The sequence below is a fragment of the Glycine soja genome, chromosome 19, assembly GCF_004193775.1.
Source record: "Glycine soja cultivar W05 chromosome 19, ASM419377v2, whole genome shotgun sequence".
Classification (NCBI taxonomy): domain Eukaryota; kingdom Viridiplantae; phylum Streptophyta; class Magnoliopsida; order Fabales; family Fabaceae; genus Glycine; species Glycine soja.
This window is the reverse complement of record NC_041020.1, coordinates 13,558,555-13,620,881: the sequence shown is the minus strand read 5'-3', so window position 1 is coordinate 13,620,881 and position 62,327 is coordinate 13,558,555. Positions and strand designations below refer to the sequence as shown.

The 62,327-nt window shown below is 39.7% G+C and overlaps 1 protein-coding gene and 1 long non-coding RNA gene across 4 annotated transcripts; both read right to left on the bottom strand.

Moving 5' to 3' along the window:
• Positions 1-22,671: 22,671 nt before the first annotated feature.
• On the bottom strand, positions 22,672-38,656 carry LOC114400260 (peptide deformylase 1B, chloroplastic-like). 3 transcript variants are annotated; one of them, XR_003663917.1, is made up of 9 exons: positions 38,394-38,656; positions 38,174-38,312; positions 37,135-37,327; positions 33,046-33,156; positions 31,454-31,516; positions 23,639-24,076; positions 23,370-23,479; positions 23,194-23,277; positions 22,672-23,065 (listed from the first exon to the last, which is right to left on the bottom strand). XR_003663917.1 is itself a non-coding variant. In XM_028362614.1 (7 exons), exons 1-6 carry the CDS (start codon positions 38,587-38,589, stop codon positions 23,378-23,380), a joined length of 804 nt encoding a protein of 267 aa, XP_028218415.1. In that variant the 5' UTR covers positions 38,590-38,655; the 3' UTR covers positions 22,672-23,277; positions 23,370-23,377. The 3 variants fall into 3 exon arrangements, 1 of the variants encoding a protein (XP_028218415.1); XR_003663916.1 differs by lacking the exon at positions 23,639-24,076 and having other exon boundaries at positions 38,394-38,655; XM_028362614.1 differs by lacking the exon at positions 23,639-24,076 and having other exon boundaries at positions 22,672-23,277; positions 38,394-38,655.
• LOC114400261 lies at positions 33,163-37,099 on the bottom strand. Its single transcript, XR_003663918.1, has 4 exons — positions 36,393-37,099; positions 36,104-36,204; positions 33,669-33,820; positions 33,163-33,504 (listed from the first exon to the last, which is right to left on the bottom strand). It is a non-coding gene; the product is annotated as an uncharacterized LOC114400261 (long non-coding RNA).
• Positions 38,657-62,327: the final 23,671 nt, after the last annotated feature.

Sequence of the window (62,327 nt, the reverse complement as noted above, 5' to 3'; positions counted from 1 at the left end):
GTTCTCGGGCTACAATCAGATAAAGATAGCGCTGGAGGACATGGAAAAAATTACGTTCGTCACCCTATGGGGAACATTCTGTTACAAGGTGATGTCCTTTGGGCTCAAGAACGCCAAGGCAACCTATTAACGGGCTATGGTAGCATTATTCCATGATTTGATGCACAAAGAAATTGAAATCTACGTGGATGATATGATCGCCAAGTCTAAAACCGAGGAGGAGCATCTCGTCAACTTGCGGAAACTATTCAAAAGACATTATAAGTACTGGCTAAGATTGAATCCTGCCAAGTGTACTTTTGGGGTCAAGTCCAGAAAACTGCTCGGCTTTATCATAAGCCAGAAAGGAATAGAGGTGGACCCCGACAAGGTGAAGGCCATCCTTGAGATGCCCGAGCCACGCACTGAGAAACAAGTCCAAGGTTTCTTGGGACGCCTGAATTATATAGCGAGATTCATATTGCAGCTAACCACTACCTGTGAGCCTCTCTTCAAGCTTTTGCATAAGAATTAGTCCGTCCAATGGAACGACGACTGCCAAGTGGCATTCAGAAGGATCAAGCGATGTCTTATGAATCCTTCAGTGCTTGTGCCACCCGTGCCCCGAAGACCCCTCATTCTATACATGAATGTGTTGGATGAGTCGATGGGATGTATGCTGGGGCAACATGACGAGTCTGGGAAGAAAGAAAGGGTCGTCTACAACAACTACTCTTTGCTTGAAAGGACATGTTGTGCCTTGGTGTGGGCAACCCATCGTCTAAGGTAGTACATGCTAAGCTACACCACTTAGTTGGTATCCAAGATGGATCCAGTCATGTAGATTTTTGAAAAGCCCGCTCTCACCAGACGGATCGCTCGGTGGTAGGTGTTAGAGTTAGACATTGTTTATGTCACTTAAAAGACGATAAAGAGAAGCGCCTTGGCAGATTACCTAGCACAGCAGCCCATCAATGACTACCAACCTATGCTTAGTGTCGAAACCTACCCTTCGGTGGGAGGGCAACGCAGGGCTCACAGGTGCGTCTTCCAAGGGAGGAAGGCGCGCGGAGTCGCCACCAACGTTTATTAGAGGAACACGTCAGAAAAACCGGAACATGTGGTCTACGAACTTTAAGTGCGAAAGGTTTGGGAGTTGTTTTTACGCACGGGGAAAGTATTGGCACCCTACGCGTCCGTCACAAGGGACGGTAACCTTTAATCAAATGTGCAATATCATGTCTTCAATTTTTTTATTTTTCCTTTTTTATGTTTTTGTGGTTTTCTATGGGGCTTTTTGTATTTTTTTATCTTTTTGTGGGCCTTTTTGTATTTTATATCTTTTTGTGGTCGACAAGGGTGTTTCCCTCGCTCCTACATATCCTAAATTGCGATGAGGAAATCAGACCTACGTAGTTCTTTCAGAACTAAACATTGGTTAAGTTGTTTTTATCTTTTTTCGCAAGATAGATTTTAATTGAACAAAGGTCATTTAAGGTGTTGGACCATTAAACGATCTTTTGATTTTGAAAGGAGAGAAAACGTTAAGGTGTTGGACCATTAACGATCTCTTGTTTTTGAAAGGAGAGAAACATTAAGGCATTGCACCATTAACGATCTCTTGGTTTTTGAAAGGAGAGAAACGTTAAGGCGTTGGACCATTAACGATCTCTTGGGATGTCAAAGGAGAGAAACGTTAAGGCGTTGGACCATTAACAATCTCTTGGGGTGGTCGACAAAAGCGGGCTTTTGCTCCTATGTATCCTCAATTGCAATGAGGAAATCAAACCTACATAGTTCTTGCAAAAGCGGTAAAGTTATGTGTTGATTGTATGCTTTTGAACGGTCCATGTTAACCGATAAAAGCAAAGAAGACCGTTTAAGGCATTGGACCTTAAAACGGCTTTAAGTGACTTTTGCGGACGAAGCTTGATTTGTTAGTTGTTTTTAGCCTTAGTTTCACTTTGGTTATTAGTCAATTCATTCAAGGAAACTTTCAAAGAAAAACGTTCGATTGATTTTTTTGATTATTTTATTCAAAGATATTTTTGATTATTTTATTATTATTATTTTCAAGATATTTTGATTTTTTTATTATTATTTTGCCTTTTTTTTATTTAACCGAGGTTACAGTGTGAACAATCAGTTAGATTTTGCTTTAACATTGATTAAACGACATTACAACACAAATGATCGGTTGAAATTCATTTTATCATTTATTAGGCGAGATAATGGCTTAAACGATCGATTAAAGCTCGTTAAAAACAGAAGAAAAGAAAACCGAAAGTGGATGAAATAAAGATGAAAGCCAACAAAACAAGAAATGAATTGAAAGTCTCGGATTCGAAAACTTACCGGTTGAAGAATGAAGAACGGACGAAGAACGATGAAATATCTTCACGAAATTGCTCACGGAAACATCTTGGAAGCATTACGGAAGCACCTCGGCTTGGATTTTCTTCGCGAAAACATGTTTTTTCACCAAAAACAGTTGAAATGCATAGCATAGGGGTCAGGGACCCTTTGGAACAGCCCCCCTTTGGCCTATTTATAGAAAAAATGGGGAGGAGGATGCCGCCCAGCTCGCCCAGGCGAGCTAGGTTGCTTCCTCCTTAAGCAACCCAGCTTGATAAGTTCACCCCCCCTTTTTCGTAATTTACGGAAAAGTTACGGAAGCATATAGGACTTGATTTTATTCTTTTCCTCTTCTTTCTCACCCATCTTAAGTAAAATATTCTTATTTAGGGTTACGAGAATTTTATAGAAGTATTATGGAAGCCCCGAAAGCCATTTCTCAATAAAAGCAGAGAGGTGCTTGCCACCCAGATTTGAAAATTGAGTGAATAGGCAATTTAGTCCTTGAGATTGTATCCTTTTTGCATATTAGTCCCTAACTTAATATTAAATTCAAAATAGTCTCTATCTTTGCATAAGTGTTGCAAAATAGTCCTTCCGTTAAATTTTAAAGTAACGCCGTTAGTGAGGTCAATTTTAGTGCCACGTGGACTATCCACGTGGCACTAAAGGATGACGTGGCATGACATGTGGACGTGCCTGATGCCACATCATTTAATGATAAAAAAATGAGTAAATAGACAATTTAGTCCCTGACTTTGTACCCCTGTTGCATATTAGTCCCTAACTTAATGAAAAATTCAAAATAGTCCCTATCTTTTACATAAGTATTGCAAAATAGTCCTTCCGTTAAATTTTAAAGTAATGTTGTTAGTAAGGTCAATTTTAGTGTCACGTCATTTGATGATTATAGAATGAGTGACTTCTTCAAATTTGATGGTTTTGAACCAATTGAGGCATATATACGAAAAAGAACTCACACACACTTGCACAAATAAAAAGAACCAAAAATCCACAGCAACAACCTTATCTCTATAGCTGTCAACACCAATGGGCGAGGTCTGCATAACCATTCTCTTTTCCTCTTTTTTTTTACTTCAATTACCATCAATGTATCATTCTGGTTTCTGATTTTTTTTTGTGTTTTGAATAGGAAGAGAAAAAACCAGAGGAAAAAAAAGTGGAGGAGAAAAAAACAAATGAAGAAGAAAAGAAAGAAGAAGAGAAAAAACCAGAGGAATCAAAAGATGACAAGGAATCCAAGGAGGAATCTGCGCTGCCAGAAATCGTGCTAGGCACAACCTTTGCAATGCATGGACACTTTAAGCATGATTTCTGGCATCTTTTAAGTTAGGCACTATTTTGCAACACTTATGCAAAAGATAGGGACTATTTTGAATTTTTCATTAAGTTAGGGACTAATATGCAACAGGGGTACAAAGTCAGGGTCTAAATTACCTATTTACTCGTTTTGTTATCATCAAATGATGTGGCATCAGGCACGTCCACGTGTCATGCCACATCATCCTTTAGTGCCACGTGGATATTCCACGTGGCACTAAAATTGACCTCACTAACGGCGTTACTTTAAAATTTAACGGAAGGACTATTTTGCAACACTTATGCAAAGATAGGGACTATTTTGAATTTAATATTAAGTCAGGGACTAATATGCAAAATGGGTACAATCTCAGGGACTAAATTGCCTATTCACTCTTTGAAAATTGCTATTTACGCCGCCATATTGATAAGTTCACCCCCCCCATTTTTGTGTTTTTTGGTTGTTTTCCTCCCGAAATCTCATGGAACTTTACGAATTCCACGACGATGGGTGTTAAGCCTTCCAAAGCGATCAACAATGGTCCCCGGATGAAATTAGGGTGTGACAGTCTATTTACACGCCCACACTTTGCTAAATACACTCTCATTTTCGTGTTCTTGGTCGGTTTCTCTCCGAAACATCCCAAAACTTTACGAATTCCATGACGATGGGTGTTAAACATTTTGAAGTGGTCAAACGAAAGTCGCATGCCGACAAACAATGGTCCACATACGAAATTAGGGTATGATAGCTGCCCCTCTTTACTTATCTTTTATTGGAGATAAAAGGGAAGTAAATATAAGACACTAATTTTGTTCTAGCTGAATCTTTACCCGACCGACCACTTGCGCAAATCCAAGCAGTAAAACCCGTGAAGGCATGAAGACATTGAAATTCCTTCTTTTCTCGTTTAATTCATTTTCATTTTTCATTTTCACTCTGTTTTTTAAAAGCGTACAAACAAAGGATGTCGAGTCCTATGAAGCACAGGGGAAATAGATATTGAAGTTTTTGAGGTGAAGACATTGTCGTCTTCGAAATGCAAACGAAGACATTGTCGCCTTTTGAAGGCATGCAATGACTGAAGACATTGTCGTCTTTGAAATGTAGCTAAGGACATTATTGCCTTTGAAGGCATGCAATGACTGAAGACATTGTCGTGTTCGAAATATAAATGAGGGTCATTATCGCCTTTGAAGGCATGCAATGACTGAAGACACTTTTGTCTTTGAAATGTGTGCGGATTACCGTATAGGGCGTCTCCACATGCTACTGGACCCTTGGGTCACAATAGCGAAATTGAGACTTTTTCGCGATCTCAGCTGGAAAACGCTGACATCTCCGAGAAGGGTGCAGATGGCCACATTGGTCTCTGCGTGTCAACGGGCTCGCTTGCCTCTTGCTGACGAAAGGTGAGGATAATCATAAGGTGTGTCTGCGTGCTACCAAACCCTTGGGTCACGATAACTAAATTGAGACTTTTTCGTAGTCTCGGCCAGAAGACGCTGACATCTTCGGGAAGGATGCAGATGACCACATTGGTCTCTGCGTGTCAACGGGCTCGCTTGCCTCTAGCTGATGAAAGGTGCGGATAACCATAAGGTGTGTCCGCGTGCTATCGGACCCTTGGATCACGATAGCCAAATTGAGACTCTTTCGCGGTCTCGGCCTTAAGACGCTGACATCTTCAGGAAGGGTGCAGATGACCATATTGGTCTCTGCGTGTTAACGGGCTCGCTTGCCTCTAGTTGACGAAAGGTGCGGATAACCATAAGGTGTGTCCGCGTGCTACCGAACCCTCAGGTCACGATAGCAAAAAGGTGGGGTGGTCGATAAAAGCGGGGCTTTTGCTCCTACGTATCCTCAATTTCTGATGAGGAACTCAGACCTACGTAGTTCTTGCAAACTGTGTGAGAATAAATAGTCTCGGTGTTCTTTCACTAAAATGCGAACATGCTTTAGTAAAGAAACAAAACCTCCAACTGACCAGAACAACATATAATTTTTGGAGAAAAACAATGTGTCTATTGGGGAAGGAGAGCATGCTGATAAAAAATTTTCATAACCACAAATGAGATTTTGGATGTTAGCGTTTCGTTTCTAAACGACCATTTAGAGGAAACACTGGGTCCAACTGAAAATAGAAAAAAAAAACCACTCAAAGTTTATCAATCTCACACAGGCAAGTGTTTTATCCTAATTCCGAACCATAGATATGTCATGATTTGACTTTGCAACTCATTTCCTATCAAATCAGAGATAACATGCGTGATCATGGATCAATAGGAATTTTTCAGGAATGGTGTTTTTGGTGAGAAATTTGGCTCTGAGTGTTTTGGCCTTTTCCTTTTCTATTTTTGTTTAGTGCGGGGCGAAAAAGTCGCCGACGCACAAGATTTTGGTTGGTAATCAAAGGGAGAGGACCACTTCCAGTCGTGGTTTTCTTTCTTTTCTTACTTGCTCATGACAACTCTGTATGTTTGTTCACATACTGTCTAGTCTGAAGACCTTTATATATAATTCCTTTTTGTTTTCTTCCGATCTTTGATCGGGAACTTTCTTTTTTTCTTTTCTTTTGTTTTCTTCCGATCTTTGATCAGGAACTTTCTTTTTTCTTTTTTTTCCTTTTTTTTGAAGCGTGTTAGTAGCTCAACAATGAGTGACTCTTCTTTCTTGGGAGACCCCACTTTTCCTTTCTCTGAGGGCAAGGATGGAAATTCTCATCCTGGGTCAAGGTTTATGGTGATTTGAGGTCTTGGCTCAAAAGGCTTGCAGAACGACCGGACGTGACATAAGTCAGGGAATTGGTTTGGCCAGCAGCTCAGGGATAAGGGGAATGTCCCACATTATTTCCATGACATGCATGCAATAATGATGATTTAGAAATTTATGCAAAGCTAGTCATGCATGCACCTATGCGGACACTCAAGCATCAAGTTTTGGGGTTGTGTGACACTAGGGCTCAGGATTCATTTTCCCTATTTAAGTCAACCCAGTGTTTCCAAAACATGCTCTTTTATTAATTTATGCATTCGTCTGAGTCCATTTTGGGTGTTCGGAAAATTCCTAAGCATTCACCCTTCAGGTTGTAGACACATTTTTCTCAAAAACCCTTGTGTTTTGATTGGTGACTATTTCCAAAGAAAAGCTGGAGTCTATTTCTTTTCGAAAGTGTGTTGGCTTTTTTAGTTAACTAATTTTATTTTTTATTTTGTTTTTTTTTTCATCAGGCATTCTGCTACCTAAATATATGCATATTTTTGTGAGGCATTTTGCTACCATACATATTCAAAGTATTTTTGCTACCTAAACATATACATACATATTCAAAGCATTTTTGCTACCTATATATATATATATATGTGTGTGTGTGTGTGTGTGTGTGTGTGTGTGTGTGTGTGTGTGTGTGTGTGTGTGTGTGTGTATGTGTGTATTGTGAGGTATTACTACCTTCCCAGTTTGTGCTTGTTTATTTAAGTTCCTAGGATTATGAGCAACTAGGCGTGTTCAACTGTGGCTTAAGAAACATAGGTTTCCTCCTAGTAGCGCTTCTTTAACATCTTGAGCCGGACGCGGGATGGTGATTTGTTGATCACGGGCCCAGTACCTGCTCGTACCTGTCCCGATGGTTGGGTGCCTGCTGGTCGACCATGTATCGTAGGCAATGTTCTAGCCTTTGTAGATGAGATGAGGTGGATTTTGGAGGTGGTGGCGGTGAGTCTGCCGCCACCTGCTGGCCGTCCCTAGGCTGCCGTGGTGCCTCACACTACGCCTGCCTTGGGGCACAATACTTCTTGATGAAAGCCCGGTTAATAGGGGGCCTAATGACCTTGTTGGGGGTGACGTGCACTCTATAGAACCGGCAGAGGCCCGTAATCAGAGCTAGAACCCCAAGACCCTGTTGAACTTCTTCGGGTCCACTGGGTGTCTTGCGGGCGCGATCCCTGCAAACAGTAGATGGCATCAGAAACCAATTGAGCCATGTGCTTACTTACCTATGTCATGATGGCATAAACCAGCTGACACTTCGACATGGGGAGATCAGAGTGGTGGTCACTCTATAGAATTGACAGAGGCCCGTAATCAAAGCTAGAACCCCAGGGCCCTGTTGGACTTCTTCGGGTCCACTAAGTGTCTTGCGGGCGCGATCCCTGCAAATAGTATATGGCATCAGAGACCAATTGAGCCACATGTATACTTACCTATGTCATGATGGCATAAACCAGCTGACACTTCAACAAGGGGAGATCAGAGTGGTGGTCGCTGGGAAGAAGGTTGCTAAGTTGCAACATCATCCATATGTTGGTGCGCACGATCCACACTCGTCTGCTTGCAGTGGCTGGGTGAAATCTTGCCCCGGTATGCATAGTAGCTATGTGATAGTCTCCTCATCAAAGCCAGAGACCTGCCCCATCCTCTGGTTGTGCTTGCACAGTTGGTCGCCCTCCAATATCAGGGGGTGGCCCAGGAACTGATAAAATCAAACTACTAGCCCCTCACCCGGGAGTGCAAGCCTCGATTAAGCATTAAGGGCTGAGGACCTTGAGTTCTTTGAAGGCGCAGATGCGGAGCCCTCTGAAGGCGAGGGCGTATAGCCCTATGAAGGAGAGGGCGTGGAGCCCTCTGAAGGCGAGGACGTGTAGTCCTCTGAAGGCGAGGACATGTAGCCCTCTGAATGCGAAGGCGTGGAGCCCTCTAAAGGCGAGGACGTGTAGTCCTCTAAAGGTGAGGACTTGTAGTCCTCTAAAGGTGAGGAAGTGTAGTCCTCTAAAGGTGATGGCGTGTAGCCCTTTGAAGGTGTGGACGTGTAGTCCTTTGAAGGTGAGGACATGTAGTCCTCTGAAGGTGAGGACGTGTAGTCCTCTAAAGGTGAGGGTGTGTAGCCCTTTGAAGGCGAGGGCATGCAGCCCTCTGAAGGCAAAGGCGTGCAACCCTTTAAAGGCGAGAATGTGTGGCCCTCTGAAGTTGAGGGCGTACATCCCTCTGAAGGCGAGGATGTGTAGCCCACTGAAGGCGAGGACGTGTAGCCCTCTGAAGGCAAGGGCGTGCGGCCCTCTGAAGGCGAGGGTGTGCACCCCTCTGAGGGTGAGGGCGTGCATCCCTCTGAGGGCGAGGTCGTGGACGTGTAGTCCTCTGAAGGCGAGGACATGTAGCACTCTGAAGGCGAGGGCGTGTAGCCCTCTGAAGGCGAGGGTGTGTAGCCCTCTGAAGACAAGGGCATGGAGCCCTCTGAAGGCGAGGACATGTAGTCCTCTGAAGGTGAGGACGTGTAGTCCTCTAAAGATGAGGGCGTGTAGCCCTTTGAAGGTGAGGGTGTGCGGCCCTCTGAAGGTTAGGGCGTGCAGCCCTTTGAAGGTGAGGGCATGCAACCCTCTGAAGGCAAGGGCATGCAGCCCTCTGAAGGGGAGGGTGTGTAGCCCTCTGAAGGCGAGGACGCGTAGCCCTATGAAGGTGAGGATGTGTAGCCCTATGAAGGTGAGAATGTGAAGTCCTCTAAAGACGAGGGCGTGCAGCCCTCTGAAGGCGAGGACATATAGCCCTCTGTAGGCGAGGACGTGTAGTCCTCTGTAGGCGAGGACATGTAGTTCTCTGTAGGCGAGGACATGTAGCCCTCTGAAGGCGGGGATACTAGTACCTAAGGGTCCACCCTTATGAGAAAGCAAGAGATTGACTCATTAGGAGGGTCGCTGATCCCAAATTCAAAAGATTGGAAATTAGATGTAGGAAATCTATGCAGTTAACATGATTTTTAGGGATGTTGATGCATGCAACCTTTGTCTTGAAATGCGGTAAATGCGGACTTCGTATGCAACAATGCAATGTAATGGAAAGTTGTACAATATTCATGACATTCTTTCCCTATTTTGTGATTTTGATTTTGATTTGATTTTTTTTGGAAAACATAGATTAACTGTCTTTTTGAAAGAGGTGATAATTCATGCAACCTTATCCTATCTTTTGCAAATCTCTCCCGGAACTCCCTCAGAGTGTATGTTCTGTTTGATTTAGTCACTTGACCATTTTGGAGTGACGGCAATGGAGTCGTTTGACGTTTAATCAATCCATTGAAATCCCAGGGTTTGTCCCCCCTTTTTAGTTTAAAAACATCGTCGAGTGAGAACTTTTGGTTTGCCCCTAGGTTCGCTTGAGGCTCATGCACGGTGCCCCTCATTGCCCCAGTGTAAGGCTTTGAGGTACCAATCATTGTCTTTCGTCATGACCTTGTAGTAGGGAACCTATTGGGTGAGAACTTCTAATCTGCCCCTAGGTTCACTTGAGGTTTATGCATGGTGTCTTTCATTGCCCCAGTGTAGGGCTCTAAGGTATCCATCGTTGTTTTGTTTTCACAACCTTGTAGCAAGGAAGAATGAAAGCAGCGGTTGATTCTCGCAAAAAGAAGTTTTCAAGGACGAGAAATAGTTGAAGGATTTTTTTACTTGACGGATTAAGTCAAATGAATCCTATTCTTGATAACTCACTTCTCTCTAAAAAAGACAAACTTTCCAGAATGATAAAATGAGGTCACATGAAAACACAGTCAATCAAATGTTTTTTTATTTTTCCTTTTTGAACTTTTTTTTTTTGCTTTACTCGTCATTTTACGGCACCCCCACCAACATGCAGGACGAGTAATCTCTGATTGAACGGTCTTGGAAGTAAACACTCAGGAGCACAGGTCGCTTGAGCAAACAAACCAATGGCTTACACTCACATTCCGATGAAAGTCGAATAAGCAAAGATGTGTTTGTGAGAGGATGAGAGAGACAAGGATGTCAAATTTATCCATATTATTTAGCATTGTAATTGTGGTTTACAATAATGGCATAAACTTGAAAATCCTAATGAGTCATTAGAGACATCTAACAATAACCTTCAAATTGCCTCATGTATGGCATCTCTTGTCAATGTTAGGACTTACACACAATTCTCCTCAAATTTCAGCCAGCCCGCATCAATTAGACCTTGCACCTTATGCTTCAGGGCCCTACAATGCTCAATGGATACCCCGAGGCTCCTCCATGATAAGCACATGTTGCGTTCGAGTCGTATCCTCGAAAAAATGGAGGTTGAGGACCCTTGGCTGGGGTTATGGCAACCATTGAATTATCGAGTAGATATGGGAGCAAGTTAGCATATGCTAGCAGAATTGGGGTGAATTCTACAGGCTTTTTCACTGCAAAATTCATTTCTTGGTTGGTGTTTTGGTTTGCACTTGGCATTGGATGTGCGGCCAGCAAACTTTGTGGATGATTTGGGGATAGCCTTTGTGGATGACTGGGTGGTGGGTAATGTGAAGGGTTGATATTGGCTGAGCGATGACATTGTTGGGCTGGTGGGAAGTTTGGCCATGTAGGAATGGCAGCCACAACATGGGTTCCTTCCTCATTCTCGTCCTCTTCATTTGCCCCAGTTTTCTCATTCATCAAAGCAGGATGATCAAATTTGCCTCTTTTCAGACCCACTTCGATCCTTTCGCCGGCGAAAACTAAATCAGCAAAGCTTGAAGGTGTGTAGCCCACCATTTTTTCATAGTAGAATACTGGTAATGTGTCTACTATCACTGTTATCATCTCCCTTTCCGTCATTGGGGGCACCACTTGGGCTGCCAGATCCTTCCACCTTTGGGCGTATTCTTTGAAGGATTCATGCCCCTTTTTACCCATGTTCTGTAGTTGTATCCTATCCGGAGCCATATCAGAATTGTACTGATACTGCCTAACGAAGGCAACCATTAGGTTCTTCCAAGAATGGACTCGGGAAGGTTCCAAGTTAGTATACCAGGTGGTAGCTGCCCAGTAAGACTTTCTTGGAAGAAATGTATCTGCAGTTTCTCATCTTTTGCGTATGCCCCCATCTTCCGACAATACATCTTTAGATGGTTCTTAGGGCAAGTAGTCCCCTTGTACTTATCGAACTCCGACACCTTGAACTTCAGAGGGATGATGACATCAGGCACTAGGCACAATTCTACCATGTCAGCAAAGGCATAATCTCTGCTTCCTTCAATGACCCTTAGCCTTTCCTCTATCCGATCCAACTTTCCATCTTCAGCCATAGCAGGAGGGGCTCTTCCCACCGCAAAATGCAAGGGTTGCGGTTGTGGGCAAAAATGAGGGCCCTCCAAAGTGTTTGGCAAGGGCTCACCACCAACTGTTTGCCCTTCAGTGGCGTATTCGAAGCAAGGCTCGAAGTTGGCTAGATTATGGTGGGGCATTTCATGTGCGCCCCCCCCCCCCCCCATGGGTTGAGAGACATGTGCATGACAAGGTTGTCGGCTCTTAATGAGTATAGGAGAGGGAGTTATTGACATCCTCACCGGAGTGTATGCCACATTGGGTGGTGTATAGTTGGGAGGCAAGCCATATAGCACGAAGGCGTGCTTGTTTTGAATTTGCACACAATGGGGGCCGCCCGCACTTGCCAACCTTTTGCCTCTCACATCGGAGGTTGGATGACTTATTTGATTGAGGCCAGATGGGGGAGTCGGGTCCACCCCAAAAACATCACTGACAATGGCAATTGCAACCGCAATGACCTCCATTATCTTCTTCATGCTCATCATGGCCTTCATCATTGTGGCCATCTGTTCTTTCATGGCCTCCATGTCGGCCTTCATTCGCTCTTGCACCTCGTCTACTTCAGGCATTACTCCAGCTCTAGCATGTGTTTGGTAAGGGTGTCGTAAAGTGTGTTCTTTCCTTATGATAACAATGATTAAAGTTTGGTTTTCAGGGAAAGAATGCAATGAGCAATGCAACCAATGAAAAGCACGAATGCATGCGAATGATGCATTGTTTGAGCTTTATCGTGACTTTCTTTGTTTTGCAGAAGAAAATGCAAGGATCATGCATGAGCGAACATGAAAATAAAAGGTGTGCAAAAAAACATGTTAGATGCATATGCATGGTGAATAAATGACTTACGCAAAATGCAATGCATGAAATAATAAGTGACAAATGCAGGAACAATATGTCCATTATGATGCCATGAAGAGATGCTTATGCAATGCATGATATGAATGCATTTATGGACACGAGAGCCCGGAAAATCATCTCTTCTTACTTGCGCATTTGGGGGCACAGTGCCCCATGTGTGCAATTAAGAAGGTGATATAGACCTTCCGGCTTCCCGTTACAAAAGACGAGACCAACATACAACGCGTGCATGACGACATGATGTAGACGCGCAAAAGCACAACATAGGGATGTACACAGTATGGCAATATCCACAAATAATCATACAACAAAGGCGTACATGACATTTAGTGATGCAATCCTACCCCGCAAGGGTATTGGATAGAAGATTCCAAGAGGCTTGGGCTAGAGCTACTAAAGAAGGCCCTACGGTTCTCATGAACCTTAGGGTAGATTTTTGAGCCCATGGGTCAAGGTTTGATCCACTCTTCTTTGTACATATTAGAACATGTTTTTCCTTTGTTTGGGCCTTGTATTTTGGCCATTCTAGTAGTATAGGGGTTTAGCCTTGTATTTTGAGGCATTTTGAGTAGTCTTTGTAGTAGGGACTTTTTTTGTTTTTTCATTTATTTTGTCATGGGGGTGAGCTTAGCTATTATAGGGGGTGTGTAGCTAAGCTCTAGCTTCTCATCTCAAGGAGGTGAGCTTAGCTATTAGAAAGGTGTGTGTAGCTAAGCTCTAGCTTCTTTAGGAATCTTCTCAAGGAAGCTTCTCAAGGAGGTGAGCTTAGTTATGAGAGGGGTGTGTGTAGCTAAGCTCTAGCTTCCCAAGGAAGTTTTCTCAAAGAAACTTCTCAAGGAAGTTTTCTCAAGAAAGCTTCTCAAGGAAGCTACCTAGTCTATAAATAGAAGCATGTGTAACACTTGTTGTAACTTTGATGAATGAGAGTCTTGTGAGACATACTTCGAAGTTCCACTTCTTTCCCTCTTTTATTCCTTCAATTTCGTGCTCCCCTCTCTCTCTTTCTCTCCCTCTTTCTTTTCCTCCATTGAAGCATCCTTCCAAGCTTCTTATCCAAGGCTCATCTTGGTGGGGAAGCTCCTTCTTCCATGGCTTATTCCCTAGTGGATGACGCCTCCTCTTACCTCTTCTCCTTTGTCTTCCACTGCATCTCCATGGTGGAAAATCACCATTAAAGGACCTCATTGAAGCTCAAAGATCCAGCCTCCATAGAAGCCCCACAAGCAAGCTTCCATCATTTAGGCTATATGCATGGCAGTGTTTAAAAGGCACGCAGCATGTTCGCTTTGTGCCCCTATTTTAGGGACCTAAATGGGAGGAACTAAAAGGCTTTTAGTGATAATTCCCAAGGTGGTCATATCTCTCTTGATGGTTTCTAGAGGTATCATCCTCTTCGAAAAACATATTGTGGCAATAGGGACTACCAGCAACAATATGTTATCAAAGAGAAAAACTCTAGATGAGGGCTCACTATTATCAAGCAAGTCGGAGACCTAGCATGACCACAGATTCACCTCCACTCCTTATGTTCCTATGGACCCGAGTATAAGGCCCTTTTTCAACTCACCATGTGTGCAAAAAGGTGTTGGTGTTATGTGCATCAAATGAATACATATTTATCTCATGCATACATTAAAACACGCATACAACATCAAAGAAGTTTATACAAGAACACAAAGGAAAAGGGAAATCGATGAAAGGGAAAACACAACTTTTGCACAAAAGATTAATAGGCCTAACTCTCTAAAAATAGTCCCCAGTGGAGTCGCCAACTGTCGCAACCTACCTTTCAGTGGGAGGGCGACGCGGGGCTCACGAGTGCGTCTTCCAAGGGAGGAAGGCGCGCGGAGTCGCCACCAACGTTTATTCGAGGAAAACGTCGAAAAAACTAGAACGTGTGGTCTACGAACTTTAAGTGTGAAAGGTTCGAGAGTTGTTTTTACGCACAGGGAAGGTATTAGCACCCCACACGTCCGTCACAAGGGACGACAACCTTTAATCAAATGTGCAATATCATGTCTTCAATTTTTTTTATTTTTCCTTTTTTATGTTTTTGTGGTTTTCTATTGGGCTTTTTGTATTTTTTTTATCTTTTTGGGGGCCTTTTTGTATTTTTTTTTATCTTTTTGTGGTCGACAATGGTGTTTCTCTCGCTCCTATGTATCCTCAATTGCGATGAGCAAATCAGACCTACGTAGTTCTTTCAGAACCAAACGTTGGTTAAGTTGTTTTTATATTTTTTCGCAAGATAGATTTTAATTGAACAAAGGTCATTTAAGGCATTGGACCATTAAACGATCTTTTGATTTTGAAAGGAGAGAAAACGTTAAGGCGTGGGACCATTAACGATCTCTTGTTTTTGAAAGGAGAGAAACGTTAAGGCGTTGGACCATTAACGATCTCTTGGGGTGGTCGACAAAAGCGGGGCTTTTGCTCCTACGTATCCTCAATTGTGATGAGGAAATCAGACCTACATAGTTCTTGCAAAAGCGGTAAAGTTATGTGTTGATTTTATGCTTTTGAACGGTCCATGTTAACTGATAAAAACAAAGAGGACCGTTCAAGGCGTTGGACCTTAAAACGACTTTAAGTGACTTTTGCGGACGAAGCTTAATTTTTTAGTTGTTTTTTTAGCCTTAGTTTCACTTTGGTTATTAGTCAATTCAATCAAGGAAACTTTCAAAGAAAAACGTCCGATTGATTTTTTTGATTATTTTATTCAAAGATATTTTGATTATTTTATTATTATTATTTTCAAGATATTTTGATTTTTATTATTATTTTGCCTTTTTTTATTCAACCAAGGTTACAGTGTGAACAATCAGTTAGATTTTGCTTTAACAATGATTAAACGACATTACAACACAAATGATCGGTTGAAATTCATTTTATCATTTATTAGGCGAGATAACGGCTTAAACGATCGGTTAAAGCTCGTTAAAAACGAAAGAAAAAAAACTGAAAGTGAACGAAATAAAGATGAAAGCCAACAAAACAAGAAATGAATTGAAAGTCTCGAATTCAAAAACTTACCGGTTGAAGAACGAAGAACGCATGAAGAACGAACGAAGAACGGCGAAGAACGGCAGAAAATCTTCACGAAATTGCTCACGGAAACATCTCATAAGCGTTACGGAAGCACCTCGGCTTGGATTTTCGTCGCGAAAACACTTTTTTGTCACTCAAAACAGCTGAAATGCATAGTATAAGGGTCAAGGACCTTTTAGAACAGTCCCCCCTTGGCCTATTTATAGAATAAATGGGGAGGAGGTTGCCGCCCAGCTCGCCCAGGCGAGCTAGGTTGCTTCCTCCTTAAGCAACCCAGCTTCCAAAATGTTCTGGAAGGGCCTAGATTCGAAAATTTGAAAATTGCTATATACATTCCCAGCTTGATAAGTTCACCCCCCTTTTTCATAATTTACGAAAAAGTTACGGAAGCATATAGGACTTGATTTTATTCTCTTTCCTCTTCTTTCTCAGCCATCTTAAGTGAAATATGCTTATTTAGGGTTACGAGGATTTTATGAAAGCATTACGAATGCCCCAGAAGCCATTTTTCAACAAAAGGAGGGAGGTGCTTGCCGCCCAGCTTGCCCAGGCGAGCTGCTTGCTTAGCCAGGAAGAAAGAAAAGGTCCAGAATCCTCTAGATGGACCCAGATTTGAAAATTGCTATTTACACCCTCAGATTGATAAGTTCACCCCCCCCCCCATTTTTGTGTTTTTTGGTTGTTTTCCTTCCGAAACCTAACGGAACTTTATGGATTCGACGGCAATGGGTGTTAAGCCTTGCGAAGCGATCAACAATGGTCCCCAGACACTTTGCTAAATACACTTCGTTTTCGTGTTCTTGGCCGGTTTGTCTCTGAAACATCCCGAAACTTTACAGATTCCACGGCGATGGGTGTTAAACATTTTGAAGTGGTCAAACAAAAGTTGCATGCCGACAAACAATGGTCCCCAGAGGAAATTAGGGTATGACACTTAGCATTGGGAAATGTACTATTGCCTTAGAACTTGAATGAAGCAGGATTGAAACTTAGTCTTAAATGAAGGATCTACGGATTAAGTTTTGGTTTTAAATATGTTGTTACAATAATGTTGTTTGGTCTAAGTCTAGTCCAACAAGAGGGATCTGTGGACAAAGCTTAGGTTAAACTAGTCTAAACTTTCGTAAGTTATTTAAGCTGAGTCTAATCCAACAAGAGGGATCTGAGGATGAAACTTAGTTTAAGTTTGTCTAAACATAGGAGGGCTGTCTAAATTACGCCTAGTCCAACAAGAGGGATCTGAGGACGAAGCTTGGATTGATTCAGTCTAACTAGGGATCGAGGTTTAGTAATTTAGGCTACAGCATAAAACACAAAAGCATGATTGATTAGAGAAACATCTTTATATACATCAGCTGGTTTGTTAGAAAGACCCAACACCTTTACCTACTGCTGTCAATCTTACTTGCATTTTTACTATTTTTTTTAGCCTAGACTTAGTTTAATTCTGTTCTAAATCATCAATTATCAATGTTTCTTTCAACAATGTCTTATTTCTGAATTTAACCCTATCTAACACTAGTTCCCTGAGTTTGATACTCGAATTCATCCATTTTAAATTTTAAATACTTGACGACCCGGTACGCTTTCCAGCAAGCCGGATTTCCCTTGAACATATTTGTATAAAGAAAAAGTGGACCAAAAAGTAAGTGCAGGGGAAATCCAACAAAGTGAAAAGCTTTAGAAGAATTGAATGGAACTATCTACATGATGAAGTCAATGCATCCCTCTGAAGATTTCAATCCTACTAAGTTGCAAAGACATCAAGAAGACCTTACTTAGAAGATATATCAAAGGCTATAAGGAGCAGACAACATCTAAATGAAGTTGCACCAGAATCAACATCAAAATGATGTGTTGAAGAACTTTGAGAATGAAGACATCAAAATGATGTTCTAAAGACCAACCAAAATCAATATTGAAAGAGATTATGATATTATCACGTTAGAATTATGCTTTGGAATTAAGATTAAGAGATGAATTGCGCATCAGAATGGTGAACCAATAACATGAAATATCAAAAATCACATTAGAAGAGGAGTTGAATAGTTTGTTGACCAAGTATATTAGCTTTTTTGCAAATGAAAGATTTTTGCAAACAAATATGGAAGAACACAGATACTAACTGTGTCGTCCAATGAAAAATACAGACTGTGTCGTCTAATGAGTGAAATTTTTTTTTAATGAAAACAAATGATTATTGTCCAATGTAAGATAAAACAAAAGGTTTTTCAAATAGCACTTGTGTGACCAAGTGTGTCAAAGTAAGCTTAAGAGAATATTAATTAAAGCTTAAGAGAGAAGTAGAAACCCTTAGTATATTACGGTTCACTCAAACTAAGCTACATCCAATTCTCTTTCACAAACTTGTAAAAGGTTCCACTAATCAAGACTCGATTACAAACAATTATTCTATCCTACCTGTCGCAACCAACCCTTCGGCGGAAGGGCAATGCGAGACTCATGGGTGCGTCTTCCAAGGGAGGAAAACGCGCGGAGTTGCCACCAACGTTTATTTGTGGAAAACGTTAAAAAAACCGATACGTGTGTCTACGAACTTTAAGTATGAAAGGTTCGGGAGTTGTTTTATGCACCGGGAAAGTATTAGCACCCCACACGTTCGTCACAAGGGACAACAACCTTTAATCAAATGTGCAAAATCATGACTTTTATTTTATTTTATTTTCCTTTTTTTACGTTTTTTTATCTTTTGGGGTTGACAAAAGCGGGGCTTTTGCTCCTACGTATCCTCAATTGCGATGAGAAACTCAGACCTACGTAGTTCTTTAGAAAGCAAGAAAGTTATGTGGGGTGTCGATTTTAGACTTTTAAATAGTTCATTTTCACCGATAAAAGTAAAAAGAGACTGTTAAGGCGTTGGAGAAACGGTTTCAAATGACCTTTTTGCGGGCAAATGTTTGATTTGTGAGTTAATTTTAGCCTTAGTTTCACTTGGTTATTTCTCAACTCGTCAAAGAGGACTTTCAAAGTAAAATGTCCGGTTGACACCTATTTTATTATTTTTTGATTTAACCGAGGTTACGACATGAACGATCCTTTTTGTAAAGTTGTCTTTTAGAGGGATTGAAAGTTAACAAATAAAACCAAGATAAAATCAACGCATAACTGAATTTCTCTCTGCCAAAGTCACTTGAGATCGTTCAAGGTCCAACGTCTTAACGACCCTTTTTGTTCTTATTAATTAAAAAGAATCTTTCAAAAGCATAAAAACAACTTGAAACACAAACTTTCTCACTTTAAAGAACTACGTAGGTCTAAATTCCTCATCGCACTTGAGAATACGTAGGAGTAAGGGCATCCCCTTGTCGACCCCAAAAAATAAAAAGATATAAAAAAGGGGAGAAATAAATAACTTTTGAAGTCACGCTGCACACTCGATTTAGGGTGCTAATACCTACCTTACGCGTAAACAACTCCCGAACCCTTATTTTCAAAATTTGCAGACCTTTTTTCTTTTTGGTTTTTTCTAACTTTTTTCTCAAATAAACGTTGGTGGCAACTCCCGCACGTTCTCCTTTTTGGAAGTCGCATCCTTTCTTTTCGCCTCGCCTTCACGCCGAAGGATAGGTTGCAACAATAGCGCATAACAGTCAGCTTTTAACCTTTGTATTTGTTTACATCTAATCAAAATAATTAAGGGTCCTGATTCGCCTTAAGACAAATGTATTTTGACTTAACAAAATTCCTAAATTATTCATTCATCAACACGAGAATAGAGGGAGGAGATAATATCATGGGGTTTTTTCTTTAAAAATATAAGTGACTAAAAAACTGTAAAAGTATTGCAGTTTGTAGAGAAAGATAAGAGGAAAGAGAGAGAGAGAGAGAAAACAAGGGAGCATAACTAGTGCATGAAACAATAAAGGACCTACAAAAGTCACATCTAAATTTGATAGTGTAAAAGAAGGTAATAAAATATTAAAATAAGTATAAAATGTCCTTTGGGTAATGTGTTTCAGCATAGTAGAAGTAAGGGTGTTCATGGATTGGATTTTCAAAAATCCAATCCATGTCCCATCCAAATCAAACTAAATGAATAAAAGTCAAAACCACTTAATTGGATAAAAGTGATTTGGATTTTTTTAAAAATCAGTTTAAAATTGGTTTATAGTTCAAAATCATTTTGGTTTTAAACCATAAATTAGTTTTTGACTTATTTCGGCTAAGGCTACTTTTAGCTAACTTTGGTCACGATTGTTTTTTGTCGACTTCAGCTAGGGTTATTTTTGGCCGACGTCGATCAGGCTATTTTCGATCAATGAGGAACAATTTTTTGGTCGAGGTCAATTAGGGTTTTTTAGTCAATGTCAATCAGCAATTTTTCTACCAACATCAATTGGGGTTATTTCTAGCTAAGGTCGGGTAGAGCTATTTTTTTTGTTAACATAGGCTAGGATTTTTTCGACCGGCGTCAGTTGTGGCTATTTCTGGGTTAACGCCAGCTAGGTTTTTTTCAATCAACATTGATCAAGCTATTTTTTAGCTGATGTCAGTTGGATTTTTTTTAGTCGGCGTTAGTTAGTGATGGTTTTTTGGCCAACATCAATGGGTCATTTTTTTCTGAGATCGGCTAAGGCCTTTTTCAACTGACGTTGGCTAAGATATTTTTCAATCAATGTTAGTTGGTGATGTTTTTTTTGTTGACATCAACTAAAGTTATTTTTCGAGCAACGTCGGTCAGGGCTATTTTTTCATCGATGTCGGCTAGGGTCAATGACGCTAGCAAAAAAAACTAGCCTCGACCAAAGTCAACAAAAAAAATCCTAGCCGATGTCAGCAAAAAAGATAGTCAAGGTTGATGTCAGCCAAAAACTTTCATCAACTGGCGTCAACCAAAAAAACCCAAGCCGACATCAGTTCAAATAGTCTCAAGCGAAAAATAACACCAACGAGCGTTGATCGAAAAATAGTTTCGACCCATGTCGACTGAAAAAATCATCAATCAACATCACGTGAAAAAACTCTAGACAACATTGACCAAAAAATAGCTAACATCAACTAAAAAATAGTCTCAACTGATGTTGGTTAAAAATTACTTTCAATCGACATCAACCAAGGTTGTTTTGGAGGAATGCTATAAAATTTAAAAATCCGATAAAATATCAAATCCATATCCAAATAATTGGATTGGATTTAAAATACAAAAAAATGGATTTGGATGTAAAACCAATCCATTAAAATGGATTTAAAATGGTTTGGATATGGATGGTTATGAATTGGTTTTATATAATTGGATTTTTTGAACACGTCTAAGTAGAAGGTATCTTCTTTTGACTAGAGGCATATCTTCTTAATGTCTACATGTAAGTGTATAAAGTTATCTTCAACATGTAGAGACTAGAAATTTCATCAGACCTCTAGATTTTTACATGCACGAGTCAGGGTTAATTTAGGCATCAATGAAAACAAGAAAATAAATATGCACCCAACATAGAAACCCATTATATGTTTCTTCTGAAACCGCTCAACTTGTGTACTTGTTGTAAACCAATTAAAGAACATTTTTTCTTGGTTAAGTTGAATTTGGATCAGGTATCAATTTTTTCATCACCCCTATCCTCAACCACCGCAAGCTGTCAGGTATTATCATACACATTACCAATAATTTCATATCCCATAAAATTGTGGGGAAAAAAGTAGATTGATAAAAAAAATAACTAGAATTAAATTCATGCACCATGGACAAAAAAGCAAGGTTAAATAAGTTGTTAAAGATACACTATAGTTTTGATGGTTCATTCTAAATAAGTTGTTAAAATATCAAGGTTACTTCTTACAAAAAGTAACTCAGTGCATCCATGCTTCCTAACATAGCAAGCAATGTAGAATAAAGGTCTGGGACAAGTGACCTCAAGAACTCACTTGAAAACATTGAATGTAAGAAATCACAATGAGTTTAGAGACATTAAGGTACACAAGTGCACCTTAAAAATAAAATGCAAATAAAAAAATCACAAATGCACGTTATTGCACAAGAAGCCCCATGCACACATGCAAAGATCTAAGAAGCACGGACACAACAATGGAGTGGCATGCCGAGGTGTTCGACGCATCTCTGACACAAACACGGTTCCAACATGGTGTCCAATGCAACAAAGAAGTGTCCCCTTTTTTTTGTTATTTTGAGCTAGACACATATCAGACACGACCCAATGACAACAACACAACACGCAGGACACGGCCCAGCCATGGACACAACATCTTCGTCACAACTCACAACCTAAACCTCGTCATCAACAACCTCGCATCAGACCACACCGTTAGACTCACCCACACCGACACCATTGTCACACTCACACCAAAAAGTCCAAATCATGGTTTTTTTTCACTTCCTTCCCCTATTTTTGTGATGTTTCTCCTGTTTTCACTGTTGGGTTTCTTACTACTTGGAGTTCCTTCCCTTTTTTATTGCGATTAAGTCATTAGGGTTCTACTCATGTGAGTTGGGGACTTGGGGTTTTGATAAATTTTCAAGCTTTTTTTTTGTGATGGGGAGAAAAGTTGTGTTGGTGTAGCTGGTTTGATGGCTTGTGCTCTGTTTCAAATTTACTTGCCCTTTCTTTCACTACACTGCTAGGATACTGATTGTATGGTTTCTGACCATGATATACTACAATATTTGATTTTTTGACTATTTTCCTACGTAATATGAGGAATGGACATATTGGAATTGTGAAAGTATACATAAGATTATAGTTTTGATTTTAGAGTATAGATGAGTCATGTATGTCAATAAAACTAGTTTATACTTCATAAATTACAACCTTACCTTTTATACCAATGTGTTATAATTATACTATATATTGTAGTTACATACTTTTCAACATTTTTAATATCTTGTAGTTGCATATATTATATATTATTATTTCTTATTATATCTATTTGCTTTGGTTTTATTGTACAGGTCAATGATGCTACTAATCAAGCTATAGAACAAGAGGATGAAACTAGACTTCTATAGAAATATGTTTCAAAAACAAGAAAAATGTTTGGAAGTGGAAATTTATGAGATCAAGTGCAACATTTGTGAACTTTCATTCAAGTTTATGAGATCAAGATTCAAATGAGAATCATTCAAGACTTGTCAAGTTATTACAGTGTAATTTCCCCTTATATTACAAACAATTATTGCTTTCGGGATATTGGGAGAGCCATATAAAGAAAGGTTTTCCTCCATTCTATCAGCTGTTTTCAAGTAATAAATCCTAAAATAATACATAGTAAATGCCTACAACTAGAGCTAAATGTTTAGAACTAGAATTAAAACAATAGAAAGCAATAAATAAATAAATACGTAGGAAATAGCCCTTCAAGACAGTTGTTCCCTTCAGGGCAACATGAACAACTGACAATAGCATTGATACAATAGAGATGTCTTCCAATGACCATTCATAAACAATTGAACCTAGACAAGGAAGTCCACCCAGAGAAAACTCGATAAGTATAATGATAATCAGAGTCACTAGCTCATTTTCTATATACATATAATTATATAAATGATACATCTCCAGCATAACCAACCATATGAAGTACCTGTAATCTATGCTTCATCATTTTATGAAGTTCAAACTAGAAATGTCTGGTAAGTGTGCATTCAGTATTATGCCTAATATTGACCTGTAAATTAAGCAAGAAAAAATTTTCAATTCAATGTAAATACTAAATATCAATGAGAATGGAAAAAAAATAAAATTTATCATCACAAAGACCTTGAAGATCATCGTTTCCCAAAACCAACAGCGACCTTTCTCCTCCTGCGGTTTTCTATCTTTTCAGGGCTTGGGAGTCCAGTCATTCCCTCATACTTTGTTTCTAGGGCCTGTAATAATTTTAACAGAACGTTTATTAACATTCTTTCTCCAGAATTCAATTCCTGTGTACTCAATGTAGGCATGATAGATCTCCATTTTGTCCAACGGATGAAATAAACAATTAGAAATGTGATAAATTGTCTTCAATTAATGTTTGTCACTCTTACAGCAATATAAGTTTTGAGTAAACACCAATTTTTGTCCTCCAAAAATACAGGTATCATCTGTTTGATCCAACAATTGAGCTCAGAATCAGATCCTAGTCTGTTCAGGTAACTGTTTATTCGAACAATGCTTTCCTTGGCATTTTCGGAGAGTGTTGTGTTTGCCATAGGTATTATATTTGGAGCAGTTTTTGGTTGTGTTGCTCTACTGGTTTTGGTTGAAGGAATGAAGCCAACTTTTTGTTGCAATGTGTGCAATTCAGCCATACTTTGGTGCATCTGGCTGGAGTATAATTCTTGCATCATTAAGGAGATTTCTTTGGATGAGCAGCATCTTTAGGATAAGTCATAAGATTACATATTTTGCTCCTGATTGGTGAAAACTCGCAAACTTTAGAGTTTCTCTTTCAAATATGTTGAGGCATTGAGTAGCTATGCTTCCTGGATGTTATATACATGGGTTAATTTTTGAAAAAAATATAATATTTTTTTATGAAAAAAAGAAAGTAATGAAAGATTTTGTATATAGATTAAAATATAAATGACTAATGAAAAAATATATTTAATCAAAAAATAACTAAGGGTGAGTTTATTTAAACATAATTAAACACCTACTCAGTAACTTCTTATCAAATGAGTCCTTATTCATTGGCTTGGCTGAGAAGCTTACCAAAATAAGCTAAAAAGAGTTTATTTTGATACGCTTTTCCAATAAGTTTATTGAAATAAACTCAAAAGTAATTTATAGAAAGGTATAAGTCACTTCCACGAACCCAAATAAGCTCTTCCAAGTTTCAAAGAGTCCATAAGGTAATATCATAAATATGAATCAGGTTTTATGTGTGTATAGAGATATACATAATTAGTAGTTTGAAAAAACATTTGGTTACTCATAATTTGTGGAATCCAATAATAAACTTATTTTCTTTAATATTGTACATGCTTTACTCCTCAAAATTCGAAAATAAATTATATTTAGGCATTGGACAGTTTAGAAAGGATAATTAAAAGACAATGAATGCAAAGGAGTGAAAATATAAGATTAAGTTAAGCTAAATTATTTTCTTTATCCCTTGTCTTTATCTAAATTCCTAGTCTAGTCCTATATCCTTTTTTCTCTAGCCGGATCTTTATCTCTTTTTATTTATTCAATTTGGTCCTTGTTGTCGATACAGTTTTTGATCATTAAAAAAGAGGTGATTTTGGTCAACTTTGGCAATTTTTGTTAATTATGGAAATTTTTTACTTCACTAAAACCAAAGGACCAAATAGAAACTAAAAGAAGAGATAAAGGAACAAATTGAGAAAAGATAAAAATAAAGGACTAAACTTAGATAGAAGTTGAAAAGTACACTTAACAAATGTGGTAGAAATGTTAAAAATTTGCTTATGCAGCTGTTGAGATGGCAATTTCAAAGCTCACATCTTAGGGTTTATATATTATATATATGTTGTCTTAATGAATTTCTCCATTTATTAAGGGAAACAACAAAACACAATTTTTCCTTTTCATGTCATCTAGATTCTAGATGATTATGCTCCTTTGCATTTGTGTATGCACTAAGGAAATTGCAAACATGGAAAATTAAGCAACACTGTTCTTCCAAGTTCCAAGTGCAATATTTATTCCTAATTTATGACAATAAACTTTTGTAACGAACAAGAATTTGCCCCAATGCTTTTCAAAAAAAGATAAGCCTAGTGCAGACGCACACAAGAACCAACACAAGACAGTACACGCAGAGATAAAAGATTCACTGTTATTGATAGTTCTTTCTCTCTTTACACAAGAAAGAGCACTCTCTTCCCTTACAACACTGAGACACTTCTCAGGTTCTCTCAATACAATCAATTTCTCCCATTTTCCCCCTCCTTCTCAAGAAAGCTGCTATATATTCAAAACTACTAACTAACCTGCCAGAACCCAACTATCACTCCTTCTCATCTTATTCTTCCTACTGTACCGTAGCAACAACTTAGCTACAGTAAATGATTCCTCTTGCCTAACAATACCCCTCTGGAAAAGAACCTTGTCCTCAAGGTTGAAAGCAGGGAATTGTTGCATCATATTTGATCTGTCCTCCCAGGTTGCTCCTTCAGCATGTCGTCCTTTCCACTTGATGAATACTTGTGGAATTTCTGCTCCTGCTGGACCAAACATTCTTGTTACCAGTACTTGTTCCGGTTGTATCCCTTGTTCTTCAGCTTGTAGTTCCTTTGGCAATTCTGCCTCAATCTGATGTTCTCCCACTGCAAGTTTCAATTCGGAAATGTCAAAAACAGGGTGGATTCGAGCAGCGTCGGGTAATTGCAACTGCAATGCCACTGCTCCAATTTTTTTAACTACCCGATAAGGGCCATAGTATCTGGCTGATAGCTTAGGATTTAATCTTGTAGGCATTGAAGCTTGTCAATGCAGCCTTATCTTGAGATACACCCAATCCCCCTCCTTAATCTTTGAAGGTAGGCGATGATTATTGGCATACTTTGTCATGTGATTTTGGGCTCTGTTTAGATGAAACTTCAACTGATTAAGTGCTTCATCTCTTTCTATAAGATCCTAAGCCACTGCCTCAACTAGGACTTCCCCTACAATGAACCTTGCCAAAGATGGGGATGGTCGACCATAACCTATTTCAAATGGGGTACACCTGGCAGCTCCCTGGTAATATGTATTATACCACTATTCTGCCCACGGGATAAACTCAACCCAAGATTTGGATTGCTTTGCACACATCTCAAATATCTCTCCATGGTTATGTTTAGTACCTTAGTTTGGCCATTTGACCGAGGGTGATAAGCAATACTTATTTTCAAAGTTGTTCCTTGTTTTTTGAATAACTCCTGCTAGATATTACTCAAAGCATCCCTGTCACTCACTATTGAAGAAGGAATTCCAAGCTGCCTTATTACTTCCTTAGTAAAGATATCCACCACACTCCTAGCAGTATATGGATGCTTCAATAGTAAGAAATGACCATATTTACTTAGCCTATCCACCACCACAAGAATAGCATCATGCCCCTTAGATTTAGGTAATCCCACAATAAAGTCTAGGCTAATATCTTCCCACAGCATTGGGGATTGGCAATGGTTGTAATAAACCGGTTGGTGAAGAAGTGAGGTACTTACTTCTTTGGCAAATATGGCATGCTGCCACTAAGTCTGTAACAGTTTTTAGCATTCCTTTCCAATGGAGGGATTCTGCTAGCTTAATATAAGTCCTATACACCCGTAAGTGGCCTCCTGCCAAAGAAGAGTGAAATTCCTTGAATAGCTGAGGGATCCAGCTTGAATTGGTAGGCAGTACCAACATGCCTATAAAGTATAATCTGGCATTCTCTAGGGTGTATTTGCCATGTGAATCTAGATCCACCTTCAAATCTTCTATCTTCCCCAAAACAAGATCTGCAAATACTTCTTGGTCAATCTCAGAGATATCTTGCCAATAAGGTTTGGATAAGGCCTGTATTTCTTTATCATTTTCCTTCCTAGACAGAGCATCAGCTACTTAATTCATTGCACCAGCTTTGTAGATGATTTCGAATTCATATCCCAACAATTTAGCAAGCCAATTTTGTTGAGTCTGAGTCATAATCCTCTGATCCAACAAGTATTTGAGACTTTTTTATCAGTATACACCAGAAATTTTCTTCCCACCAGGTAAACCTGCCAATGCTGGATGGCTAACACCAAAGTCATCAATTCTTTCTCATACACCGATTTATTCAAGGATGCTTCTGATAAAGGTTTGCTGAAATAAGCAATGATTCTCTTCTGCTGAGACAAAACAGCTCCTATCCCCTTGCCTGAAGCATCACACTCAATGGCATAAGGTTGAGAAAAGTCTGGCATTGCTAGCACCGGAGCTGTAGTTAACGCTTGCTTTAATTGGCAGAAAGATTCTGAGTTTTCCTTAGTCCAAATAAAATTCCCCTTCTACAGCAAGTTGGTAAGAGGCCTAGCAATCTTTCCATATCCTTCAATGAATCTTCTGTAATACCCCGCCAACCCTAAAAATCCTCTCAAACTCTTGACTGATTTGGGTAACGGCCATTGAAGCACTGCCTCAATTTTCCTTGTATCCATAGCCAATCCCTTTGTAGAAATAATGTGACCTAGATATTCAATTTCTTGCTGCCCAAAATTACACCTCTTTAGGTTGGCAGTAAACTCATGCTGAACCAGTGTTGCCAAAAACAGTCCTCAAATGTTGCAAATGATCTTCCCATGATGCTCTATATATCAATATGTCATCAAAGAAAACCAAAACGAATTTCCTAAGAAATGGTTGTAGTGTAGAGTTCATTGCACACTGGAAGGTAGCTAGCGCATTTGACAAGCCAAAAGGCATGGCTACATACTCATAGTGCCCTTGGTGAGTTCTGAACGCTGTCTTGTGAATGTCTTCTAGTTTCATGCGTATTCGATGGTAACCCGCCTTCAAATCAATCTTGGCAAAGTACCGAGCTCCCTTTAGTTCATCTAGTAACTCCTCAATGACAAGAATGGGAAACTTGTCAGGGATAGTCACCTTATTTAAAGCCCTGTAGTCGGTGCAAAATCGCCAACTTCCATCTTTCTTTTTAACCAAAATCATAGGGCTCGAGTAAGGACTGTTGTTAGTTCTTATAATTCCAGCCTCAAGCATCCCACTGACTTGCTTTTCAATTTCATTTTTCTGTAGATAAGGGTATCTATAAGGCCTGACATTGATTGGATCAGTTCCTGTTCTGATAGGGATGGCATGATCGACTGCCTAAGGTGGAGGTAGTCCTTTCCTTTCAGCAAGTACACTAGGAAATCCATCCAGTACCCCTTGCACTTGTTTTTCGTTCTACAATAGAACCTCCATATTGCACTGTTTCTTGTGTATCCGCAGTATCCACTGTTTCTTGTGTATCCGCAGTATCCAGTACCCATAGAAACATGGCCAATTCAACATCTGTATGTTTGCAAATCGATTGCAGAGACACTTTAGTTCTTAGCAGTTTAGGATCACCTTGAATTTTCACCAACTTCCCTTGCTGTTTGAACTCCATGGTCAAAGATTTCCAATTTAACTTGACATCTCCCAACTTTTCCAGCCACGCTACCCCAATATGACATCTACACCACACAAATCAAATAGAAAGAATTTCTTTGTTATGGTCATTTGTCCCGGCTGAACCTCCATCTGCTCACAACAGCCTTGAGCATTTTTCCTGTTTCCATCACCCAATCTCACTCCATCGGTTTGAGTAGGAGTCACTTTCAAACCCAGTTGCTGCACTAATTCTTGAGAAATAAAGTTGTGGCAAGCACCACTATCAATCAAAATCAACACTCTTTTACCCTGAATCAACCCTTCCAATTTCATTGTTTGTGGTTGAGTAAATCCACCGGCTGAGCAAACGAATAAGTCCATCCATTGATACTCCACCTCTGTTTCTCCTGTATTGTCAACTGTATTCTCAAGCTCCCCTTCCAATCTTATAATCTCCCCTTCATTATTAATCCATTCATCCTCTGCCAAAATAAGCAACCTGAGGTTTTTTTCAAGGCACTTGTGACCAGCAACAAATGGTCCTCCACAATGATAACAAAGTTTTGCTTCGCAGCAGCGAAGGTACTCCTGGTAGGGCAAGTTTCGGACTCCTCTATTCTGCGATCCCGAGCTCATAGACTCACTCTGATTTGCAGCCATTACGTTCGAAGAGCTACGCACATCCCCTCTTAGAGTTCGATTCTGACGTTGGGTGTTGTGAAAGGTGTTCGTTACGGATCCTCCAACACTATGTATCCACATTCCTCCCTTGTGTTGAAAATGAAACCCACGACTACGCAACTCAACCACTGGATTCCCTTCTTTTTCAGCTTCCTTGAAATCAGCCACCAACTCCATGGCACTTGACAGATCCTTCGGTTTGTGGGGACGAATTTTTGTGCTTATCTCCTAGCAAAGTCCCGCCAAAAAATATCCTCTCAATTGAGCTTCCTTTGTACCCAAGACTTGAGCCACCAGCACCTCGAATTACTGAAAGAATTCAGTCACAGTCCCCGTTTAGCTCAACGTTGCCAAACATTCATAAATATCTCCCTTCTGGTACCGCCATAGCACTTTAATCAGCACTGCCTTGAAAATAGACCAACTTTTCCGCTTCGTCTTATGCCTCCAATACTGGAACCAGTGCAAGGCATTTCCCTCCATGGTGATAAAGATCAATCTCACTTTTGTGCTCTGTTGGACATGTTGCACGGCAAAAAAATTCTCCGCACACGTGATCCAACCTAATGGATTCTCCCCTTCAAACATTGGCATTTTCACCCCTTTCGCCCAATAATGGCGTGACGAATTCAGTATTGAATCCGTCTCAGACTCACTCGCTTCATCCTCTGATGTTGATAAAGGCTCTGATTCCGTCGCGGACTCCTCATCCTCCAACCCACTATTCTGTTCCGTAGATGCATTATTGGCATCATTATACATGATGTCTTTCTGTTCCATGAGCATCTTCATCATCTTGCGCAAATCTTTAATGTCGTCACACTGTTTTGACACCTTCGCAATCACCTCAATTTGTTTTTTGGACGATTTCTGCAACTCAGTGGACGTCGCATTCAATTCGATGGTTGTTATTTTCAATGCTGCAGCCGAAGATTCCAGCGCAATGAATCAAGCCTAGTCACGATCCAAGATTCTTTCTTCGACAAATCGGACCAGTTGTTAGGAATCTTCTCTACTTTACTAACTGCAACTAGAGGTAGAGCAGACGCACACAAGAACCAACACAAGACAGTACACGCAGAGATAAAGGATTCACTGTTATTGATAGTTCTTCTTTACGCAAGGAAGAGCACTCTCTTCCCTTACAACACTGAGACACTTCTCAGGTTCTCTCAATACAATCAATTCCTCCCTTTTTCCCCCTCCTTCTCAAGAAAGGAGCTATATATTCAAAACTACTAACTAACCTGCAAGCTATTGACGTTGACAACTGACAGAGTCTAACTAACTCCCAACAACCTAACGGTCACTCCTTCTCATCTTATTCTTCCTACGGTACCGTATCAACGGCTAACACCCACCTAGTGGGGTCTAGGGAGGGTAGATGCATGCAGTCAAGTAGAGTCCTATTTCCAAGATTTGAACCTGTGACGTCCAGGTCACAAGGTAGTAGCCTAACAGTTTTGCCAAGACTCACCCTCTACCATGAAGCTTTTTCTAAAATGAAAAATAAAAGGTTAAATAAACTTTGGGTCCCTGTCAAATAGGGTGTTTTTTATTTTAGTCCATTAAAATTTCTTGTTTTTGTTCAAGTCTTTTAAAGATTTAATCTTTTTATTTTAGTCTCTGTTGTCAAGTAATAGTGATAATTGATGACGTAACAGCATTGACTAGCTACATCACAACGGAGTTTGGCACCGCAGTCCGACAACATCAATTATTTTGATCAGATGAAGATTTACAGAGTTTACTAAAAAATAATTACACATGACTGCCCTATTAGACTCCTTGATGACGTGACAAGTCAATGAACTCTCAATGTCATCATTTAACACTGTTATTTGACCACAGAGACCAAAAAGTTATTGAAGCAAAAATAAAAAAAGGTAAAACAGTACCCCAAGTAGAAATTAGATTTTTAGTTTTGATTACTGAAGCTCAGTCACCTCCACCATTTAGTAAGTGCATGACATAACATAACTGTAAACCTCATACCAACTCCACCTAGCTAATTTATGTGATGAAATAAATGTTTTCCTCGTGATGTATTTCTCAAGTCAAGGGAAGTACATAAGTGACAGAGGGACAAAACAGCGAGAGCTTTTTCTAACCTGTAACTGTCCACAAATACTATCAAGAACTTCTTCAGTCATTCTCTCAAAGAAAAGAATTCCCTGCAGACACAACAATTATACATAAGCATATGGGCAATTACCATCAGATCGTAACATGAAATTAGTTTCAAAAGTTTGGATATGAACAAACTTAGCCATACAATCAAGTGAAGAAATCCATAGAAGAGAAGGGAGAGAAGGTTGATGACTAATGGGATGCACTTGGTGAACCCCAAATGTGTATTTACAGTAATAATTTAGGCTTATAACAGGTTCAGTAACACCACAAGTGTCACACATGTAGAGTGAGAACCCTTTTTTTTTTAATGAGTATCACTGTACACCTCAGGTCTCATTTATACATGAAAATATACTATGTAGTTTAGGGCACATTTTTTAAGCTTTTTAGGGGAAAAAAGTGATTTAATGTTCAAAAATGTGAATGTTTTTAGACATTTTTTCAAAACCTATCATTATAGATTCCTAAATCCTAAAATATATATTTTTTATATTCTGATTTCCTTAAATGCTTACCCAAACAAGTTAGCATATTTCAAATGTGATCTTTTTAAGGAAAAAATCTTGAACAAGCACACTCTTAATAGTACATATTGAACAAGACCTCTTGCTCCCTAGGTTCTAAAGGTTTTGATGAAGAAAAAGCAAACGACAAGAAAATTAGACAAGAGTCAGAGACTTGGGCATTTTATGTTACACTTTATAGTTCTAGCTGAGCCTGACTTGAGAGATCAAGCTGACTGAATAAATTTAAAATCAGGTTTTCTAAAGGTAAAAATTTAATAAGTAAACACTGATTTTGATGTTTAAAATATGAGCACAAGGTTTTTCAAAAAGAAATTTCGAAAAAACTAAATGAGGGAAAAGGAATCAATTTCCACATCGCTGGAATCAATTCCAACGCAAAGGAATCAATTAATAAATAAAGGAATCCATTTTTTAGCAAAGATTTCTCACAAGGAATCGACTCCCATTTGGGAGGAATCAATTCCCAATGGATATCAGCAAATTTTGAAATTTAAGAGTGGGAAAATCTTTTTCTGATTATCTTTTTATCAGAAGCTCACATCCTGTGGGCCTGATAAAATCATTTCCGCTGTACAAAAAGGTCACCATCGATCTGATTGTCCCAACAACGACCACCTCCGTTTGAGGTAGGACCGCTAGCACCAGAAGCATTTCTCACACTACTCATGCAACTAGCAAAAATATTCTCTGTCAAGTCTCAATCATCTCAAAGTATCATCCTTTATCTTTATTTATATATTTGACATGCTTAATTGTCTCTCTTTCAATCTACCATCTTTTATCTCTATCTCTAAATTGAATTTTAATGTTACTTTTTTTATAAAAAGAAATTGTCAATAGTTAAAAATAACCTTGTAAAAAATTTTAAAAATCTAAAATATAATTTGTATCAAAAAATATTTATTTCTTATGAATTTTAATTACAATATATTCATAAAATGTTTATTTATTATGAATTTAAATATATAGAAATAAATGTTTATTCTGTATTATGCACAGACTAAAATACTAGTTGCTTTAGTTATCCAAGTCGAAAAACATACTTGTAGATGGTCAAATTCATGCTGGAATATTCGTGCAGGAAGGTCAGACAAGTTGACTGAAAACCTTGTTCCATTGATATCACGTGCATCAATCTTCACAGATTCTGGTCGCTGAACAACAATGGGAGACACATAATTAAGTAAAGGAGTAAATAATTATGAAACAAATGACAAGAGGGCGATGTTCCTGCAGTTGAGCACATGTTGAAAGCAACAATAAAGAAAAACTTTAGCTACATACACAGAAGTCATAACTTTTGGGTATACTAAAACATAATAATAAAGTTGAGCTCACAACATTGGTAAAAGGGAAAACCAAGCATTGTCCAACACATTTCCATTGAAGCTCATCACGATAAACACTCAAGTATAACCAATGTAACAATTCCTTAGAAGAGTGCGGTTCTGCTAAATATTTGTTTCTTGCAGAATACAGAGTTTCTTCTTTCTTCCTTCTACCTTAGTGTTTGAAAAAAGTAGTCAAACATTAAGATTCTACTTAAATGAAAATTAGGAAGAGGAGTAAAAATTGCTGGTCATGGGAATGTAAGACAGATTGTCACATCCTACAAAACCCATAAAGATAGCATAAATAATAAAAATAATATTAAAATATTGCAAACCTATGAAGCCTGGACACAGTGGCTGACAGAGGTGGTTAGGTGTCCGACACGGCCTCAACACCGACACGCAACAAACACATTTTTGCAGTGTCCAAATTTTGTTTTCCAGCTTCGACATGGCCCATTTAGCTTGACACGCACCAGGCACACCCCTTGTTTTTTTTTTATGAAAAATTTAAAAAATCAGCTTAAAGATTAACTTATAACAATAATCAAATTTCCTATTTAAAGTTAATCTATTTTGGAAAACCTTTCCCATAAAAACCTTTTGGAATAATGTTACAAAATTAAGAATTCTAGGCATAAAACCCTTTCACATAAGAATTTTGGTAAACTCTAAATTACATTTATATGAAATTATTGCAGAGATGAACACTTCTGCTCATGCTAAAGAACAAGATGACAACAAACCTCTATGGAATTATGTTACAATATTAAGAGTTCTTGGTAGTGGAAATTTTGAAATCAAAGATAATATGTGTGAAGTAAATTTTAATGGGTCTTACACACTAGAGTAAAGGAACAGGCACACATGTTAAAAAAGACAGGAATAGAAGTTAGAGTTAGTCAAAAGATAACTCCTTCAAGACTTGTAGAGTTTAAAAAGATGGACACAAGGCTAAATTGAAAATAGAGAAGTCAAAGACATGGACAATGAGGCTACGTTGAAAATAGAGAAGTTAGACAGAATTTGTCCCTTTACCTCCGGTGTCTAATGAAAGCCAAGAGACAAACATACATGCCCCATGTTCATCTTTACGTTGTGAAAGAAATTGAAGCACATACTCTTTCATTCATTTTATAAAAAGAAATAAGATGACACCTCACAGGGCAGAGGATCTAGTATTTGTTCATAGCAGTCTTCATCTCCTTTCAAGAAGTTCCCCACGATAAGAAAACTAAAATGTAGGACATTACAAAAGATGAATTTGGATCACGTGATGAGAATGGAATTGTTGAAGTTGCTAATTTATCTCTTGATGAACCAGAATTAGAAGTTGTGTTTTTCAATGAAGATGACCAAGAAGGAAGTGGAAGGACTTAGATTAATATTAGCAAGTTATTTTTTTTGGATTTTTTCTTTTATTGATAACCTCTTAGTATTTATTTTTTTTTTTGTGATTTTTTATTAAAGACCTAGCAAGTTATTTTCTTAAATTTTTAGATTTCTCTTAAAACAAGTTGTTAAGCTTTATAATTTTCATATGATAATAAGCCTTACAAAAATAAGGTACTAAGAGGCATTATATTCAACAATGCAAAGAATCTAAAAAAACAACTTGCTAAGTTCTTTAATAAAGAGTCTCTCACTAAAAAAAAAAAAAAACTTGCTAAGTTCTTAGTTCATCAAGAGATAAATGAACAACTTCAAGAATTTCATTTCATCAAGTGACCCAAATTCATCTCTTGCAATGGCCCACAATTTAGTTTCCTCTTAATGGCATTGTGGGGAATTTCTTGAAAGGAGACAGAGATTTCTATGAAGTAACAAATGTTAGGTCCTTTGTCCTATGACCTATGAGGTGTCATCTTATTTCTTTTTATATAGAATGAATGAAAGAGTATGTGCTCCAATTTCTTTCACAACATGAAAATTGACATGGTTGCCTAAGTAGCATCTTTTGAAGTATTGGATCAACATCAATGTTTGTCTCTTGACATTCATTAAACACTAAAGGTAAAGGGACAGACTTTGTCTTTGACTTCTCTACTCTCAATGTAGCCTCATTGTCCATCTTTATAAACTATGCATGTCTTGAAGGAGCTATCTTTTGACAAACTCTAATTCCACTTCTTATCGTTTTTAACATGTGTGTCTTTACTCTAGTGTAAGACATAATAAAATTTACTTCACATATATTGCATTTGATTTCAAAATTTTAACTGCAATCCGTCTTAATTTTGTTACATAATTCCATAGAGTTATGGTGCCATCAACTTGTTCTTTAGCTTGATCAGAAGTACTTATCTCTATAATAATTTCATATGAATGTCTTTTAGAACTTAATTTAATACTATAAAAAAATTTGTTAATATCAGAAAATTACAAAACTGGAAAACTATAGCCAATATCTAAAAAACATAAATAAAGAAACATGATACAAAATATAGAATAAAGAATAGTAGAGAAACTTGTAATTTTCATTTTCACTGTTATAGAAACCACTTAGTCTCAACTCCCAAGTTCCTCCAGTGATATTTTAACAAACATATTCTCCTCAAATGCATAATGAATTTAAGGATAATAAAACCTAAGGCCTCATAGAATTAATGAATTCTAGAAAATTAAAAACAACCAAAGAAAAAAACAAAGTAAACAGAGATATGCGAATTCAGAAAATAATAGAAATCAAAAACAAAAACAAAAAAGAAACAAAAAAACAAAGCATTGAGAAAACTGCGAACTAGAGACACAAGACAAAAGGAGTGCAAACCAGAGAAGCAAGACAAACGAACGCGAACCGGAGATGCCGACAAATGGATGAGAACCAGTGATGTCAACGTATTGGAGAACGTGAACGGACAAGTGCGGGAACTTGCAAAAGGGACAAGCATGAACAGGAGAAAATCAAAAGATGTGTGTCCAAATTAGGTTTACCAAAGTAGGTTAACTTTTAAAAAGAAAACTTGATTGTTGTTATAATTTAATCTTTAGGTTGATTTTTTTAATTTTTTGATAAAATAAAAAAAAAATGTGTCCAGTGTATGCCAAGCTAAATGTACCTGCTGTCACCGAATCAAAGCAGGAAAAAAAATTATCACTGCAAAAACGTGTCAAACACTTGTCTGTCACATGTTAGTGTCGGACACCTGATACCTCCTTCAGCTGTCATATTTGTGCTTCATAGGTTAAATCAAACTCTGAATCAGTTTGAGGCCTAAGCTCATTAGCTGAATTATCCCCAGGTTGCCAATCCCATTTCATACTTCCTATAATATGGAGTTCTGCTGTAGCATCTTCTCCATCATGGAATCAATTGAGCATTGAAACTCCCCCATTTAGCAACCACGTTTGCAATTTGAGCTTTCAACACGTCAATTCAATTGGACATTTGGCATATCCTCTCCAACCAGCACATTGATCCCTCACATCCACTTCCCCCCACAAGATTGATCAGGCATGTTGGACCAAATGTTATAACAAGAAGTAAGAAAGAAACAAATATGATAGGAGAAGGCAGGTTACTCAGTGTACTGAATTCTACTGAAAATGGAAACATCTGTTGGTTACAACAGTGATACAGAGAACAACCTTATATGAATAACTAAGGAAGCTACCCTCATAGGACTCAGTCCCTTAAAAATGGGAGAATCATGCAATGCATTCAGCAAGAACCAAATAGGTGGAAGAAAACCAATCAATATTTAGCAAACCTTGAAGTATGGTTATGCTAAAAAGGCTGGTTAGATACTTCAATCTTTTAGATGCACCTTACATTTAACAAGGGATTTGTGTGTTTCATACCTTTACATCAGCATTGATTCCAGGGAAAGATAGGCAACCTTCATTAAATAGTGTCAGTTTCTTTGAGTATTGGCTAACTCTTGGGTTTACAAGAACAATTTCCTCTCCTTCACCATGCTCACCTACTGGATTGAACACCATAAGTTGAACATTAATTCCTAATTGGGGTGCTGAGAGACCAATACCATCAGTTCTGTGGAAAATGAAGCCAACCAATATTGTTAACACTTCAGTAAATTGCAAAGATGTTATTTCAATTACAATATTGATAATATTAATGCATCCATTCATATAACTTATTTTATATTCAATATAATTTAAAATATATTGCATGCCTACTTCTAAATCAAACTGCCTTTTCTATGATCTTACTGTAGGGTTGTTTTAGCCAAAAGTCCTAAACCAAAATACATTGTTTTGAATCAGCAAACTTCCCTAGTGCCCTCAAATTTCAAATATGGTTGGTATTGCTTACAAAATACCACTCTTGTATTGTAAGAAAACATTTATTGAAAAATGCTTATATTCAGGTTTATGATAAGTTTTTATTTGTGTTAGCTTATACTGTAGGGTTGTTTTAGCCAAAAGTCCTAAAACAAAATAGTGTTTTGAATCAGCAAACTGCCCTAATGCCCTCAAATTTTAAATATGGTCGATATTGCTTACATAAAGACCACTCTTGTATTGTAAGAAAACATTCATTGAAATATACTTATATTCTGGTTTAGGATAAGTTTTAATTTGGATAAGTTTATACCGTATTCAAAAACCAAAATAGCTTACATAATCTGATAATCAAAATGTTCACAATGCACTAAAACCCAAAAATTCAATAAATGGCACGATCTCACTAGGAGTCAGAACCAATAAAATGAACAGAGAGGTGAACCAACTATGTGTTCTACTACAAAAACAGTCTATGCCACATTTCATTAATAATTCAATTCCATTAAAAAAAAAAAGCACAACAAAAGTTCACCATAATTTTACTCAACTAAAGCAAACATATAGATAACACTTCAACACCGAGAAAGCTTACTTGTACATTACATCAAACATTTCGTGGACAAGCTTCTTCAGACTATCATCGAAGGCAACTATGCGCTTATTCCTGGCCCTCAATCTCGGATCCGGATACTCCACAATTTTCAGAGGCAGCACAAATTCAAAATCGCCAGCTTCAAATACACACAGAGAGAGATTAGGGTTGGAGGTTTGAGAAAAAAGCGATATAGGGTTCAATCGGTGGAATAACTTACGAGAAGCGACTAGGTCTTGGGCAGGTGAGGAACAGGGCTTGGCCATTGCGCGTGGAGGAGCGGTTCGAGGAGGGTTTACGGAGAGAATCCAGTTCAGCAAGGAGGAATGGTTGAAGCAGCGGTTCGAAATGGCGAGAAGCACTGAACCGCGATGAAGATGAGGGTGGGTTGGGCGGAGGCACGTGAGTGAAGCCATGGCCACAAAGTGAGGAGGGTCACTCAGATTATTTTATGGAGATTAGTTTGTCCGGTCAAGACTTGAACTTGATGATTTTCTATATACTAACTTCAAGTTGGTAAATATTTTTTATAATTTAAAATATAAAGTAAATATTTTTTTTCAAATCAGTTTTTTTATGTGTTAACGTTGGAAGCTTTCCTCAACACTGGAGATATTTTTTTATCTTCAGTTTTTTGTTTTCTCCTATTTTTCAGGTGCTACATGTTGTGGGCTTTTAGCCTTTATAGATAGCTATATTGAGGGGGGGGGGGGGAAAGACGGTGCAAGTACGTGAAAAATAAAAATTCAGGCGATCTTCCATTGGTTTTAAGAATCCTTTTACTCCAATAAAAATTCATTTGAAACATTGGTGTTGTTTAGTTCAGAGATCCTTTACTAAACACGATTTGTCTGTTGGATGGGTTGAGGTATCTTAGGAGAAAAGATCTTATATTTTACTATTAATACAGTATGACGTTTTCTCTTTAGAGATACATATCGCCCTTCAATCAGATTTTTATAACCTTTACATATTATATTTATTCTTTAAATTAATTGTTTGTAAAAGTACTTTATATGTTCTTACTTTATGTGAAATTATTCGTGTTATATTTGTTATTTCTAGCTTCCTAATTTTTTATCTAACAATCTAAAAAGAAAAACATTTTCCGTGCTACTTTATTTATGTATTTTAACTTCTGTAAGATTCGGTGCATTGTAGAATTCCTCACCATAGCGTTTTGCTTTCCTTTGCATATGAAACATACTCGTCGGAGGTGTGGTAGCTAAGACCTACATTTTAATTATATTTATATCAATATATAAAGGGGATACAACTCTTTATAACTATTTTTTATCTCTATATTTTTTAAATTATTTTATCCTTAATAATAATGAAGTAGTAACAATAATTAATCCTCTTTAATCTCTATTTTTTTCAGTTTTGTTTTGACGGTCACTTTTATCTTTTTATCTCAATAAGTTAATTTCTACCGTAACAACACAATATTATACAGATTAAAACTGACCCACAAATCAAAATCAGGTAATCACCCACTAATCACTCTTCACTATTTCATTTATATCTCCTCTTTCATTATGGTACAATTATCTATGTATACCAAGACGAGAAAATGAGAATGGAAATTAAAGAATAAGGGTTGTTGTGGGGGTGGGGGGGATGCATAGTTGGCTTTTTCTCCCATTGCGGAAGACATCTGCACGGTGCAAAGTACCAAGGAATTAACTTTTATCCCCAGTTTTTTTTTATTCCAACTCATTCTTACACATCTTTCTATATTTTATTTTCTTTGTTTGTTACTAATTATTGTTTTAATTAATTTAAAAGATCTTTCATGGGATATCACTTAGAAATTGTTGTTGTTCACGAGGAGGCAATTTATGGAAAAATGAGGAAGGAGAATATTTTTTTCAAAGCCAAGATTATTGTGATTTTCCTATGGCAATTAATTATTTTATTTTTATTTATGCTATCCACTTTGTTTTTAATTATTCCATCTAGAGTATGTTGAACAAAAATCATAAATTGTAATTAGAAATTATTGTAGTATATTATTTTTTGACACAATAGCACAATAGACATGCAGGCATAGGCGCAACAATGCCTAAGTTTCTGCTAGTTAATATATATTAAAAAAAATTGTGTGGCTATAATTGTTTGAATTTGATCAAAGGCTTTTACCAGTCAGGACATATATATTTTACGTCATTGTTTGTGTGCAAGGATTTAAAATTAAATCTTTCATTCTTTAATCTCATTGTTTATCATAATGAATCCTTTGTGCCTTGTGTTTCATAATCATATATATGAAGTTAGATTGATTTTATGATATAGTTTCATGTGGAGCTTCTAGGCCTTGGATCTTCTTCATCAATTGAGTCATTTGCTTCTTGAAGATCAATGGAAATGGAATGGAAAAGGAGGAAAGGTGATTGGAGACACCACTTCAAGGAGAAGATGAGTTAAGAACAAGCTCACCACCATAGGAGGCCATGATAAGAGCTTGAAGCTAGGAGAAGATGAGTGGAGAGAGAGGGAGAGAGGGGGGCACAAATTTTATGCCTCAAATGGTTCAAATTTCTTGTTCTTGTTCTTGAACCATGAATTGTGTTTAGTTTAGGTTCCTTTGAGTTTTGTATTGCTATTTTTTGTGGCTGAAACCTGAACCATAAAATTCTTACAAAATCATTAAAATAGAAGAAAACCTAAAAAATCTAGAGTGGCATCTTCACCTATTATAGTTTTGTCATAGAAGTCATGTCTAGTCTTGAAACTTGTCACATAAGATTGCTTATGTTGTGTTGAATTTTATTTTTTCTTGTTTTTTTGTCTAACTCATTTGTTCATTAGTATATGAAATTTTTTTAGCCTATTATTTGATTTGAGTCAAATTTTTCATGTTAATTAGTCCTTAACATATTCATGCATTATTCTTAGAGAGTCTTCAATTGTGAACCTTTTCTTGAACTTTTTGGTTTCCTTATGATTGTGTCTATTGTGAATTTGGGTTTTGGTGATTGAATTGTTGGGTGAAATTTTGATCTTAAGTGAATATTGAACTTCTAAAACTGTGGTAAACATGCCTAGTGATTTTAACATACATAGGAAAGTTGAAAGTAAACCTAAGGCAATCAATATACCATGCTTAAAAAAATTTGAAGTAACTATTTGTAGTCATGACTCCTGTAAGAGCCTAAGTGAAGAACTTAGTAACTATTTGCTTGCCATCATACAAGTAAGGAAAGGAAGGTTCCTTTAGCTACCCTTAGCTTCCAAGGGTATGCCCTCTATTTGTGGACTTCCCTTGTTAGGGAAAAAAGGACTTATGAGGATCCTCCAGTAGAGTATTGGAATGACTTGAAAACTGCCCTTAGGAAGAGGCACATCTCCTCATTTTGAAGAGTATAGGCAACAAATGGAACTACTCCTTTTGAGAGTTGGGCTTAAGGAGGAGGAAAGAACAAGTATTGCTAGGTTCCTTAGTGGACTTAATATGGAAGTGAAGGACAAGGTTGAGCTCCTTCCATATAGGGACCTAGATGACCAAGTCCAACTTTGCATAAGGGTAGAGCAACAACTTAAAAGGAAGCCTACTTCAAAATCTTATGGCTCTCACTCTTATCCAAAGAAAGACCAAGGTCAAGGCATGTTAGGGGCTGCACCTTCTAAGCCCAAAGATGATAAGGGGAAGACAATAGAAAAGCAAACCCCTAAGGCTAGTATGCAAGAGAAGACTAGCTCTATAAAGTGCTTTAAATGTCTTGGAAGAGGACACATTGCTTCTTAATGCCCCACCAAGAAAACCATGATTATGAGGGGCCAAGACATTTATAGTAGCCAAGTTGAGGCTACCACTCCATCTTGCTCTAGTGAAAGTGAAGAAGCAAAAGGGGAAGAATTTAGTGAAGAAATCTACCCTGAAAAATAAGGGGATCTTTTAATGGCTGTCAGACCCTAATTTCGTTCGGGGACTATCATTCACTGATATTTTGATTCTCGCTAGTCGAATTACGGTGTTCGATACCAATTACCACATGAAGCAAGGAATCACTCAATGTTTTCATCAAGAATACAAAAAGAAACTAAGGAAGGGGGCAAAAGGGTCTTTTTTGGATTTTTCTAGACCCCAGCTCGCCCAGACTAGCATCTGGCATGCTTGGGCCATGAAATAGCTTCATGGCTAAGCAACCAGCTCACCTGGGCGAGCTCATTACTTTAGGGCTAAGCTTTAGCTCACCTGGGTGAGCTTCAACCGCCCCAAAATAGCTTTTTCTCTATAAATAGCCATGATGGGGGGGGGTTAAGGAGTTGGAAGGTTTAGCACTTTAGGGAATTGATAGAATTGAGAGAGAAGAAGAAGAAAGAGAGAAAGAAGAGGAAATAAAGCCAAGGCGCTATCGAATCGTGACCGTGATCATTCCCTATGTCGTTTCTTGTTCTATGTTCTTCATGCGACAGTCGGTTAGTTTTTTTGTAAAGTATAATCTTAACCGATCACTAGTGTCGTAAAGTTATCTTTAAAGAAATTGAAAGTTAATAAACAAAACCAAAATATAACCAACTCATAACCACATTTCTCTGCATCAAAAGTCACTTGATATCATTCAAGGTTCCTTTGTCGACCCCAAAAAATAAAGAAACCTAAAAAGGGAAAATACATAATTTTGAAGTCACGTTACGCACACTCGATTAAAGGTTGTCATCCATTGTGATGGACGCGTGGGGGTGTTAATACCTTCCCCATGCGTAAACAACTCCTGAACCCTTATTTTCAAAATTTGCATACCTCTTTTTGGTTTTTCTAACGTTTTCCTCGAATAAACGTTGGTGGTGACCCCCACACGTTTTCTTTTTGGAAGACGTGCCTTTTCTTTTCACCTTTTGCACCCTTGTCATAGGGTAGGTTGCGACAGATGACGACTCCGCTAGGGAGTTGTTAGATAGTTAAGCCATTCGACCAATGTGCAATGTTTTATCATTACTTCTTCTTTATTTGTGTTCCCTTTTCTCTTTTATCTTTTGTTTTGTCCATATTTGTATATAACCTTTGCTATGCTATTGTGTTTGGTGTGTGTCTTCCTATCTATTTGTTAGTCGATGACAACGACTAACTTTTGTGTATAAAACTTGTATAAGTTGTATCAAACTCTCCCAATTTATGGTTATTTTGTAGTGGTATAAGTATTTTCTGTTAAGTATAGGTAATAAATACTTAGTATTTTCATTTTGTGTGTTTAATAATCATTTTCTCTCAATTTCAAGTTAATTAGGCAAGCTTTGGAAATTTTTGTTTTTCACCTTCTCGCTAAGCCAATCTGCTGGCTTAGCGAGCGTCCGCTAAGCGCAACACTCCTAGGCTAAGTGCGAGGAAGACTCTGGAAGAAGATGAGCTGTACAGGTTCGCTAAGCGCACCGCTTCATCTCACTAAGCGCACCGCTTCAGTTCATCCGCTAAGCGAGAAAGGCGCACTAAGCCAAAAATCACTAACATGCGCTAAGCGGTCCATAAGTGCGCTAAGCGCACAAGCACGAACAAGGCCACCTATTTAAGCCTGAAATCAGATTTTAGAAAAGGAGTTTGGACTAGGATTCAGAGCTTTGCATGCCTAGGGTTTCTAGAGAGAGAAAGGTCCAAGTTCCAGAGAGTTTTGAGAGATTTTGCTGTGTGAAGATCTGCAGAGACCAGAGCTTGAAGCAGGAGCCGGTTTGAGAGCTTGAGATGAGTTTGTGAGATCCTAGAGGTGAAGGAGACATCCTCACCACTTGTATTTTTGCAATCTTTCATCTTGTTCTTCTTTTTGTTGTTAAGAAGGCTTTCTAGTATGGAAAGCTAAATCCTCTATTGGATCTTCCCTGTATTCAATGTTCAAAGGCACTGGTAATCGATTACCAAAACATTGTAATCGATTACAGCCTTTTGAAATTATTTGGAACGTTGCAAATTCAATTTGAAAACTTTTTCAAAAAAAACATTTTGCTACTGGTAATCGATTACAACAATCTGGTAATCGATTACCAGAGAGTAAAAACTCTTTGGTAAACATGTTTTGAGAAAAATCATGTGCTACTCAATTTTTGAGAAAATGTTTTCATACTTATCTTGATTAAGCCTTCTCTTGATTCTTGAATCTTGAGTCTTGAATCTTGATCTTGATTCTTGAGATCTTGAACCTTGAATCTTGATTCTTGACTCTATACTTTCTTCTTGAGTCTTGAATTCTTCTTGATTCTTATCTTGAACTCTTGAATTGTTCTTGATTCACTTGAGTTGTTCTTTGATTGATCTTTGAGCTTTTTGTCATCATCTTTTGTTATCATCGTTGCTATCATCAAAACACCTTTGAATCACCTTTGATTCACCATGAAGCTTTGCTTCTACATGATGGTGGTGGTGGAGGTAAATCAAGACAGTCGCGGATGATGGTGACATCTTCTTCAACCTTTGTAATCCTTGAGTTCATCTCCTCGAATCGTGTGTCCACTTGATGCTCCAAGGAGTCAAACCTCTCACCAACATAGGTTTGAAGTCTATCAAAACTGTCCAAAATACTTTGAAGGAGAGAAGAGTCCCCTTCAACTGGTAAGTGTCCTTCATTATTATTTGGTTGAGCACCCTTTTTTACCCAAGAGCCATCACGCTCTCTGCGGTAACCAAAGGAGGCAACCCCAACAGCACCGATCAAGAAAGATCTCTTGATTGGAACATAAGGTTCAGAATCAAGAGGGATGTTAAAATGTTGAAGGAACAAAGTAACTAAGTGTGGATAGGGTAAAGGAGCATTTAATCGCAATGCCTTATGCATGAGATACCGGACTAGATGTGCCTAATCAATTTGTCAGCCGATATTCAAGGCCCACATGACTATTATATCTTCTTTAGAAACCTGTGCAAGGTTTGAAGATCTAGGGAGTAGGATACAAACAATTAGATAATGAAGGATGCGGCTTTCAAGAGCCAATGAATTAGCAAGCAGCCTTCCGATCATATCCGCTTGGTTGGTAGAAACCAACCAACGGTCATCATGCATAGAAAAATCAAATTTCCAATCATGATCCAGTGTACCTTCGAATGGTACACCTTCGTTAGACAATTGGGTCAAATCATAGAAAAGGGATTGTCAATGACCATCTTTATCCCATAGACTTCAGAAATCAAGGTACTTTCTTGAATTTCAAGGTTAGAATAATTTTTTTTTACCAATTTAGAATACATGGGCATTTTTAAAGACATAAAGGGAATAAGATTTGAGTTCTGAAATGCTTGAATGCATTTGAAACTCTCATCAGAAAAGAAATCCATATCTATGAACTTAGGGTCAATGATAGAACGAGAGGAGAATAGGTTTGTGTACTGTATACGTTGTTCTTCCTATGAGAACAATGAGGAGGAGGAAATGGAGGAAGGAATTGGAGTATCCTGAGCCTCGGAGTGTCGTTAGCTTCTACTCGAAGAACCCTTGCGCTTCTTTGATGGTTCTGCCATTTGAGAGACTTATTCAAAATTTCAATCGGTTGAAATGAAAGAGGATGAAAAAAGATGAATTTTGGGATTTGTGGGACGTGATTTGGATAAGAAATGAGTAAGTTATGGCAGAAAGAAAATTTGGGAATAAGGGTTTCGCGAGAGAGACGAGGTTGCAGTTTCGTGAATTCTGAAATTTGAATTTATAAGCACCAGGGACGCATTGTAATCGATTACATCTTTTTGGTAATTGTTAGTGCTTAGCTTTACTAAGCTTTAAAAGATTGGCTAAGATTTTGTTAAAACATAAACACTTAGACAATGAAGGAAAGCTGGAGTTGCTGCACATGATGTCCAATGTTATGTCAAGGAATAAGATCGGGCTGCACAATGCACAAGGCAAGATAAAATGTCAAATGAAGAATTGAAGCTGCAGGATCCACGATGTTGGATACAATGTCCAGGACATCCTGCCCGAAAATACTGGAGTTGCTGCACAATGCACAAGGCAAGACAAAAGTCAAATGAAGAATTGAAGCTGCAGGATCCAAGATGTCGGATACGATGTCCAGGACATCTGGCCCGAAAATACTGGACATATAAATCTGTTATATCTTTAACAGATTATTGTGCAGTTAGCAAGAGATTAGACGATCTATCTTTAGGAACGAATTAAAAGATAATTAAAGTTCGAATTACAAACTAGAAGAGTTCGTTCAGGGAATAAAGATTAAAGATAAAAACTAAAAGATCAAACTGTATCTTTTAGATCTTTAAGTGCAGATTTTTTCAGGATAATGATAGATCTCATCCAGCACAAGATGTTGCAGCCCAGATACACACACTGCTATAAAAACATGAAGGCTGCACGAGTTCTGTACCAAGTCCGGGATTGAAGAGTTATTTTGTGAGTTTTGGGACTTGAGTGTTTTGTGAGCCACCTTGATGGTACCCTAACATCAAGTGTTGGACCTGAGTGTGTAGAGTTGATCTCTAGTGTGTAGAGTTGATCTCTTTTGTTCAGAGAGCAATCTCTGGTGTGTCTTTGATTTATTTGTAAACACGGGAGAGTGATTGAGAGGGAGTGAGAGGGGTTCTCATATCTAAGAGTGGCTCTTAGGTAGAGGTTGCACGGGTAGTGGTTAGGTGAGAAGGTTGTAAACAGTGGCTGTTAGATCTTCGAACTAACACTATTTTAGTGGATTTCCTCCCTGGCTTGGTAGCCCCCAGATGTAGGTGAGGTTGCACCGAACTGGGTTAACAATTCTCTTGTGTTATTTACTTGTTTAATCTGTTCATACAGTCAAATATAATCTGCATGTTCTGAAGCGTGATGTCGTGACATCCGGTACGACATCTGTCATTGGGGTATCAGAATTTCAGTAATCAATTACACTTAGCCTGCCTTGCTGTAATCGATTACACATTGTGGTAATTGATTACCAGAGAGCATTTTAGCATAATTAAGTGTTGAATGAATTCTTAGGGTGAAAGGATTTGAAAGGGGGTCAAAATACTTTATATCTAAAAACTCTTATATGAAAATAAATATATATAACATAATAAATTTTTGAAAAACTTTATGAATGATTTTTTAAGCAAGTAATTCACATTTCATAAAAAAAATCATGCAAGAATCATAACATCATCAAATATTTGTTTTAAAAAAACTTCATGCTTTGAAAAAAAACAACTCAATCAAACATATAAGCAAATATTCACAATAGCAAACAATCATGACAAAAAAATAAAATTTTTTTAGTCATCATATATCAAGTTAATTTAGAAGAAATTTTTTAATCCACTTAGTTTAAAAGAGAATGGTTTTGATGTTACCTTTTTCATGATTTAAGTGCTTAGATCTTCAAAGATGGAAGTCAGACTTTTGTTTTTCTTGCTTAAAATTCTTGAGAGATGTTCTCATCACTTTCATAATCCTTGGATAGAAGGTTGATCTCCTTCTCCGAACCATCGGATGAGTCATTGTCGTCCCAAGCAATATACAGCTTCTTGGATCTTCTTTCTTTATAGCTTTTCTTCTCATTCTTCTCGAGCCATGACTCATTTGAGGGGCAGTTTGCCTTTATGTGACCGAGTTGATTACACTTATAGCATTTAAGTGTTGGAGAAACTTCTTGAGATCTCTTCTCATTGTTGAAGTTATGGCTTCTCTCCATTCCTCTATTTTGACGAATTTATGAAAATTCTTCACAAAGAGTGAGAAGTCCTCTTCATCATCAAATTCTTCTTCTTCTTCTTCTTCTTCTTCTTCTTGCATTGAGGAGAAGGCTTTGAGTGCTATGCTTCTTTTCCTTTTGTCAGTCTCTTCATTTTGGTTGAGACGTTGAAGTTCCATTTCATGTTCCTGCAATTTGCCAAAAAGAGTGGCAAGAGACATAGAGGAAAGATCTTTACTTTCAGAAATGGCAGTTACCTTGGGTTTCCATTCCCTACTTAAGCATCTTAAAACTTTATTGATTAAATCTTCATTTGATAAGGTTTTTCCTAAGGAGGCAAGGTGGTTGACTATGTGTGTGAATCTTTTCTGCATGCTTTGGATGTTCTCATTAGTGTTCATCCTAAATAATTCATATTCATGTGTAAGGGTGTTGACTCTAGATCTTTTCACATCAGTGGTGCCTTCATGTGTAAGTTGGAAAGTATCCCACATCTCCTTTGCATTTGAATAGTTTGACACTCTAAAATATTCATCTATTCCTAGGGCAGAAGTAATAATGTTTTTGGCTTTAAGATTATATTGGATTCTTCTTCTATTTTCTTCAGTCCATTTATTTCTAGGTTTTTTTGTTGTTGTGCTAGTGCTTGCATCTACTATGGGGGGTACATAAGGTCCTATTTCTATTGCTTCCCAAATGTTTAAATCTATGGCTTCAATAAAAATTTGCATTCGGGTTTTCCAATAGTGGTAACCCTCACCATTAAAGATAGGTGGCCTATGGATGGAGTTTCCTTCAAGAAACAGAGAATTTGAGGAGGCCATGAATCTTGAAGTTGTGAAACTTTTCTTAAGATACCTGCTCTGATACCACTTGTTGGATCAAGTGGTCTCAGAATAATTAAGAAGGGGGGGGGGGGGGGTTGAATTAATTATTAATGTGTCTTGACTAATTAAAAATTTATCCTTCTTAATGTTACTAAATTTAACTAGGCTTTTACTACTAAGTTAAGAAAGTAAAAAACAGAAACAATAACTTAACAAAAAGTAAAAGCGACAATTAAAAGTACACAGTGAAAATTAAAGAGTGTAGGGAAGAAGAAGACAAACACAAGATTTATACTGGTTCGGTAACAACCCATGCTTACATCCAGTCCCCAAGCAACCACCGGTTCCTGAGATTTCCAATAACCTTGTAAAAACCTTTACAAGCAAAGATCCACAAGGGATGTACCCCCCCTTGTTCTCTTTGAACAACCAAGTGGATGTACCCTCCACTTGAACTGATCCACAAGAGATGTACCCTCTCTTGTTCTCAGTATAACAACCCAAGTAGATGTACCCTCTACTTGTGCCACAAAGGATGTACCCTCCAATGTGTTAGGACAAAGAATTCTTAGGCGGTTAATCCCTTGAATTCTCTGTGAGGGGGATACAAAAGATATCTCAAACGGTTAGTCCTTTGAAATCTTTTATATAAAGGGAAAGGGAAAAAGATATCTCAGGCGGTTAGTCCTTTGAAATCTTTTGTAAGAAACAGAAGATATCTCAAGCGGTTAGTCCTTTGAAATCTTTTGTCAAGAGGGAGAAGGGAAGAAACAAAAGAATTCTCAGGCAGTTAGTCCTTCGAATCTTTTGACACAAGAAAGAAGTGAATGAAGAAAAAGAATAGCACAAGTTTTTGGTCAATGAACTTTTCTTGAAAGAGAAAGTATTGAACAAAAACTCTTAGAAAGATGAAGAGAAATGAATGAAAAAAATCAATCTTTTTGAATGAAAGAAATCAGTCTTAGTTGTTTTTGAAATTCGTGCCATGGGCACATATTTATAATCATTTGATGACTCAAGTTAAAGATTGTGACTCTTGACAATTTCTTTAAAACTAGTCACTTTAAAAGTTGTGACTCTTTTGAAAAACTAGTCACTTAAAAAGTTGTGACTTTTAAAAAAAATCTTCAGAAACAAGTCACTTTAAGAATTGTGACTTTTAGAAATTTATTTTTCGAAATCAGTCACTAGTAATCGATTACTATTATAGTGTAATCGATTACACATAAAAAGATGTGACTCTTCATATTTAAATTTGAAAATCAAAATGTTTAGAAGCACTGGTAATCGATTACAAGTATTGTGTAATCGATTACACAAGTTTAAAATGATTTGAAAATGTTTTTATCACTAGTTGTGACTCTTGAAATTTGAAATCTAACGTTTTAAAACATTGGTAATCGATTACATGATTATGGTAATCGATTACAGCTTTGTAAATCAGTTTTGAAAACAATGTTGGCTATTGGTAATCGATTACTACCTTCTGGTAATCGATTACCAGAGAGTAAAACTCTTTGGTAAAAGATTTTGTGAAATATTCTTGTACTACTCAATGTTTTGAAAAACCTTTTTAGTACTTATGTTGATTGAGTCTTCTCTTGATTCTTGAATCTTGATCTTGATTATTCTTGAAACTTGATTGAATCTTGAAACTTGATTATTCTTGAATCTTGATTCGTTGAAACTTGATTCTTGAAGCTTTATGACTCCTGATTCTTTGGAACTTGCTTAACTCTTGATTCTTTGGCATCATCAAAATAATCTTGGAAGTCATTGCTTCCACATATGCTTCTGCAAGGGGAAAGATAAAACTGAAGACCCCTGAAGAAGCAACTGAGCTAATTAAGAACATGTCAGCCAGTGATCATGCCATTCTTCGAGACAGAACCCACCAACCCACGAAGAAAAGCTTGATAGAGCTATCATCACATGACGCTTTATTGGCACAAAACAAGTTGCTTTCTAAGCAACTTGAGATTTTAACAGAAACACTTGGTAAGCTGCCAACTAAGTTCTCTATGGGTCAACCTACACACTCTTCTGTTTTGCAGGTTACAGGTTGTACCATTTGTGGTGAGGCTCATGAAACAGGCCAATGTATTCCCACTGAAGAAAGCACTCAAGAAATTCATTATATGGGAAATCAACAGCGATAAGGGTATACTCTAGAAGGATTTTCAGGCTTTCAGCAGGGTCCTTATAATCAACAAGGACAGTGGAGGACACACCCTGGCAATCAGTTCAACAAAGACCAGAGTGGGCCTTCAAACAGGCCAATCCAACAAGGACCTAACATATTCCAGAGAACTACTAAGCTGGAGGAGACCTTGACTCAATTTATGCAGATAACAATGTCAAATCATAAAAGCACTGAGTCAGCACTGAAGAACCTTGAGGTCCAGGTGGGACAACTGGCCAAGCAGATAGCTGACAAGTCATCCAACAATTTTGTGGAAAATACAGAACATAATCCCAAGGAGTCGATCGGTCGTGCCGCAATCGGACGTTTTCTCTTTGGGATTTCTCATTCTTAATTGAATTGACTAAATAACTAAAGTGAAACTAAGGCTAAAATCGACTCGCCTAGTCAAGCTCGTCCACAAAAATAGGATTTTGAAAGTTTATCATTTCTGTTTCTTACTAAGTAAAATGGATCATTTTCAAGGTCCAACGCCTTAAAGTGATCACCTTTTAAGTAAAAAAGAATCACTTGATTCACGCATAAGCAAGAACTACGTAGGTCTGATTTCCCCATCATAATTGAGGAATACGTAGGAGCAAAGTGGAACACCCTTGTCGACCACAAAAAAGGAAAAATATAAAGGGTATAAAGACATAAAAGGGAACATAAAAAAATCAAAGTCATGTTTGCACATTCGATTAAAGGCTGTTGTCCTTCAAGACAAACGTGAGAGGTGCTAATACCTTCCTCAAGCGTAAATACAACTCCCGAACTTAGAATTTTCTTTTGGACCGGTTTTCCTTCAGTTTTTCCGACGTTTTCCTCAAATAAACGTTGGTGGCGACTCCGCGCGTATTCCTTTCGTGGAACACGCATCCCGCGAGTCACGCGTCGCCCGCCCGCAAAAGGGCACGTTGCGACAGTTGGCGACTCCACTGGGGAGTGTTTTTAGAGAGTTAGGCCATGTAATCTTGTGCAATGTTTTACCATGACTTACTCCTTTGTTGGTTTTCCTTCATTATGTTCTTGTATATATAACTCTTTGATGCTTTTAGTGCATTTTTTGTATGCTTGAGGTAAATATTTATTCATTTGATGCACACAAACACTAACACTATTTGCACACACGGTGAGTTGAAAAAGGGCCCTATACCCGGGTTCGTGGGAACATAAGGAGTAGAGGTGAATCCGTGATCATGCTAGGTCTCCGACTTGCTTGATTACAGTGAACCCTCATCTAGAGTTTTTCTCTTTGAAAACATATTGTTGCTAGTAGTCCCTACTGCTACAGTATGTTCTTCGAAGGGGATGATACCTCTAGAAACCATCAAGAGAGATATGACTACTTTGGGGGTTATCAGTAAAAGCCTAGTTAGCTCTCTCCCTTATAGGTCCCTTAAATAGGGGCACGGAGCAAACACGCTGCGTGCCATCTTTCACACTGCCATGCATAAGTATCATATACCCTTTTGCTTATATTTTGTGGATATTGTCATACTATGTTGCGCCTTTCGCATATGCATCACACGCGGGTTCCGTCTTGATCCCCTCTATAAACAAACCAACGGAGGGTCCGTGTCACCTTCTTAAAAAACATACGTTGGGGCACTTTGCTACCCCTAGACGTTGTATCTAAGAAGGAGACAATTCCTCGGGCCCCCGCATTCCTAAATTGCATCTGTGTCATATGCATTCCTTCATGCATTCATCCATTCCACCCATGAGATATCGGAGTTTTGATTTGCACCAGCTTTTTGTCTCACTTTAGTAAGCATGGGGACAAATCCAACCGGCAAGAGGTTTTACCAAGTCAAGGTTAAAGGCCTAGATACCACCAGCATCAAGGAATTAGGACGGTTGATGGAACCTCTACAAATGCAAGCCTTCCGCAAGACTTACGGAAAGATCTTAGATTTGACCATAGCAGAGGTATCCATAGAGGCCATTGCGTCACTCACCCAATACTACGACCAGCCTTTGAGATGCTTCACGTTCGGAGACTTCCAATTGGTACCAACCATTGAAGAATTTGAGGAGATTCTAGGATGTCCTCTCGGGGGAAGAAAACCATATCTTTTCTCCGGGTGTCTCCCCTCTTTGAGCAGAATTGCAACTGTGGTCAAGGATTCAGCAAGAGGTTTGGACCGCATAAAACAGACTCGAAACGGCATAGCGGGCCTACCACGGAAGTACCTAGAAGACAAGGCGAGGGGTATGGCCAGTCAAGGAGATTGGGTCCCGTTTATGGATGTGTTAGCATTGCTAATTTTTGGGGTCGTCCTCTTTCCAAACGTAGATGGTTTGGTGGACCTAGCAGCAATCGACGCTTTCCTTGCATACCACCATAGCAAGGAAAGTCCGGTGGTAGCTGTCTTGGCAGATTTATTTGACACATTTGACCGAAGGTGCGAGAAGAGTAGCGCACGGATCATCTGTTGCTTGCCCGCACTTTGTGTTTGGTTGGTTTCGCACCTGTTCCTGCAAGACACTAGGCATCCATGTCCGCTCCAAAGCCATCGCTCGTGTGCTGAAAAGAGAAGAATAGATTGGGACCAACTTTTGGCTGGTGTAGGAGGTAGAACAATCAATTGGTTCCCCCGATGGAAGGAAGGAAAGGAGGGAGTCCTTTTCTCATGTAAAGGGTACCCAAACATTCCGCTAATAGGAATGAGGGGTTGTATTAACTACAATCCCGCGCTCGCTATAAGACAACTAGGGTACCCCATGAGGGGAGCACCGATGGAAGAAAGCATGTCTCCTTTCCTTGTAAGGGATTTCGACGCGCAAAATTTCAAGGCTATACAAAAAATCCATAAGGCATGGGAAACCCTGTTAAGGAAAGATCAAGAACTTAGGGGCATTCGTAACGACATCATTGGTGGTTATCATGAATGGCTGAAAGTTCATATACGAGGTTTAGATTGGCTCGCCAAGTTAAGAGTCATCAGCGAAGACAGTTTCAAAGCACCGGAAGAAGACGAAGAAGTCCAAGCTCTCAAAAACGAGTTAGGAAAGGCGAAACTTGCCAAGGAGAAGTTCAAGTTAGCCGATACACACATCCGGAAGGAATGTGCCGGATTACGGGAAGAGAATGCAACAACCGCAAAAGCCCTTGAACAAGAGACCAAGAGGGCTCGCAAGGAAGAGTATGGCCGTAACAAATTTCGCAGAGCACTGTGGGGTAGCAACAGTGAACTCAAGCTGCGAAGGGAAGAGAGGGACCAGTCGCGAGCACATAGCATGGTTTTGAAAGAGGAGTTAGTTGCCTGTTCAAGGTCCAAAAGGAGCTTGTCTCAGCGTTTATGCGAGATGGAGACCAACATGCTAGCTATCATCGCCAAGTACCAAGAAGAGTTAGGTCTAGCCACGGCCCACGAGCATAGGGTCGCGGACGAGTATGCCCAAGTATACGCGGAAAAAGAGGCTAGAGGAAGGGTGATCGACTCTTTACACCAAGAGGCAACCATGTGGATGGATCGGTTTGCTCTTACCATGAACGGGAGTCAAGAACTTCCCCGATTGTTAGCCAAGGCCAAGGCAATGGCGGACACCTACTCCGCCCCCGAAAAAATTCATGGGCTTCTCGGCTATTGTCAGCATATGATAGACTTAATGGCCCATATAATTAGAAATCGCTAGAAAACTTGTATGGTCTCTCAGACCTTGACTAGATACGACTTTCTAAAATAAAATGAGTTGGTCCCATGTTTCTACTCCAAAAAGCTTGTGCGAATCAAATCACTCCTGCATTTTATCTCTAGCATGCATTCTTTCTTTCTTTACCCACTCCTCACGTTTGGTTTTTTAGGGAAAAACACCATAACTAAACGCGCCACAAGGCATCCCTATCGCACCAGATCCAAATCTAGAACGATGGGTGATCAAGAGGAGACACAGGAATAGATGAAAGCCAACATGTCGGCTCTGAAAGAACAGATGGCTTCCATGATGGAGGCCATGTTAGGGATGAGGCAGCTCATGGAGAAAAACGTGGCCACCGCTGCCGCTGTTAGTTCAACTGCCGAAGCAGACCCAACTCTCTTGGCAACCGCGCGCCATCCTCCCTCAAACATAGTAGGACGGGGAAGGAACACGCTGGGGCACGATGGCAACCCTCATCTGGGATACAACCGAGCGGCTTACCCTTATGGATTGCCGCCCAACTACTCACCACCCGTCCTGCAAGACGATGCGGGCCACATTGCTTCTCCCGTCCTTGAAAGAGAGCCTCCTCAACAGCCCGACGAGGTCCACGAAGACCCTCAAGACTATGCTCGAAGGGATATCGAGTTCTATCCCCCGATCCCGAAGGGCCGGCACCCAGCACGTTGCCTCAGCCCAACATCACGACACAACCAATAGTTTTGTCCATGGAAGGACCGCCCCCGGCAACTGAAGAAAGGAGGAAGCTTGATCTCCTCGAGGAGAGATTGAGAGCCGTGGAAGGATTTGGGGACTATCCGTTCGCAGACATGACGGATCTTTGCTTAGTACCCGATGTTGTTATCCCCCCGAAGTTCAAAGTACTGGACTTCGACAAGTATAAAGGGACGACTTGTCCCAAGAACCATCTCAAGATGTACTGTCGCAAGATGGGTGCACACTCTAAGGATGAGAAGCTATTAATACACTTTTTTCAAGATAGCTTGGCCGGAGCCGCGGTAGTTTGGTACACTAATTTGGAAGCTTCCCGTATCCGTACTTGGAAGGATCTGATTACTGCCTTCCTAAGGCAATATCAGTATAATTCCGATATGGCTCCCGATCGCACTCAGCTGCAGAATATGTTCAAGAAAGAGGGCGAAACCTTTAAAGAATACGCACAACGGTGGAGAGACCTGGCAGCACAAGTGGCTCCTCCCATGGTCGAGAGAGAGATGATCACTATGATGGTAGACACGTTGCCAGTGTTCTACTATGAGAAGCTAGTAGGTTACATGCCGTCCAGCTTCGCGGACCTAGTGTTCGCCGGGGAAAGGATCGAGGTAGGATTGAAAAGAGGAAAGTTCGATTATGTTTCCTCCACGAGTGCGAATGCCAAAAGAATCGGGACAACGGGGGCAAAAAGGAAGGAAGGAGATACCCATGCTGTCTCTTCAATGCCCGCATGGGTCAAACCCCCGCAGACACCTCATGGTACCCATCAGTACGCGCAACATCACCCGAGCTTCTCGGCTCACACCGGGAACGCCTCTAGTTCAGCACCTGTGCAGCCTAAGGCACCCACCCAGAGGGAAGCTCCCCAAGTTCCAACTCCGAACACAACTCGCCCGGCCGGCAATTCCAACACAACAAGGAACTTCCCTCCGAGGCCATTTCAAGAATTCACCCCACTCCCAATGACGTACGAAGACCTCTTGCCGTCCCTCATCGCCAACCATTTGGCCGTGGTAACTCCCGGAAAGGTCCTCCAACCCCCTTTCCCAAAGTGGTATGACCCTAACACAACTTGCAAGTACCATGGGGGTGCCCCGGGGCATTCCATTGAAAAATGCTTGGCCTTTAAACACAAGGTCCAACATTTGATAGATGCTGGATGGCTGACATTCCAAGAGGATCGGCCCAATGTGAAAACCAACCCGCTCGCCAATCATGGAGGGGGGGCGGTTAACGCCGTTGAGTCCGATAGGCCGCGCGGGTCTAAACCTTTAAGGGATGTGGCAACCCCTAGGAGGTTTATCTTTGAGGCCCTACAAAAGGGGGGTGTGATTCCCCATAGTGGGCGTAAGGAGGATTCCTGTTTGCTACATTCCGGTGAGCTGCATGACATGGAAACATGTTTGGGAGTAGAGGAATTGTTACAGCGGATGATAGATCAAGGTCGACTGCAAGTTAGCAGTGAAGGAAGAGAGGAGCAGCACATATGCATGCAGTCCACGGATGGGAGCAGTGTTGCGAAGCCCAAACCCTTGGTGATATACTTCACCAAGGGCACAGCTTCGCAAAAGCCCGGACACCCATTGGCAGCTAAACCTGTTCCTTTCCCGTACCAAAATAGCCACGCAATCCCATGGAGATATACACCTCCGAGGGGGAAGGGAGAAGAAGCCACCGACGTCAGCTCGTTGTCGGCTAAGGTAACAAATATCACGGGACTGAGTGGTGTGACCCGTAGCGGTCGTGTGTTCGCACCCGCGGACCTGCCAGTCCAACCCGCGAACGTCAAGGGGAAAGCAAAAGTGGTGGAGGAACAAGATGACGAAGCACCCCTCACTTCGAATAAAGATATTCCGGCGAAAGGTCTTCCGAAGAAAAAGGATGGTAAAAAGGAGGTGTCACTAGAGGAAGCCAGTGAGTTCCTCCGTATAATTCAGCAGAGCGAATTCAAGGTTATCGAACAGCTCAACAAAACCCCGGCCAGGGTCTCGCTGTTGGAGTTACTCATGAGCTCCGAGCCTCATCGGGCTCTGCTAGTAAAAGTTCTGAACGAGGCCCACGTGGCCCAAGACATCTCGGTAGAAGGTTTCGGAGGGCTGGTCAATAATATCACTGCCAACAACTATCTCGCCTTCACCGAAGAAGAAATCCCCGCCGAGGGGAGAGGACATAATAAAGCTTTGCATGTGTCAGTCAAGTGTATAGACCATATCGCAGCCAAAGTGCTCATCGATAATGGTTCCAGTTTAAACGTGATGCCTAAGAGAACTTTGGAGAAATTACCATTCAATGCTTCCCACCTAAAGCCGAGTTCAATGGTGGTGCGTGCCTTCGACGGCACCCGCCGAGAGGTTAGGGGGGAGATCGATCTACCGGTACAGATAGGCCCTCACACCTGTCAAGTTACCTTCCAAATAATGGATATTAACCCCCCCTACAGCTGTCTGTTGGGGCGGCCGTGGATCCACTCAGTGGGAGTTGTTCCCTCTACACTCCACCAAAAGTTGAAATTCGTAGTGGAAGGGCATCTGGTCATCGTATCAGGCGAGGAAGACATCTTGGTGAGCTGCCCATCCTCTATGCCTTATGTGGAGGCCGTAGAGGAGTCATTAGAAACCGCTTTCCAGTCTTTTGAGGTGGTAAGCATTTCCTCCGTGGACTCCTTCTCTGGGCAAGCTTGCCTATCCGATGCAGCAGTAATGATGGCCTGAGTTATGTTGGGAACGGTTACGAACCCGGAATGGGTTTAGGCAAAGACAACGGCGGCATAACTAGCCTGATAAATGCCAAAGGAAATCGTGGGAAGTATGGGTTAGGCTATAAGCCCACTCAGGCAGATGTAAAGAGAAGCATCGCGGGAAGGAAGAGCAGTAGTCAAAGCTCGCGGTTGAGACAAGAAGGTGAAGGAAGCCCGCCCTGCCACATAAGTAGAAGCTTTATAAGCGCGGGTCTGGGGGACGAAGGTCAAGTGGTCGCGATATACGAAGATGATGTTTCGAGTACATTGGATTTGGTACGACCATGCCCTCCTGATTTCCAGCTGGGAAATTGGCGAGTGGAGGAACGCCCCGACATTTACGCAACGAGCATAATGTAAACCTTTACGGTTTTAAAAGCTCTATAGTTGGGCCTAGGCTTTAGAGTTTTTCTTTTGTTAAGGCTTTGTGTCTTTTGTTTTTTGAATTTATAATACAGGGATCTTTCTTCATCTGTTCCTACGTCTCTACCCATTCTCATCCATTTGCATGTTTACTTCTTTATTTCTAAAACGGCAGATCCGATGACGAGTCCCCCGAAGGTACTAATACCTGGGACCCGCCTATCAACTTCGAGTAAGAAACGAATCAAACGGAAGATGGAGGGAACGAGGATGTGAGACTTCCCCCAGAATTAGAAAGGATAGTCGCCCATGAGGACCAAGAAATGGGGCCTCATCAAGAAGAAACTGAACTAGTAGACTTGGGAGTTGGCAGTGGAAAAAGGGAAGTAAAGATAGGCACAGGTATTACCGCACCTATCCGTGAAGAATTAATAATCCTGCTAAGAGACTACCAAGACATCTTTGCTTGGTCATACCAAGATATGCCCGGTTTGAGTTCTGACATTGTACAGCACCGATTACCTCTAAATCCCGAGTGTTCCCCGGTAAAGCAGAAACTGAGAATTATGAAGCCCGAAACATCCTTGAAGATAAAAGAAGAAGTGAAGAAGCAATTTGACACTGGTTTTCTGGCCGTCGCTCGGTATCCAGAATGGGTTTCCAACGTTGTACCGGTCCCTAAGAAGGATGGGAAAGTATGAATGTGTGTGGATTATCGGGACCTGAATCGGGCCAGTCCCAAGGACAATTTTCCTTTGCCACATATCGATATCCTCGTAGATAATACGGCCAATTTCGCTTTATTTTCCTTCATGGACGGTTTATCCGGTTACAATCAGATAAAGATGGCGCCAGAGGATATGGAAAAGACTACCTTCGTCACCCTGTGGGGGACATTCTGTTACAAGGTGATGTCCTTTGGACTCAAGAATGCTGGGGCAACTTATCAACGGGCCATGGTAGCTTTGTTCCATGATATGATGCATCAAGAGATCGAGGTCTACGTGGACGACATAATTGCTAAATCTAAATCCGAGGAAGAACACCTTGTCAACCTGCGGAAGTTGTTCGAAAGGCTTAAGAAATATCAATTAAGGTTGAACCCCGCCAAGTGTACCTTTGGGGTCAAATCAGGGAAATTGCTTGGTTTCATCGTAAGCCAGAAAGGGATAGAGGTAGACCCCGAAAAGGTGAAGGCCATCCTTGAGATGCCAGAACCCCGTACTGAGAGGCAAGTCCGAGGTTTCCTGGGACGCTTGAATTATATTGCCAGATTCATATCGCAGCTCACCGCCATTTGTGAGCCGTTGTTCAAGCTCTTACGCAAAAACCAAACTGATCGCTGGAATGAGGGTTGCCAAGAGGCTTTTGGAAGGATCAAGAAGTGTCTTATGAATCCCCCTGTGCTTATGCCACCAGTACCTGGAAGGCTTCTCATCTTGTACATGACAATCTTGGACGAGTCAATGGGGTGTATGCTGGGGCAACATGACGAATCCGGAAAGAAAGAGCGCGCTGTTTACTACCTAAGTAAGAAGTTCACGACCTGTGAAATGAATTACTCCTTGCTCGAAAGAACGTGTTGTGCTTTAGTATGGGCATCCCATCGCCTAAGGCAGTACATGCTGAGCCATACTACCTGGTTGATATCCAAGATGGACCCGGTTAAGTACATCTTTGAGAAGCCAGCTCTCACAGGACGAATCGCCCGGTGGCAAGTCCTGCTATCCGAGTTTGATATAGTTTATGTCACCCAAAAGGCGATAAAAGGAAGCGCCTTGGCAAATTATTTGGCTTAGCAGCCTCTTAACGACTATCAGTCCATGCATCCCGAATTCCGGATGAGGACATCATGGCCTTGTTTGAGGAAAAATTGGACGAAGATCGGGACAAATGGACCGTATGGTTTGACAGAGCGTCGAATGTTCTAGGCCATGGCGTTGGAGCAATATTGGTCTCTCCGGACAATCAATGCGTGCCTTTCACAGCCAGGTTAGGATTCGACTGCACCAACAACATGGCCGAATATGAAGCATGTGCCCTAGCCGTCCAGGCAGCGATTGACTCCAATGTCAAACTACTCAAGGTGTACGACGACTCAGCGTTGGTAGTCCATCAGCTGAGAGGGGAATGGGAAACTAGAGATCCCAAGCTGATACCCTACAAAGCCTATATCAAGGAATTGGCTAAAACCTTTGATGAGATCTCCTTCCATCATGTTCCCCGCGAGGAAAATCAAATGGCGGATGCGCTTGCTACTTTGGCGTCTATGTTCCAGCTAACGCCGCACGGGGACCTACCATACATTGAATTTTGGTGTCGTGGCAAACCCGCGCATTATTGCCAAGTAGAAGAGGAACGGGATGGTAAGCCTTGGTATTTCGACATCAAGCAATATGTCGTAAGCAAAGAATACCCACCAGAGATTTCCGACAATGATAAAAGGACATTGAGAAGATTGGCGGCCGATTTCTTCATGAGCGGAAGCATACTATATAAGAGAAACCACGACATGACGCTCCTGCGGTGCGTGGATGCCAAAGAGGCGAACCACATGATCGAGGAAGTCCATGAGGGCTCGTTTGGAACGCACGCCAACGGGCATGCTATGGCCAGAAAGATCCTAAGGGCAGGTTATTACTAGCTTACCATGGAAAGTGATTGTTGTGTCCACGTAAGGAAATGCCACAAATGTCAAGCATTCGCGGACAATGTCAATGCCCCGCCGCATCCTCTGAATGTCATGTCCGCCCCTTGGCCTTTCTCCATGTGGGGAATAGATGTCATGGGGGCCATTGAGCCCAAGGCCTCGAATGGTCATCGCTTCATCCTCGTAGCGATAGATTATTTCACCAAGTGGGTCGAGGCGGCTTCCTACACCAATGTCACGAGCGGTGTAGTGGTCAGGTTCATTAAGAGGGAGATCATTTGCCGGTATGGTTTGCCAAGGAAGATTATCACGGACAATGGCACCAACTTGAATAACAAGATGATGGGGGAAATGTGCGAGGAGTTTAAAATCCAGCATCACAATTCCACGCCCTACCGACCAAAGATGAATGGAGCCGTGGAAGCGGCCAATAAAAATATCAAAAAGATTATCCAAAAGATGACCGTGTCGTACAAAGATTGGCACGAGATGCTCCCATTCGCATTACACGGTTACCGAACTTCAGTACGAACGTCAACTGGGGCAACGCCGTTCTCATTGGTATATGGAATGGAGGCTGTGCTACCGTTTGAGGTAGAAGTCCCGTCATTAAGGATCTTGGCGGAATCCGGGATTAAAGGAATCAGAGTGGGCTCAAACCCGCTATGACCAGCTCAACCTCATTGAAGGAAAGCGTTTAACGGCCATGAGTCACGGGCGCTTGTACCAGCAAAGAATGAAGAATGCATTTGACAAGAAGGTACGCTTGCGCAAGTTCCATGAGGGAGGCCTTGTGTTAAAGAAAATGTCCCATGCTGTCAAGGACAATCGAGGAAAATGGGCCCCAAACTACGAAGGGCCTTTTGTTGTGAAGAGGGCTTTTTCCGGAGGAGCCCTGGTGCTTACCAACATGGATGGCGAAGAGCTACCTTCACCCGTGAACTCTGATGTCGTCAAGCGATATTATGCTTAGAATCTGGGGCAATTAAAGATGTCGCTGCATGTTCTTTATCTTTATGTGATTTTTGGGTATCCCCCAGGGATTCCCCGTCTACTGTATCTCTCGTTACAATCTTTCAAAGAAGTAAACGTGGGTTCGAGGCTTTAGTCCTCACGTTGGTTTTAAACTTTGCGTTAATTTGTGATCACCTGAGCCCTGCCGCTCAATTCATGGGATGCCCCAAGCGCTTAATTAAAATTGAACCTAAACCAACTTTCACTAAAATTTGCTGCGTTTGAAAACATTCATGCATACGCATACGCATGCATATTGTTGTGGTAAAACAGGGGCAGGATCATCTCGAGCTACCTTTTGGGGTAGAGACGAAGTTAAAGCAGCAGAAAACCAATCAAGGTAAGACAATAACCTGGTCATGATTGGCCACACATTGTTTGTTTCCTACTTGTAGGTACTT

Coding starts and splice junctions, on each gene's coding strand:
- LOC114400260 (XM_028362614.1), bottom strand. CDS start 38,589: ATGGCTTCACTCACGTGCCTCCGCCCAACCCACCCTCATCTTCATCGC. Junction 37,328..38,173: donor ATGTTTGATGTAATGTACAA/GTAAGCTTTCTC, acceptor CATTTTCCACAG/AACTGATGGTATTGGTCTCT. Junction 23,480..31,453: donor GTATTTGTGGACAGTTACAG/GTTAGAAAAAGC, acceptor AAATTATTACAG/GCCCTAGAAACAAAGTATGA.